The following is a 72,089-nucleotide window of genomic DNA, read 5'->3' as shown; positions in this document are numbered from 1 at the left end:
TCAGCTGCTTTCAAGTAATGCCTTTGGTTTCAGTGATAATAAAAGGAGAAAATTTATTATGTTTAATTTTAGAACAAATAATTTTGTGTATAGCTTTTTAATTTCTTATGACTGTTTGCCAGTCTCTTGGATGCAAAACAAAACATTGTACAATATTTAAAAAACCAATTCTTTGTAAAGATTTTTGTCATATACAATAAAAGAAAAGAAAGAAGTATTGAGGAAAATTTTATTTTCTGGGGGAACTACCCGGGGAAAAAAATTTCTTTTATAACTAAGGGTATGCCAGTACATTTATCACTGAGCATTTCTACTTGCTTTGTATCAGAAAAACATATTTTGCTCATGTTTTCCTTCTTATGCTTGTGGAGAAAGGATATTTACTTTAAATGGAGCCTGTCACTAAACATTAGGAGTCACTTGAAAGAAACATCTTTCTAAAAATTTGTTAGACAGGAGTGGAGCAAAAAGTAGTTACCAAATGAGAAACAAAACCAAAAATCTCTGAGGTAGCTATTTTAAAGAAATATGATAGAAAGAAGGCATATGGCTAAATTGATGGAACAAAAAAGAACATGTGAGACTATCACTTAAAGGAGTGATAGTATGGGTCAGGATGATTAGGAGAAGTTCACAGGAAAAGGTGTGTATTGCAGTGTGAATAGGTGTTCTGATCCTGGTTACATCAATTGACAGAGGGTCACAGTAGGACAAAAAGCTTATAGCAAATCACTCTCTGCTTAATTGTCAACATGTTTCTAAACAACAACAACAAGAAAAAATTAAGTACATGTGTTGCATTCCTTTTGGGGAGCTGGACTCTGGGCAGCTTGATACAATGAGGCATGAAAGCATAAGGGAGCCCGTTCTTTTTTGTCTATACTTCACTATTTGCCATTCTAGAGCACCAAATATCTAAATGTCTAGTAAAAATTGATGCACGCTAATTTTGGAAGGAAGAGTGAAGAGACAGTTGCTGGTACTGGGCTCAGTGGAAAGGCATAGATCTGCAGTGCTTGCTTTTCCTAGCATAAGGGCCAGCTGAAGGTAAAGTCCCTAGTGTTTGGGTTAAAGGTATCTTTTATACAACAAAGAACTGAGAAGGTTGACATCCTTCTCAGGGAGGGAGGAGGATGTATGATATGGATAACAGGCAGATTCCAAAGGGAAGTCTCACGCTCTGCTCTCTCAGGGTAAGAACTAGTCCCTTGGAGGCATTTCAGCTCATTTCTTTTGCTGTGTGGACAGGTATGTGCACTGTGCCCTGCTTTTATTTACCTCTAAGGGAGAAGCAAGGTCATTCTCAGAGGAGAGGAAAAAGAATGTGACCACAAGGGGACCGATTTGTTTTTCTTTGATTTGACTCTGGAGCCTGTAACTTTTAGGTGGCAACCCTAAGACTATGTTTCTAACCCTGGCTTGACCCTGTTGGGTTGCTGGCAATGAGAAATATTGCTTTACCTAATCCAAAAAGAATATCACATACAAGTGTTGTCACTTGTATGTGACCCTGAAATTGTGTTGTGAGATCTTTAACAGTTGTGTTATCTTTATCAGTTATCTTTAAGTGTTCCCTGGGGGATGTCGGGATCCATTTTTAAAATTTTGGTTTTTTTCCCCTTAAATGGAAGGAAGGATTAGACCATGTTTCATACATGGAAATTTAACTTAATTTCTAGCTGTACCCTCTTTTATGTGGAAGTGATTACATACAAAGTGATCCAAAAATCCCATGCTATATTTCAAAGCCATGAAAGCCCAATAATAAGAACGATAGCCATTTTTTGTGTGTGTAGAAGTTACCCATGGATTAAAACAAACAAACAAAAAAACCACTCAACCACGGTCTCACAAAAGGTTTAAACTGCTTCTCCCTTTTTCTCACCACTCCTAGCACCAGTCAGAGAATGTTATTATACACATGGAAACTGAACTCTCTTTTCCCTGACAGATGACTAACTCCTGGCCCCTTGAATGCTGTCTTGCCTCTGAGCCACACATTTCTTTTCATTTTTTTTTTTCTCCCTCCCTAACACACTGACTCCAGCTGATCTCTGACACTTCTTATTTCAGGAAGTGAGGTAGATGGGAAGACACTATTACAATAATGCCAGTGTTAGGATGATAAGGATGTTGACTTCGGTACTGTGCATAGGAATGAAGGATTTAAAAAGCTTTTCCATAAAAATGAATTGACAAATGTTGATAAGTTTGGAGGCAGGGAGAGGTGACTCAAATCTTTCAAGTGTGGTTTCCTGATGACATTAAGGAAGTCAAAGGGGGAGCCAGCTGGAAGATGGAAGTAGTGAGTTTTTTGCTTGTTTGTTTTTTAACACAGCCAAAGTCGTGTTAAGCTATCGGTGTCAGGGGCACCTGGGTGGCTCAGTGGGTTAAAGCTATCAAAGTCAGTGTTCCTAGGTGGTAGTTGGAATTGTACCTTATGGTCAGAACTGTAGGAAATATATGTAAGAAGTGGTTACATGGGTACAGACGTGAATGCCATGAGAATTAACTGAGGAGAGAAGTGGATAGAAAAGAGGGAGGCAGGAATCTGACCTCGGGAAGTATACACATTTGCAGAGAAGGGAGAGGAATTGGAAAAGCTGGCAAAAGAGTTGTGTGAGCGATGGGAGATGCAAGATTTCTTCTTATCCCTGGAAGGAGGGTGACAAAGTAGAAGTGAAAGTATAAAGACAGTTTTTCCCCCTGGTTTTTCTTATCCATAAAAGATATTCTTGTGGATGTTGTTTTTCTTCAGAATGTAACTCTGCATGGGGGCGCCTGGGTGGCTCAGTGGGTTAAACCTCTGTCTTCAGCTGGTGTCATGATCCCAGTGTCCTGGGATCAAGCCCCGCATGTGGCTCTCTGCTCAGCGGGGAGCCTGCTTCCTCCTCTCTCTCTGCCTGCCTCTCTGCCTACTTGTGATCTCTGTCTGTCAAATAAATAAATAAAATCTTAAAAAAAAAAAGAATGTAACTCTGCATGATAAAGTAATAGTAGGGAAGAAAATTTGTTTGATTTTTTTTTTCTGAGTTTTATCATAAGTTACTATGTCCACATAATGTGGCAGCTATGGAAATGTGCCTCTCAGATCTCTTGCAAGAGAAACTGCCTTAAGAAGCAGATTGACTTATAGCGTCAGTGGCCACTACTGACTCCACCACTGCATTGAGACCAGTCTTACCTGGGCCATTCCCCCTTGGTGACAGAGTACCTGACAAAGTGTCCCATACTCTCTACTAGGCACCTTTTGCTTGGAGACAGCTGGTTGACCTGGAGAAGATTTTCTCAGAACTGTACTGCTGTCTGAAGCTCCTGCACCACAGTATCTCTCCATCCTGATTCCTTTCACATGGATTGAGCCTGCTCTTGCTGATTACTCCTCTGCCCTTAATGGGCATTTTTCCTAATACATCTCTTGGTATCTGCTTCTTGGGACCTAAACTGACACATGTCTCACCCTAGGTTTAATAGATAACCAGGGCAGCTCTGATAACCTCAGCTCCTCAGAATCAAATCAAAACTGATTTGAAATTAATTTTGTTCACCACTCAACCTAAGATTTTAGGATTTAATTATATTCTGTTGGAAGAGAGATCCTTGTCAAAGAACCTAGACTACACTGGCTTGGGTCATACTTGATCTTGACTCTGCTATATTTAGTTTAATTGGGTCATTGATTTCATCTCATAAATCATGACCATTTGGAAAAAATAGCTGACTTGCATATTTTAAAATTGCTTTTGACTCTTTTAAGAATTCCTCTTTTAAAAAAGTACATTTGTAGTAACAGTTCTGAAGATTTTTTTTTCAAAATTTTTTAAATGATTAATAAATGGAAAACTTTGTATTATTTAGAGACACTTTTTTAAAAGTTAACAAGAAAGGCAAGTCTACAGAGTCTTAAAATTAGGAAAATAGGAACATTTTATAATGTAGATTTAGAAAACTCAATTACTCAAAATGAGTATGTTCTTAGGCAATAACTAGCTTCTGGGAATGAGACAGGCAATTTAAAAGTTATTTTATCAGATCCTCGAATGAGTGGATGAATGAATTGATTATGCAAAATTGAAAGAAACATTTTATAATTAGCACATAATTTCAGCATTAAGATAAGGATTTCCAAATAAATTGCCATGCCAGAAAGTTAAATAACAACATAACTATGTAAGTGAATTAATGCAACCTCTCAATATATATCGTATGTTCTATGTGAAAGAGGTAATTAGTTGGCCCTTAGGAAATCTGGCTTTAACTTGTACCTGGTTGGATAGCATTAGACTTCCTTTAATTTCTCTGTTTCTCAGATTTCTCACCTAATATATGAGTCCCTCAAAATTTTTCAGTCTATGATTTTATTCTGTTTATTTCCAGAAGGTTATGCAGTAAAAGTAACTAGTTCCATTTTTGTAAAATTTTGATGGACATATATTTGGGATCAAATAGATACAAAAGTAATATTATGATGTCTTGCAAAGTATATACATCTACTCATACATTTACTGAAATCCGTTTCTCCTCAGCTGCTCATAATACGGAACTCCTTTGAAGAAAGTGGTCCTATTCTACTCATGTTTTATCTCCTATAGTATATCATACAGTGGATGTCAAACAAACATTGTGGGATTGGATTGTATATTTTGTATCACTAGAAGGATTGGGAGGAGTTTCATGTCATGGTTGCGGGGAAATTAATAGGTGTTACACATTTGGGGAATCAGATTGAATAATCTGTGTAACTAGAAAGATTATGGGAGGTTTCACACATTGGTCTCTTGGGAAAATACTTACTGAAGGTGGGATTTCTTTGGTACTGGACATATACATGGACTCAGTCATAAAATAAATCACAAGCTGGATTACCTAGATGGTACAGTCGGTTAAGCCTCAGACTCTTGGTTTTGGTAGGTGGTTCAGGTCGTGGTCTCAAGGTCATGAGATCAGTCCCCTTATTGGGCTCTGCAGACACTGCAGAGTCTACTTAAGACTCTGCTCCTCACTGGGTGTGGTGCATAAAAATGAATGTTGGAATACTGAAAAGAAATTAAAAAAAAAAAAAAGACTCTGCTCCTGCCTCTCTCTTTAAAAAAAAAAATCTTTAAATCACAAGCTATGTTCGTTCTCTAAAACCATTATAGAACATGAAACATTCATTTGACTATTTCAGTAACCTGTATAAGCCAATAGCATATATAATAGCTGAACGGTTATTCTTACTTTGGGAAGAAATAAAAATGATGATAGTATTTAGCCTTATTTATTATTTATCTGACACTATTAAGAACTTTATTAAATGGTTCTATGTCTACAACATCATTGTTCTATGTTTCAGCCCCTCCCAATTTCAGCTGAAGGAACTCAGAGGGGTTAATAAATTGTCCACAGTCATACTGATATTAAGAGACAGAGCCAGGGTTCAAATTAAATGGATCTGCCTCTAAAGCTCAGAGATTTTCCCACCAAAACGGAGAACCTTATGCTTATAATAGCTTAGGAATCTCGGGTAATTCCCCAAATGTAGTTTCATTCATTCACCATGGCGTGAGAGCCTCTGTCCTTGGTGCTGGATTGTGAAAGTTTATAATAAAGACAAGGTCTCTCTTCTCATTGAGTTTGTAGTTTAATGGAAAAAAGGTAAATAAATGAGGTAATTTCAGCTCCTTTGAAAAGTTGGAAACAGGACCCAAAACTCAGTCAGTGATATCTTGGTTATTTCCCTGACTCCTAGTAACTAAAAGTAGAAAGAATTTCCATTAATTTAATGAAAGGGAATCCATAAAAGTCTATAGAAAACATCATACCTAATGGTAAAATATTGAAAACACTACCTTTGACTATTAGAAAAAGACAGATGTAAAGGAAGGCCTGAGTATAAAAATATGCATAGTATTTTTTAATTAGGAAAAATACATTGTAAAGATGCCAGTTGTCTAAAATTTAATCCATAAAATTTTTTTAAAAGATTTTATTTTATTTATTTGACAGAGAGAGAGATCACAAGTAGGCAGAGAGGCAGGCAGAGAGAGAGGAGGAAGCAGGCTCCCTGCGGAGCAGAGAGCCCGATGCGGGGCTCGATCCCAGGACCCTGAGATCATGACCTGAGCCGAAGGCAGTGGCTTAATCCACTGAGCCACCCAGGCGCCCCTTAATCCATAAATTTAATAACACTTAATAAAAATCCCAGTGGGACTATATGGAATTTGGCATCTGAAAAGGAAAACATTTTTTTGAAAATAGAAAAAGGGAACAAAATACTTGACAGGCCTTGCCATGTCAGATATAAAATAAAGTACAAAACTTAGTTTATGTTAAAAGAATATGACATTGGTGAAGAAATAGATGATTGAAATAGAAGACCCCCCCAAATATACATATATATAAATATATATTTACATATGCATATATATGCAAATTAACCTTTAAACTGAGAAGCCATTTGGGAAAAAAAGCAGGAGGGAAAAAAAGCAGGAACGAAAAAAGAGGAAGAAGTGATTCACAAGAATAAAAAATATGAAAATACATTCAGCTTCACTAGTTGTTTTTATTTAATTTAATTTTATTTCTTTCATTGTTAAGGAAATACACATCAAAATGAAATCTTTATGATAACACATAACACATGGTGACACAAAAGATTTAAAAATTTATGGTCTAAGATTTTGACAAAGGAAAAATAATTACGTTCTTATAAACTATTGATTAGAGTGTAATTTGATAGACTTTTTGTTGAGATACTTGTTAATATCTGTCAGAACTTACAATATTCCTACTATTAGAGTTAGTGATTCTAATTTTATGAGTTTACACTGTAAACATTACTGCTCATTTTTTAAAGTGTTCTGTGCAGTCAAGTATCAGCCTTCACTTTGCTTGTAAGGTACAAGGAGGGAGGTTTGGTACTATTTCCTACTAAGAACTTAGGAACCAGACAGCTCAGCCTGGGGCCGTATGAGAGAATCTTCGTTATCTGAGAAAAACTATCTAGTAAGTATCTACTTTAAGTTAATCCATTTCACTTATTTTTTTTAAGATTTTATTTATTTATTTGACAGAGATCACAAGTAGGCAATGAGGCAGGCAGAGAGAGAGGAGGAAGCAGGCTCCCTGCTCAGCAGAGAGCCTGATGCAGGGTTCGATTCCAGGACCTTGGAATCATGACCTGAGCCGAAGGCAGAGGCTTTAACCCACTCAGCCACCCAGGTGCCCAAGTTAATCCATTTTAAATGGGAGGACAAATTTCATAGAAAATGGCAAAATGTAATTTATACAGGAAGTTTTCTTGAGAAATAAAGCTAAATATTGTAAAAAGAAATATATGTAATAAAATTTAGATTATAATTACTTTTTTTTGGCCATCTTCGCACAAAATGTGGATCAAGATGACATTTTTCATGTAGCATTTTCAATAATATTTTATGATAGCATGTTACTGAGTCCCCCATTTATGACTTTTGCAATGAAAGCATTAAGAAAACCTCATTCATTCTAAAAGCCTCTCTGGTTACTTTAATAATAAAATAATTATTTTGAAACAATTACCATGCAATCATAGTTGTCACTTTGCTCTTCTGCCCATGTGAAGTGATTCAACTATGCCACGTCTCCATTGTAATCACTTTTGTGACTTTAGCATTTCCCCATTCTCACAGCGTGAAACACATTTTCTTCTGTGAAATTTGTGGTATCATGTTAAAAATCAATTTGCATTAATATTGCATACTATTCCAAAAGAACAGATTCAAATGTAGCATCCAGTAATGAACAGGAGACAGACAATAAAGATGTGGTGGGAGGGGAAGATGACAGTGCTGCATAGTGAGGAAAATCTGAGAGGGCTATCTTTAGAAGTGATGGTTTCATTAGTCTATATTTTTGTGTTTTACTTCCTGACACAATGAAATTGTGGAATTGCAGATTCAAACTTATTGATTACTGTACAGATTGTAATAGTGCAAAATGGGTGTACCTCCGTGTCCCTTAATAAGAAAAGGATTAAGTGCATTATGGAAATGGCATGGAATACTCAGCACTTACTAATTTACTAACAGATTTTGAGAAATTTCTAGGCTTGAGAAATATGTATTGAGTACTGTTAGATACTAGGTCTCAGAAAAGACACAGAAAAGACTTAAATGCATATTTCTAAATGAAAGAAGCCAGTGTGAAAAGCCTACATGGTGTACGGTTCTAACTTTGTGACATTTTGGAAAGGGCAAAGTTATGGAGATAGTAAAAAAGATCAGTAGGTGTCAGGAGTTAATGGGGAGGGAAGGAATAAATAGGTGAAAGTCAGGGAATTCTTAGGGCAGTGAAACTATTATGTATGATACTGAATGGTGAATACATGACATTATGAATTTGTCAAAACCCATAGAATGCACAACACAGAATGAACGCTATGTACCATATGAACTTTAGTTTAATAATAAGGCATCAATTTTGGTTAATCATTTGTTACAATGTCTCATACTAGCTTGAGATGTTAATAGTAAAGAAACCTGGGCTGGGAGAGAGCAGATAAATGGGAGCTCTCTGTGCTGTCTGGTGAATTTTCTGTAAGCCTAAAACTGCTCTTAAAAAAATGATGTCAGGCTATGGAGAGTGCTGTGAAGTGTGTAAACCTGGTGATTCACAGACCTGTACCCCTGGGGATAAAAATACATTATATGTTTATAAAAAAATAAGAAATAAATAAAAAAATTTAAAACAATGATGTCAGGGATACGTGGGTGGCTCAGTCAGTTAGGTATCTCTCAGTTTTGGTTCAGTCATGATCTTAGGGTCCTGAGATCAAGTCAGGAGTCAAGCTCCATATTCAGCAGGGAGTCTGCTGGGAGATTCTCTCTCTCCTTCTTGATCTGCTTCTCCCCCTGCCTGTGCACACACACTCTCTCTGATATAAATGAATAAATCTTAAAAAAAAAAAAAACAGTTAAAAAAATGTCAGGGGCGCCTGGGTGGCTCAATGGGTTAAAGCCTCTGCCTTTGGCTCAGGTCATGATCCCAGGGTCCTGGGATTGAGCCCTGCATCAGCTCTCTGCTTGGAGGGGAGCCTGCTTCCTCCTCTCTCTTTGCCTGCTTCTCTGCCTACTTGTGATCTCTCTCTGTCAAATAAATAAATAAAAGATATTTTTTAAAATGTCAGTTAATAATAAATGACTGAACACATAACAGAAAGCCCCACAAAACAAATGCATATCTTACTGAAATATGATGGAGATGTCCTTGAAGCCACATCAAGAAGTGAAACTTTGTCAACCACCATAGAAGCCCTGCCATATGTCCATCCCATTCTGCAAAAGTAACCACTTGGCTTTTATAGTAATCCCCTTTTTGTGTTTTTGTGGTTTCCCATAAACTCTATGGTTTAGTTTCCCATTTAAAATTTTTTGATGTATTTAAGTTTTAAAAAATTTGTGGCTGGAAATATTTTTAAACATCACTATGTCTGCACTGGGTGTGGTGCATAAACAACGAATGCTGGAACACTGAAAAATAAAATAAGATGGAAAAAACAAAACAACAACAACACAAAAGACATCACTATGTCTGCTCTGTGGAAGACAGACTATTTGCAGTGTAAAGACAGGAGACAAGAGGAATCACTAAGAGACTATTACAGTGGTAGTTTAGACAGAGAGACAGTGGGGACAGGTAGAGGGAATCTCTATGCTTTTAAAAGGTTGAGCCCAGATGATTTGGTTTGGATTACCTATGGAGTATAAGAGAAAGAGAGGAACCAAGTATGGCTAGAAGAAAAAAGTTGCTATTTGCAGAAAAAGGAAAAGGCTGAAACAAACTTCTATTAAAAAATCATAGGCAGATCCATATTGATTTTGAGGATGTGTTATATTATTAATTTAAACAACCAACTTTAATTACTGAAGAATAATGATGTATTGAATAATACATGTAATAGAATAATGTATGTAAATAATAGAAATGTACAAAATAAGTTTAAAAAATGTACATTATTGGTTACCTAAGGAAGGAAGTTTTACAGTGAGGTATGAGAGACTGCTTATGTTATTTTTAAAACTTCTGTACTCTTTGGTTAATATGATTGAATTATTTCTGTATTTCAAGTAAACAAAATTATGCATATGTATATATGAGTGGGCCTACATAATTAATACCGGATTTTGCCCCCACAATTTAGTGCATGATTTATAAATTTGTAGCTATTAGATAAATTTTAACATCATGACTTTCAGTTGCAGGCAGTTGAGTGTGCAAAATACGATTCAGTAGGGACTCAAGCGCAGCCTTGCAAATTCCAAGTGAAGCTGTGATTGCAGTGTGGGAGATAGCTCTGTATTCCCAAACCCTGTAGAAGGAATGTGGAAGTGCTCAGAGGAATGATTGGTAGGTTGCTTGGAGGAAGGATGGAGAAGATGGCCTGTGAGCCTAGCCACTCCAGGACAGGGTAGGACTGTGGATGTCCGACATGACTGCTGGCTTATCCTGAGGAAGCACAGATGGCATGAAATACATCATGGAAGAGCGAAACAAGTTAAATCAGATCTTTCCTCCCAAAATAATGATAATGGCAAGCTTTCAAATTTTTCAGCCAACTTCAGGAAGAAGGGAAAAAGGGGCAGAGGAGGAGATAATCTGGAATTGACTTAGTTTAAACTCAGAAATAAACACACGTAATCAGGAAGCTTTGGGGGAAAGGATGCACACCTACATGTGCACACGCACACACACACACACACTGACTTCAGCATGACAGAGGGAACAAGAAAGAGAGCACAGAAGAGAGTGAGTCACTCTGGATGACAAAAAAAAATAATTTTGCATGGATATTAAGTTGTGAATGATAGCGACTTAGAATCATTTATTGCAAATACGGATTGAAGAGTCTGATATTTATGGTTTGATATTAGCTTTTTGTTTTTGTTTTTTTGTGGCTTCTAAATGAGTTTATTCCAAATGATTATGTCAATTTTACTTGGGCAAATAAGTAAATAAGAATTCACTGTGTTTTCATAGGAGTTAATGTTATATGAAATGTCCTGCTTAACTGAAAACTACTATTGATCTTAAGTTCATTAAATTCTGATATGTTCATATTTTAGTGCAAAGGCAGTCTGTGTGTAATATACATGAAGAATATCTCACAAATCCTTTTCATTTGTATGTATCAAAATACAAGTGGTATTCTTCAGTGTTTTCTGGTTATTGGATAGTGTGCACATACAAACACTCACAATAATGGGGGAAAAAGCCATTTGTCATATAAATGATGGGATAAACTCAAAGGGAAATGATGAAAATGCATTGAAAAACATGCTCTAAGCTATGCTTGCTTTGCAGTCTATGCAGATTGACATTTCCAATTGTGACTGGAGAAAACAGGAAATAATTGCATTCAGTCTTTCACAGCTATATGTGCTGATATCCATAGAATGACAGGTCGGGCAGCGCATTAGTATGGATCCATGTAGATGGATTCTTTTTTTCCCTTTTTAATAGCGTCAGTCAGCAGCAGTTTCAGATATATCGTTGAGAGTCCAGGCCCAGGGCAAGATCTTACTGTGGTGCAATGACCTTTTTTATTTCTTTCCTTACATTTGCATTAGTCTTTTTAATCTGTCCTAACGCGACAAGTTTATGTCAGCTAGCATTGTCTTAAACTAACATTACTTTGCCAGAATTTTCCAAACAGTTTAACAATTTGCCAGCTGTTGCTTTTCATAAAAAATGAAAGGTTATATGTATTATTCAGCTGACTGCGGTTCAGGGGAAAAAAGAAAAGTATGCAATGAAAATTGCAACTTTCCAGTGCCCTAGTAATATTAACCTTGCCTGCATTTTCAGGGTTTTGATACAGGGTGAAATCATCAGGGTGAAATTGGAGAATGACAGAGTGATACCTTGGGGTATCTCCTGAGGTTATTTAGCCATTATTTCCCTTTTGGAATACTTTCTATTTTATTACTTGAAATCAATTTTTATGCTAGAAATGAATTCCTGCAGAGTTGTCTTTCATGAACACACATAAATACATGCACACATGTGTGCGCATGGGTGCGTGCATGCATACACACACACACACACACACACACACCACCCCTACCAAAGCTTTGTTTTTGTTCTTGTTCTCTGCTGACCCCAAATGTTCATACTCTCCCAAGAACAGTATTAGAAGTGATTCAGTCATCATGGTGCTCCGTGGTGATTGATAGGTCTGCTGAACAATGAGAGGAGTAATCTATTAACTCAGACGACTGGCCCTATGTTCGCTCATTCTCATGGAGGTTAATTATGTTATAATAGAATACAGAATGGTAAGATGACGCCCAAATTCTACAAGTTTAAATCGCATGGAGGTACAGTGTTACTGTTTACAAAACTGGGGAGATATGTGCTTTAGGATTTGGGGAGAAGGAGCAAAATACCCATTTTGAATAGACAGATACTTTCCATCAATTTGAAGTTTTTATGGCTGACACATAAAGATTGTACTGTCATCAGTAGGCAGATGCTAAATGTTCACATAAAGAGAGGGAGTATCTGTTCTGAGAAACAATATGGCCTATCTGTATTCATATATGGAAAGCCAAGATGGAACACTCATAAAATACTAAGAATTCACGTTCAAATAGAAATCTATCAAATATAAACACAAGATGCAAAACCCCTTCAAAAGCAGAGGGATAGAGGTTGTGTAGATGGGGAAAAAGGATTATACATTTTTATCAAATTATAAATAGAGTCTTGTTTAGAGATAAGTAAACAGGTAAGTAGTACTTTGTAGAGGTCTGTAAGAACTAGAATTTTATTATTGAGTCGAGAAGAAAATAAATTGAGAGAATTTTCAAAAAGAAAGTTAATAAATCTTTGATATTCTAAAAGTTTATGCATGAAGCAATACAGTCCTTGTTTATTTGTTTAAAATTTCAAAGCTTGCGGGGCGCCTGGGTGGCTCAGTGGGTTAAAGCCTCTGCCTTCGGCTCAGGTCATGATCCCAGAGTCCTGGGATCCAGGCCCGCATCAGGCTCTCTGCTCCGCAGGGAGCCTGCTTCCTCCTCTCTCTCTTCCTGCCTCTCTGCCTAGTTGTGATTTCTCTCTGTCAAATAAATAAAATATTAAAAAAAAAAAGTGTTAAAAAAAAATTTCAAAGCTTGCACTCTCCATTGCAGCCATTGATCCAGTGGTTGACTTTATTGTTACTAGGATTTACATCTGTCATGGGGAGGAAAAGAATGAGAGAGGTTTGACTGCCTGATAAAATTTCTTCATTTTCAGGGTCTTCTTGTTTCTGGCTCCTGTTGCTTGACTTTCTAACTCCCGTCCTTGCTTAAGCCTTCGGCTTTTTGCTACTTCAGGGTCCTCATTACCAATGTGGATGTTTATACGAGGCTATGTTTGTATACTTTCTGGGTTTGGTTTACATCATGATTATTTCTTCCAGCCCTAGCCTCACCTGTATTTGGCATTTTTTTTTTCTTTTTTGTCTGCGCAACCTTAGGAAAGATGTTTAAAAGAGAGGGGAGGAAAAAACCCCAAAGCATTAGGATTAGGTTGAAAATTATTTGGCTTCAGGGGCTGTCTTGTTCTTAGTTATTTATGAACATCTAGAATAATGCTTAATATGGTAGGCAGAGTAATGGTCCTTAAGTATATTTATGCCTTAATCATTGGAACCTGTGGAACTATGAATGTGTTATGTTATATGGCAATGGAACTTTATAGATGTGGTTAAGTATCTTGAGATGGCAAAATTACCCTGGATTATCCAAGTGAACCCCAAATGTAATCATAAGTACTCTCATAAGAATGATGCAAAGGAGAACTGACTACAGTACAGGAGTTGGTGATGTGACTCAGAAGCTGAGATTGGAGTGTTATGGCCATGAGCCAAAGAATGGCATTAGGCTCTACAAATGGAGTAGGTAAAGAACAGACTCTTCCCTGAAGCCTCCAGAAGGAACCACTCCTAATGATACCTCAATTTTTGCCACATAATATTAATTTTGGGCTTCTGGCCTGCAGAACTGAAAGAGGAGAAGTTTTTGTTTTTTTCAGTCTGCTGCGTTTGTGTTAATTTGTTATCATTGCAGCAAAATAACTAACACAGATTTTGGTACCTATAGGTAGATAGTTGCCGTAACAAGTGTCTAAAAATGTGGAAGTGACTTTGAAATTGGGTATTGAATAGGATCTGCAAGAATTATGGGGAACACTATAGAAAAAGCCTAAATTTTCTTGAGCAGATTGTTAAAAATATGGCATTAAAATATTAGTAAAATATGCTGCCAAGGGCTCATAAGAAATGAGGAACATCTTAACTAGTAACTGGAGGAAAGAGGAATCTTGTTATAAAGGGGCAGAAAGCTTAGCTTAGTTATGTCCTATACCTAGGTAGAAAGCAGGACTTGCAAGTGATGAATTAGGTGAGCATAGTTCCAAGAAAATATTGAAGGTACGGCCTGCTTTCCAATTGCTGCTTGTTGTAAAATGTAAGAGAAAGAGGTAAATAGAGGGAAGAATGGTTATGCAAAAGGGAACTAAGATTTGATCATCTAGGAAATTCTTAACCTATCTGGATTGTGAAAGGTGTTAAAATTAGAAGATTTAGTATGAGGTATTTGTACTCTGGAGAGAAGACCAAGATTGTGTTTGGACAAAGTTTGGCTAGTGCTAAATGGATTAGATACATGACTCATTGATCTCCTCAGCATGTCAGCAGAAGCCAGGAATAGAGATTAGATTATATCAGAAAGATCTGTGGAGGAGCTTCTTGTCTAATAGAGTGAATCCTTGAGACATACACAGGAGACCCACAAAGTTGTTGAGATTGTTTAATCAGCAGAAATACTGCTAGCCTAGACTAAAAGGGTCACAGGCAGATAAAATGAAAGAAAGTTCTCAGACTACCAGAACTCTACAGGCATAAAACAAACTGATAAAACTACTAGCTGAAAATACGTACTACCCTTTAAGAAGAAGGAAAGATGACTTCAAGGACAGAGCCTTTGGCCCAGAGGATGCCTTGAGCCACAGATTATTTCCAGGCTTGGAAAACTATATGAGTTTGCCCAGATGGATTTTGTTGTTGTTAACTTACTTTCTTTCTTTTTTTCTTTCTTTCTTTCATCTATCTATCTATGATTTTTATTACATTTTAAATTTTAATTCTAATGTAGTTGACATACAATGTTATATTAGTTTCAGGTATACAATACAGTAATTCAGCAATTCCATATATACTCAGTGCTCATCGAGATGAGTGTACTCTTGATTCCCCCCCTCCCTACCCATACCTCATTCACTTCACCTCAGTTTGTTCCCTATAGTTAAGAGTCTGTTTCTTGGTGTCTCTCTTCCTTTTTCTTTTGTTCGTTGTTTTGTTTCTTAAATTCCACAAATCATTGAGATAATATGGTATTTGTCTTGCTCTGAATGACTTATTTTACTTAGCATAATACTCTTTAGCTCCATCCATGTCATTGCAAATGGCAAGTTTCATTCCTTTTCATGGCTGAGTAATATTCTTTTGTGTGTATATACCACCTCTTTATAAGAGGGAAGCAAAGGGAAATTTGATTACCGTGGAGGAGATGATGTGAAAATTGAAGCAGAGATGGGAGTGATGTGACCAGGAGCCACAGAATGGGAGCAGCCTTTAGAAGTGGAAGAGACAAGAAACATATTTTCCTCTGGATGCTCTAGAAGGAAACAACTTGCTGATCCCTTGCTTTTCATTCCTTAAGACTCATTTTTTACTTCTCATATGCAGAAGTATGAGACTCAATTTCTATTGTTTTAAGCCACTAAATTTGTTATATTTTGTTTTATAGTGAAAAGAGGAAACTAATACATTGACATATATAAGCATTCAGTAAGTATATGATGAATGAATGAACAATTAAAACAATTTGTCTTTATCAACTCTATGTAATTTCTGTAGAGTATAGGATTTGAAATGGGATGCCAATTTGATTAGAAAAAAACTTAAAATTATTAATAAAAATATTTTTGGTAAAGAAAATTATTTTAATGTCTAAAATTAATGTAAAAATCGACCTAATTATTAATGTTAGAAACTGTAATATTGTGATTTATAAAGAAGTATATATTTGCTTTTTATCTTCATCTCTGGCACAGAGCTCCTAAAACCCTAGGAATTTCCTAAGGGATGAGGACAGTAAAAGTATCTTTTGTTATGTTAACAAGATGACTTCTGAACTCCACCTAAGGATGGTGGCTGGTTGCCAAGAGAATAACCACGTGAAACCAACTGAAACTTCCAAACCCCTGAGCTGGGGTGGTTGGTGGGATGGAGGAGACATTGATTTAATCAGCCATGTCTACGCAACACCGCCTTTATAAAAATCTGAAAGGACAGATTTTGGAGTGTTTTTGGATGATGAACATGTGAAGGTACAGGGAAAATGGTGCACCTGGAGAGGGCATGGAAGTGCCATGCACTTTCCTCATACCTTGATCTATATATCTCTTCCATCTGGCTGTTCTGTGTTATATCCTTTTATGATAAATTGCTGATCTAGTAAGTCAAATGTCACTCTGAGTTCTGTGAGCCACTCTAACAAGTTAACTGAACCCAAGAAGGGGTTCCAGCCTATAGCTAGTTGGTCAGAAGCACAGCTGGACAGTCTGGATTGGTAGCTGGTGTTTGAAGAGTGCCTGTGCGAAGCAGTCTTGTATGACTGAGCCCTTAACCTGTGGGATCTGATGCTATCTCCATTGCAGATAGTGTCAGAATTGAATTGATTGTAGGACACCCAGCTGGTGTCAGAGAATTGCTTGGTGTGTGGGGAAAAAACTACCACGTATTGGAATTGGAAGAACAGAATCGATTTAGTAACATGAGTAAAATTTCTGGCATCTTCAGGACTAATCTCATCCATTGATGTGGGTAATTAGTTACCCATTACCACATTTTTTTTCATCAATTAATTATGATGCTTAGTTTTAACCTTATCAATCAACTTTGGCATTTTCAAATTTAATTTTGAAATTGTATATGAATATAGGCTTCTACCAAATGGAAAAAAAATAGATGTAACCTAACCACAGATAACAGGACAACAGACTATTATCCTCACTGCTGAAATGGGGGTGGTGAGCAATGAAATTTAGCAGTGCTTTGATATTTGCTGATTGAGCATTAGTAGCATGAAACTCTTATATGTCAAGTTATTATTGAAGAGACACACATCTGAATATTATACCAGTGGGTGCTCTAGGACCATCCATTGTGTTTTGAAAGTCAGAAATGATCATTTCTTATTGGAACTAAGTCTATCCACAGTTTTCCTCAAAATGTTTAATATGGACTGAATAATAAAAAAGCTGCCAGAAGAAAAAAAAAAATCAAAGCACTAGAGTTTTTCTTAGCTCTACCTCTAGTAGGGCACCACTGTCTTGCTCCCTCCCATGATGATACTGAAATAGGGTTAAACCTAGTTGCTGCAGAATGATTTGTACCTTTGTTTAAGTCTTATTTTTGTTTCTGTGCATATAAGCTCAAATCATTGATATGTTGACATAAATAACTTCAAGCAGCTGGGAAGAAGTTTCGATCACTAAAGTGCGCTGAATCCTTCTGTAATGCCTTTTATTTTATAAACCCGTTAAAAACTTTCATCGTGTTACTTGGCTATGGTGCTTTTCTAAAATTGTTGCCATGGCTATAGTAACCTGTTGTGAATGAAGATATGAGCAATAATTAAATCTTGAAAGCCTTTTAAGAAAGTTATCTACCTTTAGACTTCTATGCTCAAGGCAGAAATTGTGAGATCATGGTGATATTAAATCACAATTCTTTTACTAACTTAGAGAGTCCTGGGCTTTTCCAAAACATAAAAAGCAAGAGTCGTGATTTCTAAAGGAAAAGAGATTTAAAGTAAATGTTTTGCAGATGTAATACTGTCTTAACCTTTACTGAAGGAGTGCAAAATTCCTGGCACAACTTGTTTTGGAATATTGGTCCTAGCTTATTAAAAACTTCTGTTTCTTTGAGACCAATATGTTATTTTAACATGATGTCTGAATCTCAGCCTTCCCCCAAAATAATTTTTGTTAAGGAGTCTCTGATAACCGCCTGCAAATACTAACACACACGCATACAAACACCACCCCCAACACACATAATATATTATTAAATGACTTTCAGACTTCTCCTTCATTGCCTGTGAAGATAAGGCAGAGGAAATGTCAGGATAAGGGAAAGATAGGAAAGTGTTTTTATAGCATTATTTTATAGCATTATTGATCTGTTGATTTACTGTTTTTCCCCATATACCTTATAGTTATTCATACTCACAATGTGATATAACTCTCTTACTTACTTAGAGATACAAACATAAGCTGGATATGGTAAATTGTCATTTGTAGATAATTTCAGAGTGTTTTACTGTTAATTGCAGTGAGTTAAAATGTTTTAGAGGGAGAGATTGATCCCAGTGGACAAAGATAGGTACACAGCTTAAGGAGTTTGTGAATATGAACATTGTTTCTATATATTTCTCATAATTAGTAAAGATAAGGCTCTTTTGGTCCCTCAGTTTGGCTAGAAATTATGAAATTAGAAATAATGTGTTTTGGGCACATTACATATACCACATAATTTTTTACAGGTAGGCTTTACTCATATTTTATACCTAAGACTCAGAGAGGTTAAGTAACTTTCTCAAAGGCATAGTCGGCAAGCTTCCAAATCCGATGGTTTTTTTTCCCCTCTTAAATCAGACTGCAAATATCAATGTTGATAGAGCATTATTGTTGAGTCAACAGTGCATCTTTATATGCGAGATTGTACCGGTTACAAGTGTATGTTTAAATTAATGTTGAATAAATAAATGGCATCAATATTGAAATAATATCATTGATACTTGGTCCTTAACTCTTCAGAACCTATAATGAAATGAAAGGGGGCAGATAGTAGTGAAGGTTGAATTAAACAAGTATTTTCATTGTATTTTATGTGGGCATAGTACAGACGTTAATCAAAAGAGGGTATGGTGCTTGTTCTTAACACAAGGCATAAGGACATGAAAGAAATGTATTACGATACAAGTCATAGTTTTTTGTCAAAATAAGTGATAAGTACACAGAAGAGTAAATGAGGTAAAAATATAGTGCACAGAAACCAATAGGAATGGACTTATGAAATCATAAGTGAGAATTGAAAGGTGGGAGAATTTGGCAATAAAAGGACTGGGAACATAGGAACACCATTCCAAGCACACAGGATCTCACACACACACACACACACACACACACTTACTGAAATAACGTTTGAACATGACTGTGTTATACTTTATGATTTTTGTGAAATATTTCTCTGTCTTCATTTTGTGGTAGGATTACATTTCTCTGCCTTGCTGATGTTAGGCTTCATTGTCTGATTTATTTTGGCTAGTGAAATATGACTTACGTGATATGTGTTTCACATGAGCAAAAATTTTAAACGTAACCAGTTCAGTTTGATCTCTGGCTCTTCCCTGAAATAAATAGGTAATTACCCCTGGCCCAGAGAATAGCCACAGTCAAGCTGCACCTTATATGTAACAAGCAAGAAATAAACATTAGTTTTAAGCTACTAAGACTTTGAGATTATTCGTTATGTGGCATAGCTTAGTGAGAGCTAACAAATGCAGTGGCATTTGAGGGTGGTCTGTGCTAATCCTGACTACAGAATAAGGTTTACATTGGATTCTAAAGTTAAATGAAACATTGAAAACAAGTTAAAGATTTGGGCTTTATTCTGTACTATCTAGAACTGGTTGCCAGATCATGGTTTTAGCTCTTACGATTTAAAAAAAAAAAAAAAGGTGGGTTCCATCTGATAGCCTTGTCAATAAGAATCTTTTTTCCTCTGGCAATGATCAAATGTGAGTGCTTTTCATATATTTTTTGTCATGGCTAGAATTAATGGTTTAATGGATAGATTCTGATTTTACTTTTGCTTTCCTAGGCAGCATCTCCCTCATTAACCACCTCTCATCTGGGCTGTCACTGGATTCCATGGAATCCAGGATTCTCCTGTTAAGGTAAGAGTGAATTGGACTAGCATGAAATTGGCCTGGAATTTTTATGACTCTTATCTGCTTCCCTATTAAATGAGTGCTAGGAGTTGTTGGACAAATTTGATCTTTAGGAATTTCTCCTTCTGATTCAGAAATTGTTTCTCCGAAAAGCTATTCAAAGTTTTTAGCACACTGAATGAATGTCAAAATCTTTGTAGTCTAGATAATTAGCTTAATATACCACTATATTAATGGGGCAACAGTGCAATTTGTTGTCCAAATAGGGACACGTTGGAAAGCAAAATGGAACAGTCCTAATAATTGTGTTGGGACAACAGACATGAACTGAAACTATTGGGGCAAACCTAGATAAGTGGTCATCCATTGTGTGAATGAACTGAACCATCATGTTTTATCACTGCTCTCTACCCACTTTCTTGAAAAAAATAAAAGGCAGGAATAACACCGGTGACACTGCCCCCATCATCTTTTATGCCCACACACTGCTTCTCTGTCTTTCTCACTTCCAGTGGGACAAGGGCGAGCCACTGCTGCAGCGAAAACATTAAAAATTTAGATCATCTTTGGTATGGAAAGGAGAAGAAGATGAATATTCATTGATTCCATTTTTTCAAAAAAATTGGAAATTTAAGTTTTTTTTTTAATTTTAAAGAATTTAAGAGTTTTTTTGGCTGATATTTTCTTCCCACTTACTGTAATGTGAAATGTAACCAAAGCAGTGATTTGCAGTGCCAAGAAAACTGTCATTGTAAAATGTTGTAACTGACTTCCGTTTGACATGCACTTCAAAATGGAATGTTTGCAGTGGAGTTAAACTTATTTAAGAAATTCTATTTGGGGGCGCCTGGGTGGCTCAGTGGGTTAAAGCCTCTGCCTTTGGCTCAGGTCATGATCTCAGGATCCTGGGATCGAGCCCCGCATCGGGCTCTCTGCTCAGCAGGGAGCCTGCTTCCCCCTCTCTCTCTGCCTGCCTCTCTGCCTGCTTGTGATCTCTGTCTGTCAAATAAATAAAAAAATTAAAAAAGAAATTCTATTTGATATGAGCTCTTCAAGGCCAGTAATTATGTTATATTTTATCTTGCTGTATTCAAATCCTAGCACAGTTCTGAGCACAGAGTAAAACTTCAGAAGTATTTGTTAAATCAGTGAAGAAATTAAAGAAAATATCTAATTCCATGTGAAATATATCAATATAGATTAAAATTCAAGACTATTTTGAAGTCTAATTAGAGAAGTAATTGGAAACATTATGGAGATAAAGAAATATGACCTAGACTTTGAAAATGTGGAACATTGTTAGTATGCATAGAAAGTTTTAAAAGATACGGAAATAAAGTCAATAAATACTAAGAGAACAGAAGGAAAACACATGTTTACTTGCTCTCTGAAGAGGAAGTTTTTCAGAGTGGGCAGTCTGTTTTTTGGAATATCAATGATCCAGCGTTGCATAAATGGAATTTGCCATAAAAAGGAAAGTAGTTATATTTATATTTAATATTCTTGAGTTTATAGTGTCCTCCTTAATTTCTAATTTAAAAAATGCTGTGGAATCTGCTTGAATTTTATAATCCTCTTTCCCTTCAGAGGAAAAGAAGAATTACATCTGATTTGTTTAGGAATGGATGTCAGAATGATGAAAAAATACTGATTCTAAGTTTATTCTTTACAGAACAAACATATATAAAGAATCCATAGGAAATGAATGTAATTTAGCAATAGACTTTCTGAATACAATAAAAAGAGAAGTATATAAGAAAATAAGTTGATAGTTGTAAGATCAAACCCATTTTCTATATCCAGTTAATGTAAATGAGCTAAATTCTTCTATTAAAGTAAAAATTAATTGAAAAGATAGACACACACACATACATGTATACACACATACATGTGTTCAGAAACATACACACACGTAAGTGACTGATCTCAAAGTAACTCTGAAATATATGCAAAAATATGAATGAAAATACGCAAGGGCATTCTAGGAATACTTAAAAAGACAAGTATCATTTAAATAGATAACAAATTTGGAAAGTTGAAACAAAAATATTAAAATAGAAAAAAGGGACGCCTGGGTTGCTCAGTCCGTTACGCAACTGCCTCCGGCTCAGGTCATGATTCTGGGTCCTTTGATCAAGTCCTGCGTGAGGCTCCTTGCTCAGTGGGGAGCCTGCTTTTCCCTCTGCCTGTTCTACCTGCTCTGCCTGCTGCTCCTCCTGCTTGGGCTCTCTCTCTCTCTCTCTGACAAATAAATAAATGAATAAATAAACATTTTTTAAAAAATAGAGAAAGGATTGTCTCCCTCCCAATCCCATCTTGTTTCATTTATTCTTCTCCTATCCCCCTACCAAGAGACTATGGACTCTGAAAAACAACCTGAGGGTTTTGAAGGGTCAGGGGTGGGAGGTTGGGGGAAGAGGTGGTGGGTAATGGGGAGGGCACGTTTTGCATGGAGCACTGGGTGTTGTGCAAAAAGAATGAATACTGTTACGCTGAAAAAATAAATAAAATGGAAAAAAAAATAGAGAAAGGAAACTTTGTAATGATAAAAGGAAAGAACCTAAAGGTTTTCTGTTATAAATATCTTTGCACAAAATAGCACTTCATGAAAATTCATAAATCAAATGCAACAAAAAGTAGAAATCATATTGAATAACAAATTTTAACTTACTCCCTTCAGTCCAATAGACTAACTGGCTAAAAAAAATATGTAAACATGGAGGAAACCTAATAATATAATAAGCATCCTACATCTAATTGGCATACAATGACATCTATATCTTAAAAATATTTTTTCAAATGTTCATAGAATACTAAAAAAGTGACTTTTGTGGTGTGCTTATCAAGACACAAAGGAAACGCCAGGAAGTTTCCATAAGTAGACAATGTGGGTAGTATCTGTTAGTTATAATTATTAACACTATAAATTGATCTTTGTATTAGTTATATATTACCACATAAAAAATATTCTTAGAAATTTACTTGCTTGGAGCACACACAATTATTATCCCACAGCTTTATCTAGGTATTCTAAAATGCTCCAGTGGCTTAGCCAGAGAAGCAAAGACTTCTTAGCTCATATGTTTGTGGGCAAATTCAGTTCCTTATGACATGTGGCTACACATCAAAACTGATGTATATCTGTGGAGATTGTTTTTGTTTTTGTTTCAGTTTAGAGTTAATAAGCAAATAGTAAAGTGACTGGCTACAAGATAAATATACAAAACTCAGTATTTACTTTCTATTGCACTTAGCACATAGAAAATATAAATTAAAGTAGTTTATCTGTAATAATACCATGATATAAAATAGATAGTGACAAATTTGGTTAGAAGATCATGGGACCTTTATAATTAATATTATGATGTGTGTTAAAGTACATAAAACAAGATCTGAACAAATGGAAATTCATTAGCCAGTTTTTGATGAAAAGATATAGTGTGAGATTTAACCTTCCCAAAATTATCATATAAATTTAAAGTAGTTCATAGTAGAATTTTAATAGGATTTTTTGTAACTAGAGAAAATTATAGAATATATATGAAATAATACATACCCCAAAAGAACCAAGTAATATAGGAAAAAGAACAGGAGGAAGGACTTGTCTTACTAAAAAATTACAATATATTCTAAGGTCCCTGATGCTAACATAAATGTAGTATAGAAAAATGATTAGATAATTCAGCTACACAAAATAGAGAGTTAAGGCATGGATCCCAGTATAAGTCAATTTATATATTACAAAGTTGTAATAAATAAAATTGTTTTAGTATGTAAATATATTAACTAATATGTTTATCATTATCAATGTAAAAATATAGAAACAAAGTAAATATTCAACAATATAAGAATAATAGAATAACATATCTATATTTTATATAACAAGCAAAAAATATAAATTAATGCTAAGTTAATTTTCTTGAGGTCTATAATTGGGTAAGTAAAGCAAGACATAGAAATAAATAGTATGATCATAATTTTATAAAACAAAAGTGAGAAAAACACATATATTTATATATACTGATGTATGTTTAGGTGTGTACATATTTCTCTATAAGATTATATGAAGATGATGAAAAATAAGAAGGAGCATAGGAATTGTTGGTAGGGTGTCTTTGAGGTTGAGGTGGGGTAGCTCATGTAAGTGAATGATAAAGGTAGCAGTCACTGGAAACTATACTTACTTATATTTAAAGGAAAATTGACATTCAAATTAAAACTAAAAACCTGTATTTTCTCACCTTTTAGATCAACAGAATTCAAGATATTTGAAAATAAATTGGTGAGTGTTTGGAGGGGAAATAAAGACTCTCTTGCCCTGATCTCAAGTCAAATTTTACACATCCTCTATATTTCTAAGAAGGCCATTTCCTAATATCTATCAAAATTTGTGACAAACCCTTATCCAGTTTTACTTGTAGTTTATCCTACAAATATACATGTGTGAAGTGTAAAAGAATATTAATATCAAGAATGCTAGTACTAGGGGCACCTGGGTGGCTTAGTGGGTTAAGCCTCTGCCTTCGGCTCAGGTCACAATCCCAGGATCCTGGGATCGAGCCCCGCATCGGGCTCTCTGCTCAGCAGGGAGCCTGCTTCCTCCTCTCTCTCTGCCTACTTGTGATCTCTGTCTGTCAAATAAATAAATAAAATCTTTAAAAAAAAAAAAGAATGCTAGTACTAGTGAATGATTAGAAACCTAAATGAACAACAATCTAAATGTACTATTGAGTCATGACATACTCATAAAATACTCTGCATCTATTCAGCAGGATAAGGCATTTCCATTCATGCAGGAGTGGGCACTGGGTATTATATGCACCTGATGAATTACTGAACTACATCTGAATAAAGATGTACAATATGTTGGCTAATTAAATTTAAATAAAAAAAAGAAAATGTACAGAAAAACGTATACAGCTTTCTACCATTTGTGTTTAAAAGGAAGTGTTTGTGTGTGTGTATAGTTTATATACATAGATCACCTCTGGACCTTTTATGAGACATTGGAGATAGTGAGTTGTCTCTAGGAAGGTAGTGAAGATGACTGAGAGGTCGAGTTGAACTAATTATCTTTCCTTTCTTTTGAATTTTGTATCTTGTGCCTGAATTATTTACCAAAAACCAAAATACTTCTAAAATTTATTCATAGTGAATTATACGGAAAGAACAAAGATAATGTAATCAGACACACTAGCTAAATACCAGAGAGGCTCTATTATAATAGTAAATTAACATGACTTTTAAAAATATATATTTTTATTTATTTATTTGAGAAAGAGAAGGAGACAGACACAGAGAGTACAAGTGGATGAAAGGGCTAAGGGAGAGGGAGAAACAGACTCCCAGGAGTCTGTTTGGGGCTTGATTCCAGCGCCCTAGGATCATGACGGGTGCCGAAGGCAGATGCTTAAATGACTGACCACCCAGGTGTCACCACTTGGCTTTCTAATATTCCCAAGTAATTTATGTTGATAAAACTTAATATTCGGTATAAAAATTTCAACATTTTATTTAAAAAATGTGACTTTATTTAAAAAATAATCTTGGAAACCATTTAAAATTTAAAGTATTCTTTTTTATTGGGGTGCAAATGATATATTAGTTTTAGGTATGCAACATAATGACTTGATATTTGCATATATATTGATATAATGATCACCACAATAAGTCTACTTAACATATGCCACCATACATAGTTACAATATTTTTCTTCCTGTCATGAGGATTTTAATATTTATTCTCTTAGTGACTTTTAATTATGTAATTCATTATTAGCCACTGTAGTTACTGTGGTGTACATTACATCCCTATGACTTACTCATTTCCTAACTATAAGTTTGTGCCTTTTGACCTTCTTCACTCATTCACTCACGTTGCTGCCCACACCCTCCGACCTCTGGCAATCACTGTCTTTTCTCTGTATTTTCCTTTAAGTTTGTTTTTTGCTTGTTATATTTTTGTTTGTTTTTTTGTTATGTATTTTGTTATATTTGTTTGTTTTTTTTCCTGTGATATTCTACATGTAAGTAAGATCACATGGTCTTTGTTTTTCTCTGACTTATTTCATTCAGCATAATGCCTTCAAAGTCCATCCATGTTGGATCTTGCAGATGGCATCTTGCAGATGGCATCTTTTTTATGGTTGAATAATATCCCATTATATGTATGTGCCATTATCCATTCGTCTGTTGATGGACACTTATGTTGTTCCAGTTTCATGGCTATTATTAATAATGCTGCAATAGCATGGGGGTAGATCTATCTTTTCAAGTTAGGTATATTTTATTTTCTTTGGATAAATATCCAGAAGTGGAGTTGCTAGACTGTAAGGTAGTTCTATTTTTACCTTTTCGAGGAACCTCCCTACCGTTTTCCATAGTGGCTGCTCCAGTTGGCATTCCCACCAACAGTACATGAGGATTTTCTTTACATCTTCACCAATATGTTATTTCTTGTCTTTGTGATGGTAGTCATTTTAACATTTATTAGAATGTGGTTTTGGTTTATATTTCTCTGACAGTTAGTGATGTTAATAATCTTTTCATGTATCTGTTGGCCATCTGTATTATTCTTTGGGAAAATATCTATTGAGGTCATCTGCTCATTTTTAAATCAGATTGTTTGTGTGCTATTGAGTTGCATGCATTCTTTATATATTTTGGGAGTTAATTCCCAATTAGATCTTTGTTTTGCAAATATTTTCTCCCTTCAGTACGTCGCCTTTTCATTTTTTTGATGATTTTCTTTGTGGTGCAGGAGGTTTCCAGTTTGATGGAGTCCTACTTGTTTATTTTTGTTTTTCTTGTCTTTGGAGTCAGTTCCAAAAAAGGATTGCCAAGACCCATGTCAAGGAGCTTATATTCAAGTCTTGAATGTTTTTCGAGTTAATTTATTGTGTAAGATAGTGGTCCAGTTTGTTTTTTGTGTTTTTTTTGTTTGCGTGTGGTCGTCTGGGTTCCCCAACATCGTTTATTGAACAGACTGTTCTTTTCCATTACATATTCTTGGTGCCTTTGTCAAAAAGTAATTGACCGTGTATGTGGGTGTGTTTGTGTGTGTGTGTGGGGGGGTATTTCTCTGATCCATTGATCTGTGTGTCTGTTTTCATGCCAATACTATACTATGTTGATTACTATACCTTTCTAATGCAGTTTGAAATGAGGGAGCATGTTGCCTCCAGCATTGTCCTTCTTTCTCAAGATCCCTTTGGTTATTCAGGGTCTTTTGTGCTTTCATAAAAATTTTAAAAGTATTCTTTGAATTACAACTGAAACAGAAAATAGTACCAATATACTGAAATGATTAAAGTAAGTGTGAAAATGAATTTCCTGGAGCTCACAGAGGTATGTGTTTGGTTTGGTGATTTTATCTGAGGCTCACTTTGGAAAAGATACAATTCTAAAAGCTGATGTCCATTTGCTGTGTTCTTTCACCAAGTCAGAGTACCCATGAGTTTAACCCAGATTACCCTGAATAGGGAATGGCAAAATAAACTTATATTTGACAAAGATTGTGTTTAAATTTTCAGCTGATTTCTAGAATGAAAATTTCATTTCTGGAATGAAAATATTTTTGGTTTATAACTCTTAATTGCTTTCTAGAGTGAAGGTTTATGTTTAAAATTTTATACATTCTCTAAATAGTACTATATAACTTTTATTTTTCTTCTGTTTAGGTTGTGTTTAGAGTCCAGACAGCCATACCTTTTCCTGTGTTCATTTTCTGATAAGATGATAAAGTGTCTATTTAATACTACATATTGGAATAAATGATAGGACAATAAAATTAACTCTCAGGACTATTTATATTAATTGTGTTTACTAGTGTGGTAGTGTATCAAAGTGCCACCAAAAGTTAACAATTAACTTGTGAGCCTTTTTTTTTTTCTTTTTTTAAAATCTCTGAATTCTTTGTGATTAAAACTACAGGGTGCGGGGGTGGCTCAGTCAGTTAAGCTTCTGCTTTGGCTCAGCTCATGATCCCAGTGTCTTGTGGTGGAGCCTGCATCTCGTTCTTCCTCTGCCCGGTTTGTGGTCTCTCTCAAATAGATAAATAAAATCTTTTTGAAAGAAACTACATTAATACTTCTAAAGTAAACAGACTGTGTTATTCTTATAACACTAATATTCTTTATATATTTCTTACTAAAAAGATAGTTTAGAATAAATGAAATACCAGATTTTAAAATGATTTCTTCTCTTGAACATTATCCAAAAGCAGCAAGGTGAGCATAAACCAGAAACCTGAACTCCATTTTCAGTGAAGTTAGGAGATACAAGTAGCGCCAGACCAGGAGATACGAGGAGGAGTTACCAAATACAGTAAAGGTCATATACAGGTTAGTTAAGTCTACTGAAGCAGGATGCTCCTGGATATAGAATTTAGACAGAGCCTACATAATAAGTGGCACTTTGGTGCAAAATTAACCTTCAGTTATTTAAACCAATAAGAATGTTTTCATAGGCTGATGGTGAAAACTTTTTTCAATCAAGGTTACAAAATCTTAAGGAGCATGGAGGCAAGTAGTGAAGGAAAAAACACACCCGCAGCCAAATTTGCAGGAAATAAACCATCAGTGAAGGGGTGCAGAGACAGAAGAGGCCATTTTCTCTACAGAATAAGAGATCGAAGCCCCAAAACACCACTCAAGAAGGAAAATGAAATGAAGTCTTTGTAGAAACCAGATTTTTTAAACGGAAGCAAAATTGGAGGAATGAAGGCTAATTGGAAAGCCGCTAAAATGCAGTAGGCTCTGAGAAACGTCATAGAGACTTGGGAGCAGGATACAAAAATGTAAGGAAAATTAAGTGATCAGCTAGTTTTTAAATAGCTGCAGTTCATATCCACTATCTCATTCTTTATGTTTCAAGTTTCAAATTCTAGTGAGTTAACATAAGAGTGTAATATTAGTTTCATGAGTATCATCTATCTCATTTTTGATGCTGATAACTAGTTTCTTGTGCTCTCTCTCTCTGTCTTCCCAGGCCAGTCTGGCAAGAGGTTCATAAGTTGTGTTTCCTCAATGAACCAACTTTTGGTTTCATTGATTTATCTCTATTTTCTCTTATGTTTTCTAGTTCATTGATCTGATCTTTATTATTTGCTTCCTTCTGCTTATTTTGAGCTTCATTTTGAAACTGAGGTCATTGATATAAAACTTTCTTTTTCTTCTCCTGTAGGTAGTTAGGACTGTGCTTTTATCCCTAAGTGCTGGTGTATCACCTTCCCACCCATTTTGGTATTTTGTGTTTTTACATTTATTGAATTAAAAATGTTTCTATTTCCCTTTTGATTTCTTATTTGACCCACGGATTATTTATTTTCTTATTTTCAAATATTTGGGAATTATCCAGAAATATATATGTTACTGACTTAATTTAATTCCATTTTAGTCAGTAAACATAGACTATAGGACTCGAGCCCATTGTAGTTATTGAGACTTGCTTTCTGGTCCTGAATATGGTCTATGTTGTCAAATGGTATGATGCATTCGAGTAAAATATGTATTTGGCTGTTATTGGATGGAATATTCTGTAAATATTAATTAGGTCAAGTTGGTTGATTGTGTATCTTCTCGTATTTACTGATTTTCTATCTGCTTGTTCCATCAGTTATTGAAAGATGAGTACTAAAATCTCTGAATATAATTATGGATTTGTCTATTGCAAAATTCACTCTTGGTAGAGGGAAAAAAAGGCTGAAAGCCAAAATCATGTTGATGGTATCAATAATGTATCCAAAATAATACCCATAATTATTTCTTTTTGAATCCACTTTGATGTCTGTCTGTCTGTCTCCCTCTCTCTCTCAGTCTCTCTCGCCCCTCCCTTCCTTCTTCTCTCTTTCTCTGTCTTTCATTATATCTATCTATGTATCTGTCTTTCTGTCTTTAATCTTTGTAGTTTTCCTGATGACATTCAAAGGAATATGTCAGTTTGTATCTTCATATTGAGGTAAAAATACATTTAATTCAAATTGGTTAGAAAATGTCCAGCAGTCTATGAATCCATATCAGTTATGCTTAGCAACCTGGTTGTCATGCAAACCTTTTATTTTAGCTGGTCAAGGGGCAATTTGAAAGCTGGTTGACATGGTGATAATATTTCTGTTATGCAATTGACATGTTGTCTAAAAATAGACTTGCAATGAATAAAGCTCTTTTACTCATCTTTCTAATGCTCTTTTCACTGAAAAATCACTAGTGCATTTGTGTCTGCTTATTTCACATTTTACTTTGTAATAATCATATAGAAGAAATCTGTAGGGCTTTTTGTCTCTTTCAGATAAAGATATATGGTTAATACTATTACTTTTCTAACTATTGAGATGAACTGTGATACTGACAAAAATAAGACCCCCTTTCTTCATTAAAGGAATGTGGTTTTATTTGTTAAGTAAAATAGTTATACTTAAGAACAGAGAAGGAGATCTATAAATGAAGATGAGATATTAGGCTTTTAACCTATGATGGTGCTAAAGACTTCTAAGTATTAACTATAGTTATTCAGGTCAAAGAGCAAAGATTTACCAAAGCATTTTTGGCAGAAGTAATGATATACAGAGTTAGATCTGAACTTTCTAAATTATAATTACCAGCAAGGGGATTACATTGCAACTATGAAACATAGATGTTCAATAAATGTAGTTAAAAGTAAAATAATTTCTTCTTGCCTATAAATTTATGAGTGATGATATTCATCACAGTTGTATATGATAAGTAATAAAATAATAGATTACTTGATGATCTTTAGTTAAAAGATACTTTGTTTTTTTATTCTCATAAATAGATCACTATTCATGGGAATAAAACTCTAAAGTAAATACCTAAAAACTCTAAAAGAAAAGGGTGGGAAATATTAGGACTTCTATGAAGATAAATTTATTTTATGGGATTATAGAGACTTCTCTGGCTAAACTTTAGCACATTTTAGTACACCTGAAAATTTTTTGATAAAGCTTCATATTATGACCCTACCATGGTAAGACAGTAAAAAAGACAGTTTCTATTTGCTGCACATTAACATTGGACTGGGTAAAAGACAGTTTCTATTTGCTGCACATTAACATTGGACTGGGTATCTCACAATGGAGTTCTTCATTCATGTAGAAATGTAGGGTGCTGGAGATAACGTACCTTAATGGTGTATCTTACCCATAGTTTCCGACGTTCTGTAGAATTCCTGCCAAAACCTCATATGCAGTGCTGGTTTCCTGAACTCAGTGTTGTCCTTTAAGTGTTACTCAACCTTAATACCTTTTAAATTTTAAATCACTCAAATTACAAAGTCTATATTTCAACTCAATTTTTTAGAAATATGCTTGTTATTCAAATAATATACAATTCGTAATGATTTCCATGTGCTTACACAGTGAATTTTGAGATAAAGTGAGCACTGTTTATCTTCTGCAGAGCTTTGAACAATTTGAAAAATGAAGTAAAGGAGTGCAGGGGGGCCAAAATACCACTATTATTAGGGGACGCCCAGTGGAGGACAGGCCCCCTTGAAGTCAACTACATGGGCTTATTAGAATTGCTCATCAGAGTTAGGCTGAACTGGGGCACACATCTCCACCAATCCCATAGCCCAGACCCTGCTTATTGGCAGATGCCCCGAAGAAGTAGAAACTGACTTTTTCCGACTAGTTAACTCTCAAGAGGAAGGAAGTTGAGCCCACTCTCACAAATTTTTCTACCTAGTTCATAAATCAAATAAAGCATTCAACCCTGAAAAGGGGAATGTATTGAGAGAAAGTCTTTCCTTGTGGAAAGTATAGGTGGGCCCTCTAAGAATATTATTTTTAAACTTTCTCAAAGGGCAAAAGAAGAGATAAATAATAAGCATAAAAGAGCTGTTCAAAAGAAGACTGATAAAAGTTACTTCCTTGGGATGCCTGGGTGGCTCAGTTGGTTAAAAATCTGCCTTTGGTTCAGGTCATGATCCCAGGGACCTGGGATCAAGTCCTGCTTTGGGCTCCTTGCTCAGCAGGGAGCCTGCTTCTCCCTCTGCCTACCACTCCTCTTGCTTATGCTCGCTCTCTCTCTCTGACAAATAAGTAAAATCTTAAAAAAAAAAAAAGTTATTTCCCTTTCTCTCCTGATGGTTCACTTTATAGATTAAATGACCAAGATTCCTTGATGGCTAAATGCAAGAAAAATAGTATTGGATTGAGGGTGAAACTATAAATTAAAAGAAACTTGAGTAATATAAACTAGAAAGAAGAAATGGGCACAATTTAAGTACACTATTTGGGATACACATTTGGGTGATACAGTTATAAAGAAAAGCAAGGAAATGATTCCTCTTCTCTTTGGAACGTAGTTTTTCTTTGGTGGAGAGAGGGGTTTGTGACTGGATGGTATATGTGCATGGTCTTCTGAGATGCATGGAAAAGGCTTGTTCTTACTTCTTACACACCTGTATGTCCTTGTGAGCTTTTTTTTTTTTTTTTAAGACATTTATGTTAGAGATAGAAAATGAGTGGGAGGAGCAGAAGCAGAGGGAGAGAATCTCATGCATATACTCTACAGATCAGGAAGCCTGACATAGGGCTCGATCCCACAACTCTAAGATCACAACCTGAGCTGAAACCAGGCATCTGATGTTTAACCGACTGTACAACCCAGGCACCCCCCCACCCCATGATTTTTTGAGTTCAACCTGTCCACCTTCCCCACAAGGTGAACCCTGACCATCCTATTTAAAATAGATATTTGTCTCTGTTTGGTTTTGTCATTGGTGTTCTCTAGAGCTAGATAGATACTTTGAACTTGGTAATTAATGATTGGATGAGTGATCAACATTCAGAACCCTGTGATTCCAAAATCCTTGCTTTTAACTGCTGTATTATGTTGTTTTCTTTAGCTTCATCTTTTGTCAATGCTTGTATCAGTCCCTATACTCAAAATTCCAACACACATGCCTTGCTATATTTATTGGTCTGTTTACTTTTCTATTCTTTATATCCCCACATTATATCTTTCTTTCATCTGGCAAGCCCCTGATCATTGTTCAAGATTCAGCTCTGGCATAATGTTTTCCAGAAAACCTTTCCTGATACTACCCTCTGTCTTCAGACTAGATTAGGTAGTATTGTCTTTCATGTTCCCAGAATATCCTGGGGATAATGTCTGTCACTGTTTATCAGATTGTATGTGTCTGCCTTTCTTACTATGCAGTGAGTAAATGTTTGTTAAAGGACATAAGGAGAACCATTGCTTAAGACCAACCAATTAATAGAATGATTGGAAATTATCCTAACACTTGAAAACCTTTCAGAGATAAAAACGGACTTTTTAGAAATATTTAACTTAAATTGAAACCAAAAATCAGGACTACTATAATTTCTTTGAGTAAAACTGGATTCAGTTATTTGTGATCAGGTTTATTAGCCATTTTAATTCCATTAATGAGACAGTTACAGATGATCGTCTCTTCACATCAAAGAAGAATATGAAAATATGAAAAATAATCTTTAATTTCTGATGATGACTGGTAGCATCAGGATAGTTTTGTTTTTGTTCTTTTTTTTTTTTTTTTTTTTTTTTTTTTAGTTAGGGCAGTTTTGATTGCAGCAAAGAACTGTGCCTCAAAATGGCTTAAAATAGGACATTTACCTTAAATAAAAATAACCTAAAGGTAAGGTGGTCTCCAGACTTACCTGAAGACATCTCATGAAGCAATCAGGTTCATTTCATCTCTTTGCTCTGCATCCTTTGCAGATTAGCTAGTCTGACTTCCCTCTAAGTTTTAAGATGGTTGGAACAGTTCCCTGAATCACAAGATAAAATTCAGAGGAGAAAGAATGGCATTCTTAAACATACCTGCAGATAAAAGTAAGGATTGAGATGGAGAAAACACATTGGCTATATGTCCAGCTCCCTGGTCCTGTACTTTTGAAAAATGTGATTGACTTACTTTCCTTACAATTAGTTTTCATTCATTTTCTCTTTTAATCCCATTTCTGGAATATTTCTCCTGCTAAGATGAAGGATAAATAAAAAAGAAAAAGTCTCTCTATGCTCAGAAGGTTTTTCATTTAACTGTGGGTGAAAGATACATTATGAATAGTATTGATTTTTTTGACCTCAGTCAAGTGACATGAAAGCTTAACCTAGATTCATCTTCTCCTCACATTTGTCATAAATCTCTGACATGTCGATATTCTATATTTGAATGCTTTGTGCACATTAGCAATATTGTAAAATCATATTGTATTGTGACAAGGCACTAAATTTATTTCAGAGAGGGTCCATTTTAGCACTATATGCACTATGAATAATAAAGCAGTTATTGATCCTAATGACAGATTATTACAACATTAATAATTTAGTTGAAGCAAGACCTTTTTTCATTTGAAATTGGAGAGTTGCTAAGGAATAAAAGAGGCAGCTCCCCAGTTAGCCTTCCCTGTATTATAATAATGTTGTTCCTCATAATTATGTGGTGTCAGTACACACACATATAGGTCATACTGAGTTCAGAAACATAGGAGTACAGTCTGTACTTCAGTTATGGCTATTTAAATCTTTAATTCTCATTGAAAATAATAGGGGCAAAGCTTATAAATGATGTCTGTATGCTCAGATAAAAATGATTGTGCATTCCTTTTCACCTCTGGTAAGACCCACTATCCCTGAGAACAATGGTATAACAGTAAAAAAATCAGATGACTTGTCTAAAGAATTAGATTTATTTAAATGAAATGGAAATATAGTTTAAGGCAGCAGCTTATTCCTAATTGAATTTATTTGAAGCCCTAAGTACTTGTGAAATTTTGGCCACAGGACTGTATGTTTGAATAGCTAAGTCACTAAATGATCTTTGGGGAATTAGAGTATAATACATGATAAATTTCCTGTAGAAATGCTGAAGAATTTTCTCAAATGAAAAAAACCATCTCTTTTCCATGTTGAACTGTTTGTCATTGTTTTGTCAAATTAGATCAAGATTTGCCTTCGTACTTAAGCACATAATAACCTCCCTTTTTTTCCCTGATCATGTGATATACCTACAGACATCTTTTTTTTTTTTAAAGATTTATTTATTTGACAGATAGAGATTACAAGTAGGCAGAGTGGCAGGCAGAGAGAGAGAGAGAGAGAGGAGGAAGCAGGCTCCCAGCTAAGCAGAGAGCCCGATGCGGGGCTCGATCCCAGGACCCTGGGATCATGACCTGAGCTGAAGGCAGAGGCTTTAACCCGCTGAGCCACCCAGGTGCCCCTACCTACAGACATCTTAATTAATATGGCAACAGCCAGAGAGAATCATGACTCCTCTATTTTTATACTCAGTGTGGCAGGTCCCCATTAAGGAAAAAATATTTAGGACTTCAGTCTAGGATAGCAAGGTATAATTATCTTTGATCCAATCACCCTTTCTTTCTGAAGCCAAACCCAATGAAAAGATATTGGGAAACAAAAAGGTACATCAATCTCCCAGGAAAATAGGAACTGCCTATAATCCCAAACAATAATATATTAAAGAAAATGCTTTAGTAATTGGGCCAGGATGATAGATAGCATGGAGTGGATAGATGTCTGTATAGATTTTCTGCAAAATAAAGTGTTCTTCAAATTGGGGGGCATATCCTGCAAGGATAAACCTGTAAGTCTCTGCTTGGAAACAATGTTTAGGTAGAAAGAATAGAAGTGGGAGGCTTCCTGAAATCTGGGGAACCAGATGGAATGTTAAGGACACTGGGGCTGAGCGAGAGACATTCATCCTACAGGTGTTAGAAGGAGGAAAGAGTAGTGACAAGCAGCCCTGAGGTTACTGATATTGGTGAGCCTTAAGGATGAGTAATGGCTAAATCAAGATACCCACATACACACATACACACAACCCAACACATCTTGCTAAAGATGTCTCTGAGGCTAAAGAAATTTGTACCTCTAAACAAAATGTTGATGAGAAAATTGCTGAAGGCAAGAAACTTGCTACTCAAAGTGGCTTCTTGCTCAGCTGAAAAATTAATTGGTCATCCACAAAAATGCTGTAAGAAAAAGAGAAGAAGAAAATATGGCATTCAAAAGACAGAGTAAGAACACAATTATGCCATTATGCAGGTAAATAGGAACAAAGAATTCTCCAAGAAATAAAATAAATTGAAGAAAGTATGAACTCTGGAAACAAAAATTGGAAAATAAATGGTACCCAGATTCAAAGAAGATAAAACAATATGGAGAAGAAAATTAAACTGGTTGTACTTCAGGAGGGAAGAAAAAAAGTAGTAAAAATTCAAATAACTGAAAGTAACTGATCAGATCAAATGAGTAGAGCTATACAGGACAGAATAACATAATTAAGAAGTTGGTTCCAATTGATATACTCATAATATCACCCTCAAAGGAATAATAGGAAGTTATTCAAGTGTCTGTGTAACATATTAAAAAATGACAAGGTTTGAGGTTATAAGTAAACCCATAACCAAGGGACACTTAAAAGTGGAAAGTAATATTAATAATATCGGAAATGAATAGGTTAAGAAACATAATTAATGAATACTCTGAAGTTCTTTGTAAAAATTAATAACAAGAAGAGAGAAGAAAATGAGAATAGAAAATAACCTCTATACTGAGAAAATCAGAAATATATAAGAGATATCAATATTTCCTATGCCCACTATCAGAATTTCTGCTTTTTTTTGATAATACAATTCTATACTTTTAGCTAGATGCATGACCATCCACAAAGCTTTGTTGTTCATACTTTTTTACAGCTGGTTTTGGCTATATGACTAAGTTCTGGCTGATAAGATGTGAAGCAGAAGCATCATGTTGCAGCTATTAGGTTATGTTCTTAAAAGTACCTGCCCTCCCCTTTGCTCTTGCCTGCTGGGTCTTCTTGCTCTGCTTTGAACACATCCAACAAGGAATCTTTAGACTTTTCTATGTGTTTTCCCTCCATCTAGATGACCATTTCTAAACCTTTTTGTTTCCTTATTTCATTCAGCATCAGCTCCAGGATCACCTTCTCAGACCTCCTTGACTACTCTATTAGGAAGCCCAACTCCACCTCTCCAGCCTCTTTTTCTGCTTTGTGTTTATTGCCCTTTGTAGTGCCTGAAGATATTTTATCAAAGTAATTCTTGAAGTTTTTTTTCATATACTATGAAGAATGCTTAAACTCCACAGAGTATCAGGGACGTTGTCTCTGTCATTCCCTTCAGTACCACCACCTACCAGGGACCTGGGATGAGGCAGGCACTCTCTGTCCTTGAGTAAATGCATAGTAGCTTTTTAGCATTGGAGAAGATAGGGCAAAAAGCAAAAAAGAAGAATTATAGAACATGAGAACAGACTTAGGGAACTCATTGACTCCATCAAATGTAATAACATTTGTATATAGGAGTTCCAGAGAAAAGAGAGCAAAGCAGGCAGAAAATTCATTTTGATAAATAATAGGAGAAAATATCCCTAATTTGGGAAGGAAGCAGACATCCAGATCCAGGAGGCGCAGAGGACTCCCATCAAAAATCAACAAAAGCAGGTCAATGCCAGGACATATTGTAGTTAAATTTGGAAAATATAGTGATAAAGAAAAAAGTCTTTTTTTTTTTTTAAAGATTTTATTTATTTGTCTGATAGAGAGTACAAGCAGGGAAGTGGCATGGGGTCCAAGAAGCAGGTTCCCATTGAGCAGAGAGCCTGATATGGGGCTCGATCCCAGGATCCTTGGATCATGTCCTGAGCTGAAGGCAGATGCCTAACAAACTGAGCCACCCAGGTGCCTCATAAAGAAAAAGTCTTAAAGGCAGAAAGACAAAAGAAGTCCTTAACTTACAAAGGAAAATCCATAAAGCTAGCTGGAGATTTCTCAACAGAAATTTGGCAAGCCAGGAGGCAGTGGCATAATATATTCAAAACGCTGAATGGGAAAAATCTGCAGCCAAGAATACTCTATCTAGCAAGGCTATCATTCAGAATAGAAGGAGAGATAAAGAGTATCCCAGACATACAAACATTAAAGGAGTTTGTGATCAATAAATCAGTTTTGCAAGAAATATTAAAGGGGACTCTTTAAGTGAAAAGGAGAGACCAAAAGTGTCAAAGACAATGAAGGATCAGAGAAAATCTCCAGAAACAGTGACAAAACAAATAATAGAATGGCAATAAATACAGATCTGTCAATAATTACTTTGAATGTAAATGGACTAAATGCTCCATTCAAAAGACATAAGGTGTCAGAACGGAGAAAGACAAGACCCGCCATCATGTGCTGCCCACAGGAGACTGATTTTAGACCTGAAACCTCCTGTAAGATTGAACATGAAGAGATGGAGAAACGTTTATCATGCAAATGGATGTCAGAAAAAAGCCAGAGTAACAATGCATATATGGGACAAACTAGACTTTAAAACAAAGACTGTAAAAAGAGACAGACAAGGGCATTATATAACCATAAAGGGACTGTCCAACTGGAAGATCTAACAGTATTTATGCACCCAACAGAGGAGCACACAAATACGTAAAACAATAACAAATAGAAAGGAAATAATTGTTAATAAAACATTAATAGTAGAATACTTTAACACTATACTTACATCATTGGACACAGCATCTAAACAGAAAATAAACAAGGAAACTTTGTGGCTTTGAATGACCCACTGGACCAGATGGATTTAACAAATATATTTAGAACATTCCCTCCTAAAACAGCAGAATACACAGTCTTTTCAAGTGCCCATGAAATATACTGCAGAACAAATCACATAGTAGGTTGCAAATCAGACCTCGAGAAATATAAAAAGATTGAAATCTTACCATGCACCTTTTCCAATCAGCCAAACTGGCCATCTCATACATTGTTGGAAAGAATACAAATTGATAAAACTTAATTAAATAGAAAATTGCTAGTATCTTTCCCAAACCCCCTCATCAGTGGAGAGCTTTTCAATTTTTGTATAAGTAGATAATGTTCATGAACTTGATTCTTAATTCCACATCTCAGATTGAATTTATTTCTACGTGTAGATTTGGTGTCGTTACAAGAGTTGTTGCGGTAATTGTTTATAAGAGCAATGCATTGGAAACAACTTAAATGCCTTTCAGCAGAAGACTGGCTAAAAAGTGGTCCACTCCCAGAGGGGATATTATGTAGCTATTAAAAAATGATATATATGGGGGCACCTGGGTGGCTCAGTGGGTTAAGCCGCCTTCGGCTCAGGTCATGATCTCAGGGTCCTGGGATCGAGTCCCGCATCGGGCTCTCTGCTCAGCAGGGGCCTGCTTCCCTCTCTGTCTCTCTCTGCCTGCCTCTCTGTCTACTTGTGGTCTCTCTCTGTCAAATAAATAAATAAAAAATCTTAAAAAAAAAATGATATGTCCATCAACAGATGAATGGATAAAGAAGATGTGGTATATATACACAATGGAATACTATGCAGCCATCAAAAGAAATGAAATCTTGCCATTTGCGACGACGTGGATGGAACTAGAGCGTATCATGCTTAGTGAAATAAGTCAATCGGAGAAAGACAACTATCATATGATCTCCCTGATATGAGGACATGGAGAAGCAACATGGGGGGGTAGGAGATAGGAGAAGAATAAATGAAACAAGATGGGATTGGGAGGGAGACAAACCATAAATGACTCTTAATCTCACAAAACAAACTGGGGGTTGCTGCGGGGAGGTGGGATTGGGGGAGGGGGAGCGGGCTATGGACATTGGGGAGGGGAAGCGAACCATAAGAGACTATGGACTCTGAAAAACAACCTGAGGGTTTTGAAGGGTCAGGGGTGGGAGGTTGGGGCAACCTGAGGGTTTTGAAGGGTCAGGGGTGGGAGGTTGGGGGAACAGGTGGTGGGTAATGGAGAGGGCACGTTTTGCATGGAGCACTGGGTGTTGTGCAAAAAGAACGAATACTGTTACGCTGAAAAAATAAATAAAATGAGAAAAAAAAATGGAAATTTATTAAAAAAAGGAGAGTGATTGAAATAAAAACTCAGAAAAAAAAAAAGATATATATGTGTGGTTGTGTCTATGTGTGTGTTCATGCATGCATGTATGTTCTACTCTAGAATTATTTCTTAGATATATTATTCAATAAAAAAACAAAAACACTATAAACAGCTATGTATCATTCTTTAACTTGGGAAAAGTATATGTCTTTATATACATATTATATATTTATATATAAACATAAAGAGAACTACAACTAGTTGATTATAGTAAGAGGGGCAGAGTACCTGGGGGATACATGTGGGAAAGAGAATTACTTCTCTTTATAATTGTAAGCCCTTTCATATTATACTTTTAAAAATTACTATATTGATATCACTTATTTAGTAAATTTTTTAAAAAATTACTTTAATAAAAGAAATCAGTTTGCCTTATAACTTACATATGCTTACACATTATTTTTTCTTTATGTTGTTCTTATTTTCACTATATGCACAAATGGAATTTTGGCTTATTTGGTTGTATTTTTTTCTACAATGAAAGTAGAGCAGCATCATTTCTTCTGTATGATTCATTAGAGCTAATTTTTTTTTCTTTTTTGGACTATTTACCCTAAGTTGTAAATTTTCACTAAGAAGCAATGCTGAGAAAAAAAATCCATCTACCTTGACATAATATAATGCATTTCCCTTTCTATACAATAAAAGCATGTAGAAACAATGTAAAATGGCTTTACATTTATCGCATTGATGATAATGGAAACGGATGCTTTTTAAACCATGAAACTGTCTTTACACTGCTTTGAAATAGCCAATTAACTTACACTCCATTTTGGCTTAAGTGATTTGATAAAACACAGAATCATTCCATCAATCCTTAGTCATGAACCCTTGTTCCCCTAAGGTTAATGCTCCATCCTAGTTCATTGAATTGAATGGTTTCATCTGTTTTGTATATTAAAGCAAAATATATATTTTAACTAGCATTTTATTTAGTTCTCATTTATACAAAATGCAGTGAGAACAAGGATGTTATGAAAATAGAATGGTGTAATAGTTTCATTATAGGATTATTCTGCCCTTTCTTCCTAAATCAGTAAGACAGTATTCTATTGAAGGAAATCATAGATATAAAATACAGCATTCTCTTTCCATTACTTGATTCCTAATGTTCAGTGAGATTTAATATGCAATATTTTAAAACTCTCAGCCCAAGCTTTATAAGTCACAGAACACCACAGGGGAGAGATGGCATGAGCATTAATTTCTTTTTCTCTTGGCTATTGTAATGGAGCCTTTCTGTGGCTACAGAAGCTAGTCCTCATTTTTTAATGTTATTTCAGTATGAACTGGAATTTTCTCCATTAGTATGTTTAGCAGAATTAGTGTGTCAGTGAGTGGAAGTAATGGTCTTAGAGAGAGATTTTTTGCACATGAATTCTGTCTGTACAGCCTGTCCTGCTCAGTGGCTGCTGTTCACATGGTGATTGGACAAGTGCCCAAGGGCATAGGTGCCAGGCACGGATGCCTTCACCCTGACAGTTTGCACAACACAGCACTGTCATCTCATTAGCAGGCATAAGCATCTTTGCCACATGCTGATTAATACAGTTGCACCTGCTCTCACCATGTCATCCTAAGGACTGGAGTTGGACTTATTTTGTATTCCTCCAGGCTGCGGGCCATTTAATTTCATGACATCATTGGACAACACAGTCATCTCAAGAGGTCACCTAGTTCAGGCTTCTGCTCTCAGGCATACCAATAGTTAACGGTTGAAGATGAATGGATTTCTGTTACATTTAAAAATAGCTAGTTGGGAGAGTAATCCCACTATTTGTAGCCAGCGTCGGTGTTTAATAAGTCTTGTAATTGTAGTGGCCTAGCATGACTGGTAAAGGAAATTACATCTTTTTTGGTTTGTTTTGTTTCTTAGGTTTTCAGGGTTTTTTTGTTTTGTCTTGTCTTGTTTTGTTCTTTTGTTTTGTTCTTTCTTTCTTTTTGGTGTTGGCATTATCACTGTTTTAGTTACAAGGTAGAAAATTTGCCCTTCTGGAGTTGCTAGTCTTGTCTGACGCTACTCTCTTCCTGTCCTCTGCAGTCCTGGAGCCCTTACATATGGCCCACATTGTTCCGTGGCAGTGAGAAACTATGCGTGGGGAACAGAGAAGCCACCGGCTGAAAAGGGAACCACATCGTACCTTCCTTCACTTTTATTTTTTGTAGGAGTAGTAGCAGTAATTGGAATATTCCTGGTGGATTCGGATCTTCCCCAGTGAGATCAGGTGGCAGAAATAAATCGTCCTTCCACACCACACAGAAATTGCGATGGGCAGAGGGAGAGAGCCTATTATGGGCTGAGTTGTGTCTGCCCACTTCAAATTCATACTTGGAAGCCCTGATCAGTACATCATTTTATGGCCATATTTGGAGATAGAGTCTTCAAAGAGGTAATTAAGTCAGAATGGGGGTCCGTTAGGTTAGGTCCTAATCCAATACAACTGGTATCCTTTCAAGAAGAGAAAATTTGTATCCAGACGAATAGAGAGAGAAGACCATGGTGAAGGCACGAGGAGAAGGCAGCCATGTGCAAGCCAAGGGGACAGGCCCCAGGGGAACCAAACCTGCCAACTCCTTGATCTTGGATGTGAGAGAACATATTTATGCTGTTTAAGCCACCCAGTCTGGCAGCCTTAGTAGACTAATACAGAGCTTAAAGAATGGTCTGGAGTCAGTGCAACTAGCCATACTTGATGTTGCACTGTTGAAGACAAGTCATACAGCTGATGCTGGTGAGGTCTGCGGACTCAGTCACGCTAAGCACAATGAGTATCTTTGGAGGGCATCACTGTGCTTGAGAGTGAGAGTAAGTGTCTACATTGGCCTTAGGTAGCTATAACTTAGCCTAGTATTGGAGAGAGCAGTCCTTTCTCATTCCTGCTTTATCAAGAGAAACTTACCAGACCAGCAGTGAGGGGTGGCTCTGCTTCTGAGGGATGACGGTGCTTGGGCAGGGCTGCTGACCTTAACAGAGGCGGGAAGGTGGAGGCAGCAGGACATTCCCCAGCTTTCCTCTGCCTGAACTACCAGCACTCACTGAGAATTACTTCCCACCCAATGCCATTCTAAGCAATGTTCGTAAGTAAAATAGGAATTCAAAACTGTTTCAGATGAAATTAGAAACAGAGAGCCCAGTCGAACTGGGATAATACGAGTTTATTGTTGTTACTGTCTTTTCCCCTCTTTTTTCCCTTTTAGTTGAGTTGAGTTTGTTTTTTAACACAGAATTACTTACAGACGTGTGAAAGGAGACTAGGGGCATCACAAAGGATAGTGCAGTACCTGGACCTAAAATCACTGAGGAGGAGCTAATAGTAGAGAGAAGCTCAGGTAGGATGATTTTAGCAGAGACAGCCAGCTAAGGCAGACCCTCCTGTAGTGAGCTACAAGAAGAGTGAGTATCTGGACGCTACTCTCTTCCTGTTCTCTGCAGTCCTACCTTCCTCACTGGTTGAACCCAGTGTCAAACCTGAGCACACACCTCGCATAAACGTCGGTTTTGTCAGGAAAAAAAGAGTGGGTTATGGACATTGGGGAGGGTAAGTGCTACGGTGAGTGCTGTGAATTGTGTAAGACTGATGATTCACAGACCTGTACCCCTGAAGCAGATAATAACATTATATGTTAAAAACAAATGAAAAAAAAGTGTGGGGAGAAGGGTAGAGCATAGAACTGGAAGAGCAAACAGAAAAGTTAGGACAGTTGCCCAGGGTCACACAACTAATAAGAGAAAGAAATGGGATTTGAGCCCAACAGTTAGGCGGCAAAGAGCAGCCATCCCCTGCAGACAGCATGATGTTCTGGCTCCAACATGTAAGCTCTTGGTGTCTGTGTAGGGCCTCGACTTTCATGCTGTTGACTAGAAGTCCAGCTGTAATGAGGTCTTTGAAGTGCCATAAAAGTTCTAAGGATTCTGATTTGTAGAATGGGAGATCTATTCCACGATAGGCCTGATGAATACAATCTGCTTTATATCTGAAGATAAAAACGGCACATTATGTATATACATAATGTGTAATTCTATGTACATGAAATTTAAGAAAAGACAAACCAATCTGTGGCATTGGAAATTATTACCTTTTTGGGGGGGCTGGATAGTAAATGGCATGAAGGAAACTTCTTGGAAGAGGGTTACTTTTGTCATCATCCAGGCCCCCATTTCCTGTCTTTAAGGTGTTTTTGCTCTAATGGGTGCTCTGAATTGACCAACACCAGCCACCTAGGTTTTGTATCTGAAGTCACTTTCATAGCTTACTTTCTCTCTGGGTATCCAACTTCACCTCCTCTGAATATTTTTAATTCTTTTTTTTCCTTTTTTTAATGTGGTGCTTAAACTCAACAACCATGAGATCGAGACCAGAGCTGAGATCAAGAGTCAGAGGCTTAACTGACTGAACCACCCAGGTGTCCCTGGATATTTTTTATTTTTAGTCATTCTGGTTTCCTTCTCTGGACTGTCTAGCTCTTCCACATCCTCTCAGACTTAGATAAATTAAATCCTGATATAATCATCCTGGATGTAATAAATTACTCTTAAGCCATGATCTGTAAATGAGTGCAAGTTGTTACTTTCCAGTCCTTACATTTTCATTCCTATTAACATCTCCCTAAATCATTAGATAAAATACGTAACTTGCTTTTGTTTATTTTAACTTGCACTTGGCTTTGAGTTCCATGGCCTCTTCTGCCACATTTGCCCGATAATTAATTTCATGTATCATTCTGATATTTATTACCTTACAATTTGTTTAGGCTAATGGCTGTGAAATGGTAATGTTTGAACTATGGTATGTTATAGTACTGAATTATTTTCTTATCAGGTATTTATGATTGAGGACTGTGCTTGGAGCTTGAGAAACAACTGAATAGGAATAGCAGTTGTAAACATATATAATTAATTTGAACACTAAAATGATAAAAACAGTAATCATCTTCCAGCAAGCCTTTCATTATGTTCTCTTCCATGGACTTGGCATTGTTCTAAGAGAGGGATAGGACACTGGCCCTCTCAGCTTTATTTCCCTGTCTCTGAAAGGGAGGGCTTTCATGAAAGGAATGCCCATTTTACCTGCCCCTTCTCTAAAGAGGCAGTGTGGTAGTGGAGAATGGATTAAGATAAATCCATTTTTCAAATCCTTGCTCAGTAACCTTCTGACAGTATAACCTTGGGCAAGATCCTTAGCTTCTCTGGAACTCCGTTCAGTAGTAAAATGTCCATATTAATTCCTATTTGCATGACTGTTGTGAGAATTGAGACAATATATGTCAAGTGCCTGCATGTAGTGTATGCCCCCAATGTGACAGTTACTACCTGAAGATTCTATTGCTGGACGAAAGTTAGTGTTACATATTTTATATCATTAACGATTCTAAATTGAAAGTCAGCTTCTGAACGAACTCTCAAGTCAAGAATGCCATTTTATTGTTTTTTGGTTTATTTATTTATTTATTTATTTATTTTTATATCATAGGTTACTGTTCTCTTAGTACAATTTGCAGGTCTTCTCTACCTAAGCTAAAGAAAAAAAGGAACGGTTATCTGATGATAGGCTATAGTGGCTCAAAATTTTTTACACTGGGAACCAAAGAGTGCAAGAGAGATTTATTTTTTAGACACACACACACACACACATATCAATAGTGTTCTCCACGGAGACCAAGATACTTTGCCAAATATGATTTTGGGGCACACAATAAAAAAGAAGGAGAGGAAGCAGGAAGCTGTTGCACTAGTTCTGATAATTCATGGTAAGTTCTGGTTGAAGATAACCACACACGGAAGACAAGGATCAGTGAAGAGAGTCTCTGCTATAGAGGTGCACAGGGTCTGGACACGTACAGGGAGGAGAGAAAAGGGGGATGTAGTGAAGCATTTGGGAAGAGGTGCCTTCTTCTCAGATCCCCTTCATTTTCCACCCTCAAATATGTATGATATTATGAACTGCTCCGTCATTCTTTTACAGGCCATGTGCCAGTATTCATTAGAAGTATGGATAGTGGTAAGGGCAAAGGAGATAAAGCAGGAAGCTCTCTCTAGTGATCAGAACATGCATACATAAGAAAGAAAAATATGTTCATGTCTGAAAAATTTAAGCCAGACAGCTAGGTGTTTAAATGTGTTATGAGTTTGAAACATAAGTTGAATGCTGAGATGGCACCCAGAGAAAATTCAGAGTGTGCGTAAGAATTATCTGTTAAGGCAAGGAAATCAAAGAAAAGAGATAATAGGTAGGAAGGGCGTGGTAGACACGTAATGAATAAGACCTCCAGCTTGGGTGGAGGCTCTGCTGTCTGCGACCAGTAGTCAGAACTTCTGGCTGTCTTACCACTTCTATGATCCTCCTACATAATGAATACATTCCTTGTGTGAAGTCTGCTTTGAATTGTGAACCCAGACTTTCTTGGACATATCCCTCTTCTAAAAAGGACTTTTTCCTTGACTAGCATCAAGTAAACCAGCAGAGAACCAACAAATACAATTTTTCTTCTTGAATACCCCTACCATTTTCCTATCTTTGAGTCTGAGGGATGGAAAGAGGAGCGAGAAGCAATAACACCTCTAAACCACCACCATACTTGGTCTATATTTACTTTTTGTTTAATTCATATCTGACATTTGGGGTGAAAATAAACTACTAAGAAATGTTAGAAGACTTCGGTGAATTGAAGTTCAGGCTTTAAGCTTGGGTGTCTGGCAGGGTAATTTCAATGCTATTAAGAGAAATGTAGGTATTTGCTCTTATATGGAAGGAAGAGGTAAAGAGATAGTATGGTATAAATCAAGGATGATTGAATCCAGTGCATGAGACCAGGATTGGATCCTGTCTGCCAATCACTGTTCCTAGGAGTTTGGGAGTACCACTTAACCTCCAAGGTGAGTTTAGGTTTCTATAACATGAAATGTGGGATTAGGTGGATGGTTTTTAAACTCTTTTTGTAGACGAAAACCAACTTATCAAATACTCTTCTACACAAATGACAATATATGTTCCAGTTGGGTGGGTTAGGAAAATTAAGGATTTTCAGCTCCATTTATTTTGACTTCTTGATCCCAAAGCAGTCCCTCATATGTTTCCTTGGAACCCATTTAGATCATCCCTAATACGTTAACTAGCTCTGTATTTGTATTAGTCCTGATAAGACTTGTTGATTCAGGGGTACCTGGGTGGCTCAGTGGGTTAAGCCGCTGCCTTCGGCTCAGGTCATGATCTCAGGGTCCTGGGATTGAGTCCCACATCGGGCTCTCTGCTCAGCGGGGAGCCTGCTTCCTCCTCTGTCTCTGCCTGCCTCTCTGCCTACTTGTGATCTCTTTCTCTCAAGTAAATAAATAAAATCTTAAAAAAAAAAAAAAAGACTTGTTGATTCAGCAGTTCTTTTTGGAAGGGATTTTGAGAGTTTTGGTGTGATGATGGTAGTTGAAAATTATTCACAGTACTGATGGAAACGATTGCACATTATTTTAGAATGTAATTCATGGACATATGGCAGTGTGCATATTAGTGTACATAATGCAGTCAGATCTTAACTAGAACCCTGTGATTGTCTGTGAAGTCCTAAGAGCTCTGCTAAATCATGCTTGTCTGTCCATCTTGGCTCTCCGAGAAGAAAGCGTGTGGTGCTCTTCCTGCTTTCAAAGCCAGGTTTCCATTTGGGGAGTTTCTGCTGAATAAAATTCATCCCCTTTGAACATGTTCACTTCTGACCAATTTCCCTTATGTTAACATGTTATTTTATTAAGTAAGTTACTGTCTTTAATAAAGTTACACTCAAGTATGTCTTTACAGTGACTCTGATTACCTCCTTTCTGATATATTCTGTGATAATGTATAAAGTAACTGCAAGGAGGCAGACTTACTAAATTCATAATAATAATATCCATGTATTTTTTTCAACTCTTTCATGATGGGCACATTGCATATACCATATCAGTCTTTACAATCAAGTGCCAAATGTCAGTATGTACCTTATTATCTTGAAGTGGGAACAAACAGCTCAAGAAATTAGTCAAGCTGCTTGAGATTTCAAAGCTAGGAAAGGGCGGGTGTTGGAGATTCTATAATATCCTATATCCTCTTCATTCTTGAGGGCCAGGAGTGGGTGAGCCTGGGATGGGGACAGAGCAGTTAAGACATCCTTGCAGGTGTCCTGAATGAGTCAGTTGCTTAAGAGTCCGACTCCTGATTTTGGTTCAGGTCATGATCAGGCCCTGTGTTGGGCTCCACCCTCAGCGGGGAATCTGAGATTCTTTTTCCCACTCTATCTGCCCCTCCCTGCTGCACTCATGCTCTGTCTCATTCTTTCAAATCAGTAAGTAAATCTTAAAAAAAAAGGGGGGGACCTTGCTCCTTATACTGGCATCTATGTCCTTATTTAAGTGTCAGGCATATTCTATGCCAGTCCTCCCCAAATTTACTGTCTCTTCTCACAGAATATAGATTCTAATTACATGAAGATACCTAAAGACACTTAAATATTATTTTTCCCTCTCATTTAGATTTTTACTACCTCTTTGACTGAAGCTATTTATAAGATCCAGGTAGGTATTTATGTAGATATCATTTGCAGAGCTGCTGATTATTTAGTACAGGTATTTCTAGGCTGTTCCTCAGGGATCCAACTTCCTTAGGTCTAGAGAACATGACTACAGGACAGTGACATTCATTATAGAGAAAAAAATATCACCAGCTAAGTTCTTTACCCTGAAAAGTAGGTTCTTTTGCCATCTGAATAAGTAATTTTTAACTGAAATTGTGGACACAGCATCTTTCTATAGCTACTTTTCACATGCTTGCCTCAGTAATTTTCCAAAGTCCTGTTAAATGTTTTCTTTCATATATGTTTAATTGAATTCAACGTATTCAGATGTTCTCTGTAGTACATATATACCCATATGATAGAGTTGGACAACAAAGGATTTTTTTTTTCCTTTCCTCTTAAAGGAAATGTTTAAAATTCAGCATGGAAGAGAACTCTATTTTAACCTAAAGTTCCAATCACAGAAATTTAGATAAATGTTGTTTTTTTTTTTTAAGATTTTATCTATTTATTTGACAGACAGAGACCACAAGTAGGCAGAGAGGCAGGCAGAGAGAGAGGAGGAAGCAGGCTCCCCACTGAGCAGAAAGCCCGATGCGGGGCTCGATCCCAGGACCCGGGGATCATGACCTGAGCCGAAGGCAGAGGATTCAACCACTGAGACACCTGGTGCCCCTAGATAAATAGTTTTAAAGAGACCATAAGTCTTCTTACACATTAAGACTTTGTTTACAAACATTGTCCTAATGAGGTTAATATGAATGAATTGGCAACAAATGGAGAGAACAAGTTTGAAATACGTAGCTTCAAATGTAATAGAAAAATTGTTTGGTAAAATATGTCTTAGATTTCATTGAATTTCATGTATTAAGTAATATTTTAATGGTGAATACTCAACTCCAGTTTTTCATAAGTTGAAATTATTGGTGCAACAGATACAATAAATGTGCCTTTTCATGTTCTTAAAATATTATTCTTTGTTATGTTCTATGACCAAGTCACATTTAAAGTAAAGAAAAAAAAAGAAAAGATTTAAATAAATAAAATGTATCTTAATTCCCTCAGCATGTATAATGTGAACTTCATTGTTGCAGTGAGAACCCACACTATTTATAGTGAGCTTGATGCTTGGGTTTGACAGGCAGCCATCTGGGGCACTGCAAGAGGCCATTTTGAAAATGCAAACCTTCAATAAGATCAAAGTGTATACAGAAGTATTAAATTATACCCAGATAGAAAAATATGTGTCCTCATTCTTTTATGTGAAATTTAACATTGATACATGCTCTGTAAGTTTTCTTCCACACATACACACAAAATCCATGCCACTGAAATGCTGAGCGATGGCTGGGGGAAAAAAAAAGAATCTAAACTGGGATCACATGTCCTTTCCGGACTCTAACTGTGGCATTCATCTGACATAATAGAGACTCAGAAACACAGTGCGCCTTCACTCTGCGGGGGGTTACAAAGCTGTTCAGTGTAGGAAATCAGCACGTGAATATCTCTTCCCCTTGCTAGAAAATGAAAAACACCTGACACTTGAGAACTGTTAGTACATGATTTGAATGCCATTAGGGGCTGCTCCTACACATTTCATATTACAGCTGTGGAGTGTGTAACCCATGAATAGCACTTGTGTTCTGTTTGCTTTAGAAAACTGTGTTGATCCCTCCAGGCGCTCTATTTGCAAGTACTCCCACGTGAGGCATAGAGCAGGGGGGGACTGCAGCAAACTGATCTGTCTTACAGAGAGACTGTTCTGTAAGGAAAGGCTGGAGACATGGATAGCATGCCTCCCACTCTGGCTGTAACTTTTGAAAGATGATGGCCAAGGAGATCTTTTATTGACATAACAAAAACTATTCGTTTGATATGCAGGGCTCAAGTTCTATGCAAGCATCTCCATGAAGTGCAGTGTTTTAATGAGTTTTAAATAAAGTTTGACATTGCCTCTTTGGATTTAGTTTGTGGAAGGAAGGTTATAAAATGAATGTTTTCCTTTGGAAGAAGTTGCTCTTGAGAGCTTTTTGAACTACTCAAATTGTGAAAATCACATCAGGGATAATCTTTCAATACATTAAATGAGGTTTGTATTTCTCTTGCATTTCTTTCAGGGTGGACTTATTTTAACACTTCCAGATTGCAGTAAATTCTCTTAATTTTTTTTCTTTATATGCAGTTCAGTCTAAAGCAAAGTGCTATATTTTAGGAATATGTAAGTTGGTGACTAAACTTGCTTTTGAATTAATGAGTGCGTCTTGAAAATGATAGCATGATTTCAGTTGGAATTTTCTGTTTAGATCACATTTTTTTTTTTCTTAGTTCTAGATAAACCCCTTGGGTTATTTTGGGACTTTCTTGTTTTCGTTTTTAGGTGGTTGTCAGGATTACGTAGGTATCTCTGTAAAGGAACTGGCCTTGGAGTATGGTTAGAAGTGAAAAGGAAATGTCAGTTACTGAGCATAGGCTACATGATGATGATTTACACACTTGACTCCATTTAATGCTCAGACACAACCTCATAGACACTCCAAAGGTGGGTAGTATAATATCCATTCTCACAGATGTGGATGGTTTCTCAAATCACCAAGCTAGTAAATAACAAAGATGAAAGTCACAATCAAATTGTTGTAATTCCAAAGTACATGCTCTTAAACATTATCCTTTATTGCCTTCTACAAATCACTGTGAAACTTTCTCAGAATTCACCTCTTTAAAAGATCTCTTCAAGTCTTCACATGGCTCTTGCTTACCGAATAGCTTTGCCTTCCTCTTTGCCTTCTCAATAAACACCTAAAGAATAGTCCAGTGAACTTGACAGAATCCCATTCCTCCAAGTAGTGATTTGAATGCTTGAATGTCTTTAGCATCATCTGGAAAGCTTTTAAAAAATACCAGTGGCTGATCATATATTACACCATTTTCATCAGAATCTCTGGAAGTTGAGCCAGGACACGGGCATTTTTAAAAGTTTCCATGGTGATTCTAAAACACGGCCAGGGTTTCAAACCTTGTGCTATATGTTGACATAAAGTGCATGAGTTCCAGTTTTTTTTTCACATTTTTTCTCACCTATAATAAAAAATTATATAGATTTTTCTGTCTTCTTGGAAATGCAAACTGATTGTATCTTTATGTATTTGCACAGGGGCTTATCAGCACACCATTCTTCCTAATTGGTATGCTCAAAAGATGTGTGTTAGATCTGTCTGCATCTTTTTCCCCAGTAAAGAAATGTGGGTTAGGACTAGCAACATGGAAGGCATTGCAGATTTTAGAAAATCAAAGTTGATACCACTTGGTCTTAAAATATTTTGTCTTTTCTTTCCAATAATATAAAGGACTTTTTTTTTTTTTTTTTTTTTTTTTTGTCATTTAGAGGACTACCTGACTGTCCCTAGCATCTGTAACCACTTTTTATTAGAGGTTGGACTGGGGTTTAAATCTATGCAAGGATTATTTATTTGCTATTTATCCATTTCTCTTGCAATGTCCTGGCATTGAGTTCCTTCCAAGCACTGTTATTTTTATTTGCTCTTGAGTGAGTTTGTGACTAAGTAGGCTCCCTAGGTTGGCTTATGCCTTTAAGCCCACCAGACCAATTCATTGAGCCAAGTTATTATAGATCCAGATTTTCTGCTGGAGTTGGCAAACTTCTTTTTCTCTGTTATTGGCAAAGATGAGGAATAATAGCACGTTTGACTTTTTTAGTAACTGTATTTATTGACAGAACATCACCCCTTATCCCTGAAAATGACAATATCAATGTCACACGTATCTAGAAAACAGAGGTCTATCTCAAGAAGCAATGCTATGAAATTGAGTAGATGTCACCTGAAAGGAACCCTCTTGTTCTCAAGAAAAATATTTTTGAGACCCATGTGACATTAAATTTTCATGTGAAATGAATAATCTGACATGAATTGATTCCCTTTCTATTGTTCTTTCTGAAATACAGATGATGATCATAATGATAAACATGCTCATGTTTTTTGAGAGCTGAGTATGTACCAGGTACCATTCTGAGCATTTTAAACTTACCACCACATTTAATCCTCAGAACACCTCAAAATCCTAATGAACACACAGAATTTGAGTCGTTTGCCCAAGGTGGCATTTTTGTTATGTAATACAGCTCGGCTTGGAACAAAATTCTGCTGAAAGTAGAGGTAGCACTCTTCCGTCAGGGGGAGGTTGGGCTTACTGCTAGAAAGGGACAGTTGAAATGGGTTGGTGACTACCTGTTAAAAATAGCACTTAAGAAAACCAGATGGAAATTGCCAAGCACTATTACGATTTGTAACTAGGTGATAGATTTGGTCTTGTGATTTCCCCTCTCCCCTCCCCACCCCCATGTTCTTGAGTATAGGGTTGCAGTTTCAATGGTGCCTTAAAGTGTATGCAGTAAAACACAGCTGGTAACTGACTTTAACTATAATTATTGGCCTCTTACCAGTATTTAAAGATGCAATGCATGGATCAGTGCTTTGAACTTTGCTTTTTAGTTTTTATCAACAGTGTACCATTACTTTCCTAAGGACCTTTTCTTCACCTTTATTTAGATCCTGCACTGGTCTATAATTACATGAAACTAAAAATTCTCTATGGATTGATTTCCATAAATTACAAATATGTCATGTGTTATGTTACTAGACAAAAGGTCAGCAAACCAATTTGTTACACCAATAGCACATTTACTAGAGCTTGGACAATGATCTGTTTGTTGAAAACCTTCTGGTTTTAACTCTTTCACTTGGATTTCAGCTGAAACACAAATTGTATATAGAATGGAATTTAAATCACTGTTACCCCAATAGAAAATTTCAGAATTTTGAATAGGCAGTAGTGAACTGTATTTTGAGTCTAACACATTTATTTAATTTATTTTTTTAAAAGATTTTTGTTTACTTATTTGACACAGAGAGATCACAAGTCGGCAGAGAGGCAGGCAGAGAGAGAGAGGTGGGGAAGCAGGCTCCCTGCTGAGCAAAGAGCCCAATGTGGGGCTCGATCCCAGGGCCCTGAGATCATGACCTGAGCTGAAGGCAGGGGCTTAACCCACTGAGCCACCCGGGTGCCCCTAACACGTTTCTTTTTAATTCAGTTTTCTGTGATGGGAGAATAAATATATGGTATTTTGCAACATCCCAAATACATCAATTCCAAATTAATCCCATCAATGTAAAAACTAATTTTATCATATTAAATTATAAGTTCAGTAAAAGGAATCCTAATAGCTTATTGTTATCTTCAAAATAATGAAATTTTACACATTATGCAACTTGAAAATTAAGCCGAATTCTTTCAGTGCCTTGAGTGGCCCTTATAATCAATTAAAAATGAATCTAATAAGATGGAATTTAAATGGCACAAATGAACTAATTAAGTTTCAAAGGGGAACCTATATCCTGTCAGGCAGCAGCTTGTTTAGAACAATATTCATCAAATGATTTTGATATCGCTCCATTCTACAAATGTGAACTCAAAGACTTTTTGGTCCTTCCCTTAAATTTTTCTTGTTCTCTTTTGAAAACCACAGTAACTCCTTTGTCTACAAATAATGTCACATTTTTCAGTTCTCCTGGAGTTGAAATGTTATAATTATTGACTCTCCTCTTCTTGTCCATTATGCAATGTGATGTCAAGTCCTAGTTCTCTGGTGGTGGCCCTGCCATCGTGGTCATCTGTTTTGTGCCACTCACCAACAACAGTGCTCTGCTTTCTCTTACTTCGACTATTAACAGGTTTTTCATGCCTTCAGCCCATAATATGCATTGATATCAGATACGATTACTGGGACGTTCCTCAACACATTTCTTTTGCGCAGAGCCTGGAATCCCAAGTGCTCTGGCATATATTCAGGGTATACGGCATTCTCATTCCAGCCTACTGTACCACATTTCTCATCCAGTCATTGAGTCTCATGATTCTTGCATTGCTTAGACTACTCATCACCCTCGAGGAAGGCACTGCTCTTTTGTGGTTTCGCTGGTTTCTGAAATTACCAGCTCCCACTTTTGCCCATCAAAATCTTTCCTTTATTTCACAGCTCATTTTAAGTGTTTAGCCTTGTTTTCCTGCATAGCAGTTAAATCATATTACTTATAATCTACTACCAGTTATTTGTATACATTTGTATACATTTATTTTATTGTTATAATAATAATAATATGTATTATATTATATCATATAATAATATATTATCATATTTACATTATAATTATTATAATTACACATATTACATATAATATATAATTAATAAAATATAATACATAATGAAATATATAATCATAATAAAATATATAATTATATAATGATATTATACTTATATCATAATTATAAATGTTATAATTATATATTATATTATAATAATATATTTAAAATTATATTTATTATTATAAATGTATAGATTTGTATACATTTATTGTTATCATATTATTATTATTATTATTATTATATGTCCCTTGTCTCATACATTCTCCGCAGTTTCTACATGGCATATATTTTATGTTCCCACTTTAAATAGATAATAAATTGAGACTGAGAATTTAAATAGCTTCCCAGGGTCACATAGCCAGCACTGACAGAGCCAGAATGAAAGCTACAGTTACACTGGGTGCCTCGAAAGCCACTGGACCCTGATACTGTATGGCTTTCCGTAGCTACTTCTATGACAGAATTGGGTGATGAGTATTCATACACATGCATGCATCCCGTACTACTATAGTAAATAATAGATGATAGATAGAACTATTATAATGTAAGTTTAGATTACTTTGGTTTATTGTAGACTTTTCAGAGATATTCTCACTCTTAGCCAATTAATGGCCACTTTAACAACTAATATATTTTCTGTATTTCCTGAGTGCCTTCTTGATGAAAGGTGCCTGCTGCGCCTCACTACACATGAAGGAATGAATTCCTCTGAAACTCTAGAGCGTTCTCACCAACGTAAGAGTGTTTATTCCCTGAATTCTTGGTGGATTCCATCTATTGTGGGTAGACCTACGATCCTCAGTAGGTTTCCAAGAGTAAATTAAAAGGCAGACATTGGCATTGAAGTAGGGCTGCTCCTGTGCCGTAAGAGACTTGCTTTACTCTTAATGACAACTAGGGGTAATGGTTAGTAGTACACGGGCCACTCTGCGCTGATGTGGGGCTACAGGGCAGCACTGTGCTAAGTCATAGGGAATCCAGAAAGAGGGAAATCATGGATGTAACAATCAAGCTGTGAGGCAGCTTTGGTTGCCCTTTTGTTTCTCCTCCAATTTGGGTTCTTTTGTGTGCTTTTTTTCATTCATTTTCCATTCTGCACTCCACTTGGCTAATTAAAATTCTAATCACTCTGACAGCTAGAAATAGAAAAAAAAATTCTATGCTGGAGAAGGTAATTTCAAGGTGTTTTAGCTGCCAAAGAAACAAATGGAAATGAGACAAAGAAGCTAGTTGTCATAGAAGGAGAAATGAATTTTGTTTTCCCATTCTACCTAAAAATATGAAACTTTAGCCAAGATAACACATTACTGTTTGGCATCATAATAATTCTAAACACCTAAAGGTTAAACAATATGTTTTATTTTCCTATAGGTAAAGGCTTTTTGATAAAAATAGTCTTTTATAACATTTGTTCATGTCAAATGTAATTTACTGTTCTTGGGGTGACATGAAGTATAACATCAAAGGTTTGACTTGGTCTCTGTGATATGTTGTTTCCGAAAGTGTTTCCTTTTAATCTTTGATTTTCAGATCTTCATTAAACATTTAAGGGACTAGAAATCCATATTTAAAACAAAGAGAAATTTGTGGTATGATTTCTTTAGTAAAATTGTGATGCTAAATTTTTAATGCCTGCTGGTCTAGAAGTGTTAAATACAATTACATCCAAGAGGTATTTGAAAATGAGTTCTCTAGAAAGGGAGGTTTCCTGAGAAATTTTCCAACTAAATTAATAATCAGGCTGAGTTTTGACTATGTCTGTTAAAGATCCAGAAATTGGGTAGGGTTTGGAAAATGTTTACCAGATAAGCTATTGTCTGAGTTGACTGACATTGACTGATTACTTAATTTTATTAAATTGACTGGACACTTATTAAAATACACTGAATTGGTTGCCTGAACTAATGTTATTTACATCTAATTGAATATATGTTTGAAAAAAGATTCTACTAATCAACAAGGGTCATTGAGTGACTCATGTCAGATAGCCATACCCTTACATAGGTCAACATACAACACAAGGCCTCTAAGATTTTGTTATGCGATAGGGTTCTTTATTGTGTGATGTAATTTTCAGAAAGACAGTTTTAGGGGCAATGGGTTTTTCAAATTTCCGTAGCCTCTAGCCAACTGAGGATTTATTTGTAATTTATTTATTTTTTATTCAACCATTTATTTATTTCATGACCCAAATTAGTGAGGACAAAATCAAACTGATTAAGTAAAACTACCTTCATTGATGGTTACAACTATTAAGTCCCTTGTATATACTTGCATATTTTAGAATCAAATATCTAGTATAATTCTTTATAAGAGTAAACATTCAGTGTGTTATTTTATTAATGATCCATACTGTGTTTTTGTTGTTCTTGCTAAAGCATTGATTCACTAAGTAATATCATCCAGTACATAGGCTTTACTGACACATAGATACCAGAGTCCATAAGAATTCAATGTTGTGTCTGTATCAACTTCAAGAGACTGAGATTCATAGAAATATGTAGGGAGAGTCCTACATGGCTCATATGTTGGTATGAAATATTTAAATCAACTAATGTTCTTTTTTAACTTGTAAAGTAGCACACAATCCTGAATGAATGATTTATTGTTGTGTCCATTCTAAAATGCTTTTGAATATACAGTGCTTAGTGAAGAGAGCCTAGTAGAAATTTCATGGTTAGAGACAGTATGGATATTGGGCCTAGTAAGTTGAGAATGTATGAATTAATCATCAGATTTCCCAAAACACAACGAAAAAGTCATATCTATGAATATTTCAGTAGTTATTGGCAGTGCACTAGATAAAAGTTTAAGTCTACAGTAGAATATTAGGGGGTTGTATCTCAGATTTGTTAGTAAATATCTGGGTTGTCATGAGCAAAATCGTAAAACATCTCTGAGACTCAGTTTCCTCGTCTATAAAATAAGTCAGTAATATCATCTCCTAAACAGTGATTATAGGTTGCTTATTATTTTTCTATCACAGTTACATGATGAATACAAAGGACTAATAGAAGCCCTAGCTATTTTATCATAATTATGATAATTTTTTTTTTCAAGATTTTACTTATTTATTTGACAGAGATCACAAGCAGGAAGAGAGACAGAGAGGAGGAAGTAGGCTCCCTGTCAAGCAGAAAGCCCGATGCGGGACTCAATCCCAAGACCCAGAGATCATGACCTGAGCCGAAGGCAGAGCCTTCGGTGGTCACTGAGCCACCCAGGCATCCCTGATAAATTTTTTTCATTGTTATTGAATACCTACAGTGTTTAGACTTTCATGCTAGGAATTAAGAAAGACAAAGATGAATAAGGCAGCATCGTTGACCTCAAACCATTTAATTTAGTAGTGCAGACAGCTGTGCATATAAACAATTTAATAAATGAGAGACTGAGTAACAGCTGAGTATGAAATAATCTAACATCTGTATAATGGGTTCAAATAATTGTTTACCTGTTTTTACTTCTATCCACGTAGTCAATATTAATAATATCTGGGAGTCCAAAATGGTAATACACCTTAGGTCATGTCAACCTGTAACTACAAGTAGAATATTTGCAGATGCTTCAACCTGGCTTCTAGCTCTCAACAGGGGTATGGTGACCATATAATTTGCCTTTAAATCAGATTCCACTGAGATTTCCATAAACCAGAACGTAGAGCAAAAAGGGCACCCTTAATAATCAAACTGATGCAACAGGTAAAAAATATGAAATCAGAACCTATAGATACCTTAATCAGAGTCCATCCTTTGGGAGTAATGAAGCTGACTTTCAATCAAGTTTCTGCCCGTTTCCTAGCTTAACCCTAATTCCCATTTCCAGATTTCTCCTGCCCTTTGGATTTGGGCTTTGTGTTTGGTCAGCCTAAACTCTGCCTCAAAGGACTTGCCTTTCCTAATTCCTTTGCCTCTTGAGGCACCATATTGTTTCTCTGCCTCAAAGGACTTGCCTTTCCTAATTCCTTTGCCTCTTGAGGCACCATATTGTTTCTTCAGGAAGACACTGATCCCTAGCACCATCATGCTTAACCAGTGAGACCTGCCAAGTCCACAGTGCTATCCCATAAAGGACCATTTGGATATCAGATTTAAGGGTAAGGACATGGCCCAGTGAGAGCTTCTAATTCACTAAGAGTAAGAAGTTAGTTCACTTAAGCCTACAAAAATTTGATGATAACTATTTATGTGTGTCAAGACCAAGTATCAAATTTTGGCTATTATCAATAGGCAAATATTATTATTCTTCACAGATGTGTCCCAATTAATACTTTTTATAAATAAAAATAGTACTTACATTAATTTTTAAAACCCCTTAGTACCTGAAATATTTACATTTAGCTGCCATCTGTTTCTAATATTGTCCTGAGTATTCAACAAAAATGGCTTAATTTGATGCATACAATGATACAGTAAACAGAGAAAGACAAAGGGCTTTGATCTTAACTCACTTATTTCTATGTGACTTCAAGCAAAATGTCTACACATCTCTGAGCATCAGTTTTCAAGTAAGACATAAAGAGGGTGATAACTATCCACTAGTATCTTTGTTGGTATAAATGCTAGAAAATTTGAGTTTTATCCCCTTCCCTCCTTTTGCCATTTCTATTATTATCTGACTAGCTGTTTCCATCTTATCTATCTGTTGAGAGGAAAACACTCAATAGGAAGTTTATACATGTGCCTAACTAATGTTTGGATTATGTGTTTCTCCCCCAACACTTATGGATCAGTGACAGCTTTCTCTACATATTGTCTTAAAAAAAAAAAAAAAAAAGATTGGCACAATTGGGGAGGAAAAAAAAGTCAGTCATTGGTCTAGCTCAGCTTTCAATTTCAGGAGAGTATTTTCCTTTTACAGGGTAAACACACAAACAAAAAGGAGTCTTGAAATTCATCCTTTTCAGGAATTTGAGAGAAACTTTCTACATTCCAAAAATAAAATATCAAAATCATCTTTGATATTAAGAACCAAAGTCTGTTGTACTAAGAATATAGAACTTATGAGAATTAAGCATATAGTATTAAGAAAGCAGGACAGGACAAGAGAGCAGTTCACTTTTTTTTTTTTTTTTTTTAACCTCCTAGAATGAGGTAAGAATTAGAGGAGATGTTAAGAGGGAAAGTTAGAGAGGACAACATCAGGATCAGACAGAGCTTAGGACCTTTGAGAGATCTCTACTATACCTTTCCTTGTAACTGACATCCTAGCAAGCAGTAGGACAGGGGGTGATTTGAGGAAAAGGGGTTTTGAGCCTCTGAGGCAGAAAGAGCTCCAGGTCTGCTTCCTGACTGTAACCCTTTGAGGACCCAAAATTATGTGGCTCTCATCAGCACTATGGAAGTCTTCAGAAGAAGGCAATGGGCTCCAGAGCAAAGAGGGCCTGAGATGACCACTAAGTTTTTGTTTCAGCACAGTTAAGAGGAAATAAGAAAAAACTACCTATGGTTGTTAGGGAAGGGGAAGAAATCCCTAGCTGGTCGCCAGTATCTGAAGACTGCCAGAGCAGTCTGTGAAAATGTGGCAAACATGGTTGAGTCTCAGATGGTCAGCAGTGCAGGTAAGAACTGATGGGGGAGCCTGTTGCCATGTGTAATCTGTATTACAATGTTCCAGAGGGAGAGGAACTAAAGGCAGAGGCATAAGTTGCATCCCTCCAGCACGAGGAAGGTCAGGACAGCTTGAATCCTGAACCTGTCCTCCACTACTCGTGTTACCTTCAGCTCTGTCTAACTGAACTCCTAGTAAGTTCTCCAACTCTGTCTGCCACTACCCTCCTGAGTGTACGCTAGCCCTGTAGCTTTCTTACTCTTCTTCAGACATGGGAAGATTATTCCTACTCACATCTTGGCAGGGTTTTCTTTCTGCTGAAAACATTCTTCATTTAGATCTTCACAACTTTATTCTTTCATTCAGATCTCAAATCTTAATTCAAATTTTTCTTCAAAGCTCAAAAGTTCTAGTCTTAAAGACTTTACCCAGATTTTCTTCCAAAAATAGCCTCCTCTACCTTCCTTGCTGTCCCTTTATTCTGCTTTATTTTCTTTAGAGTGCTTATGATGATCTAAAGTTACATTATATATTTATGTGCATATTATGTGTGTGTATGTGTTTGTGTATATGTGTGTGTCTCAACTAGAATGTAAGACTATGAGGGCAAGAGTGACACAGGTCTCCTTCATGTTTATATCTCTTGTATCTAGCACATAATAGGTTTCAATTAATATTGCTTGAATGGCTCCATGAATAAATAGATGAATTCCTCTTGCACAAAGATATGTCCTGGAAGAAAGGAAGCAGAGTGAGTAGAAATCATGATAGCCTGGTTATTTACCAAGAGAATTAAATGATGGAGTAAAGCTGAAGTGACCAGGTTGCTTTTAGCCTGTGAGATTAGTCCACGCACACTCTGACATGCAAACAGACTTCTGCCTTCTCTCCACAGACCAGAAGTTGGGGCTCACATGCAAGTTAAATTTTATCAAAATAAAGTTGCTTTTGGGACACTTAGGTGGTGCAGTTGGTTGAACATCTGACTCTTGGTTTCAGCTCAGGTCGTGATCTTGGGGTTGTGAGATCCAGCCCTGTGTGGGGCTCAGTGCTCAGCATGAAGTCTGCTTGAGATTCTCTGTCCTTCTTCCTCTGCCCCTCTGCCCCTCCCCAGCACGCATGCTCTCTCTCTTTCTCAAATAAATTTAAAAAGTAAAGTTGCTTTTCTTCCTTTCTTCCTTGTGACTATGTATTTTAAGTATATCCACATATTTATTGTCAAAGCTGATAAGCTATTAATTTGAACTACGCTCTTCTGTTACCATCTGTATCTTACCAAAGAATTATAGTTTAATATAGAAATTTTTTGAAAGTATTTGTTAGTGGGGAAGAGAACAATAATCCTAGATATTTTAGCTAGATCATGATCACACACCCACACCATGTATAGTACTCTGCTATTCAATCAAGTGTGTAAGGCATTTGACCAGACACATTATGTTTGGAGCTATATATGATTTTTGAATCCTCTAGTTTTTCTCTCCCAATTCATGTCTCCCATGTCTTCCTAGACAGCCAGTTTGTCAGGACTATGCATTTACCTTCATTATTACTTCCAAATGCCTGCAAATGGCAAATAACAAAAGAATACATTGTCTTCAGTACTGAACTAATTTTCCAATGCCATCAGTGGACGAGGCTCATTAAGCATTGATCACATTGATCACATTAAGCACTGATCACAATTAACATTGATCACAATGATAAGGAAATTATAGCTGAAAGTATCTTCAGAAGAAGACTATAAGAGAGATCAGGAACAGATCAAGGAAAAAGGAATAAATACAGGGAACAAAATCTGCCTCTAGAACGATCATTTAAATGTCTTAAAGGTATTGACAACACCATGCCCATTCCTATCTCCAATCGTACACTGAATATTTGACTTCAGGTTGAAATTTGAGAGCCACACATTTCAAGGTGTGACTTTCCTACTGGCAAGAATGCCTAGTATTAGCATTAGATTCTACCAGAGAAGCCAGAGCAGTTTGAGGTAACTCAGGACCATCAATGAAGATTTGAAGTTGGAAAAACAAATAAACAAAAACCAGGCACTTCCTTTGAAAAGCAAAAGACTCAATTTCCTCAGTGTCAGAGGCAATCTCTCCATATTTTGGCAGCTAGTGGGGAGAAAAATTGCTTGCTACAGGCCCCTTGACTGTACAGTGAATGTTAGCAATCAGTTAGTCAAACCATATTGAACCCATGTACTACTATCCTGATCATAGCAGAGGCATGCTGAGGAAATAAAACTTTAACAATTTGCAGAGAAAATCTACACCAGCTATTATACGAATTAGCCTCAAACATATTTCATGTATATAAATGTACTACCACGGTATTTGAGGAAAATCAACAGCATGGAATCAAAACAACGGATAGACAGTGAGATCAAATTAGTTTGGAGCAAACCGACAAAATTTAAGAACAAAAACTGAACATTGTAATAAGTAAACTCGTAAAAATTCAAGAGGATATTCCATTTAAAAACGAACAGGAATTTGCAAGACAAAAAAAAAAAAGAATATATTTGTTGGAAAACAAACATAAGAATGCAAATACAATTCAACAGAAGGGTTGAATAAAATATTTGATACTACTGAAGACTTCTGTTAGTAATGCGGAAGATGAAGTCCAGGAAATCTCCCAAGGTATACAGCAAGAAGACAAAATGATGGAAACTTTGAGGGCCGGGATCCTTGTAACGGCAGTTTTAAAAGGATACAAGAGTACTTGAAGAAGAGACATAATCAAACATAAAAATAAAAGGAAATTTTTCAAAGTTAAAAAAATCTCACAAGTTTTCACTTAAAAGGGACTGCTGGGTGGTTTAGCAAAATCTGTAAAAGAAAAAAAAAAATCAAACATGTCCTAGAACTTTACAGAACTCTGCCAATAAATAAAAAAATCCTAAATGCTTCCATAAAAAGGAGAGAAGGAAATTAAGTTTACTCACAAAGAAATATAAATCAGCATGAATATCAGATACTTTTTATATAATACCATATATAACAAATAATGGGGGATATCCTAGAATAAGTTCAAGAAAGGTGTTTTTGTTTATTTCTATTCTAATCTGTATTGTTTGCTTCCTTCTAGTTTTGTGTTTAGTTTTTGCTTTTTAGATTTGTGTTTAGATTCTCCCCCACCGTGTATATAAGTTGTAAAATTAGGTTGTTAACTGGAGAGCTTCTTTTTTAATATAGGCATTTAGAGCTACGAATTTCCCTCCTAGCACTGCTTTCATAGCATCCTGCAAATTTTGGTATGTTGTATTTACATTTTCACTTGTCCCAAAATATTTTGTAATTTTACTTGAAATTTCTTCTTTGGCCCTTTAGTTGTTTAAGAATGTGTTGTATAATTTTCACATATTTGTGGATCTTGTAGTTTTCCTACTATTGATTTCTGGTTTACTTTTATTATGAAAAGATACTCTATATGATCTCGATCTTTTTTAATTTATTAAGACTTGTTTTGTGGCCTGACATAGGTGATCTATCCTGGAGAATGTTCCATATGAACTTGGGAAAAATGTGTATTCAACTGTTGATGGGTATAATGTTCTGTTTATGTCTGTTAGATCCAATTAGTTTATAGTGCTAAGTCCTTTATTTCCATATTAATCTTCTGTCTGATTTTCTTTCCTTTATTGAAAGTGGAGGTAGTGAAGTATCCTACTATTACTGTGGATCTTTTTATTTTTTTCTTTGACTCTGTTGATATTTGCTTTATGTATTTAGAGGCCCTTATGTTTGGGGCATCTTTGTTTATAACTGCTGTATCTTGGTGAATTGAACCTCATTACAGAACGTCCTTCTCTCTGTTTTCTAACAAATTTTTGACTTAAAGCCTATTTTGTCTGTTATGAGGATAATTATTGCATGCTCTCTTTTGGTTACTATTTGCATGGAATATCTTTTTTATCCTTTTACTTTCAAGCTATGCATGTCCTTAGATCTAAAGTGAGTTTCTTATACATAGTCTTTGGTCGAATTATGTTTTGTTTTTTTTTAATTCATTCAACCAATATATGTCTTTTGATTGAAGGGGGAAGGTATTCCATTTACATTTACTGTAATTACTGACAAGGAAGGATATACTGTTTCCATTTTGAAAATTGTTTCCTTTGTTTCTTATAGCCTTTTTGAACTTCATTTCCTCTCTTACTGACTTCCTTGGTGTTTAGCTGATTTTTTGTTGATACTCTTTAATTCCCTTCTCATTTCCTTTTGTGTATATTCTTATATTCTATACATATTTTCTTTGTGTTTAACATGAATACACATATAGTATCTTCGAATTATAATCATCTATTTTAAACTGATAATGAATCTAACATCAATCTCATGCCAAAACTCTTTTACCTTAGCCCCTCTTTATATTATTGTCACAAATTACATCTTTACATATTATGTATCTATGAACATTGATTTAAATGATTTTTATACTTTCATCTTTTAAATCCTGGAAAGAGTTAGAAATGGAGTTATGAGCTAAAACGACAATACTATCAGTTTGTATATTTGTCCATATATTTACTTTTATTAGAAAAATTTGTATTTTCACATGGCTTGAAATTACTTTCTGGTATTGGCTTTCTTTTGCCACTTTCAAGATTCACTCTTTGTCCTTGACTTTCAACAGTTCTATTAAAATGTGTCTCAGTGTAGGTTACTTTGGGTTTGCCCTACTTGGAATTCACTCAACTTCTTGTATTTGTATATCCATTTGTCCCCCTCAAGTCTATGAAGTTTTTAGCCATTATTTCTTACAATAAGGTCTCTGCCCTTATTGTAAGGGCTTCCTCCAGAACTTCCAAAATGCTATCTTGGTCTACTTTCTGGGGTCCCATAAGTCCCTTATGCTTTGCCCCTTTTTGTTTTTTATTTTTTAAATGATTTTGTGGGTTTTTTACTTCTCAGATTCAATGATTTCCAATGACCTGTCTTCATGTTCAGTGACTCTTCTGACTGATTAAGTCTACTCTTGAACCTCTCTAGTGAATTTTTCATTTCAATAGTTTTATTTTTCAGCTCTGGAAATTCTGTAATTATAATACACATATATGCATTTAACTTTTATTGATATTTTCCTTTTTTCATAAATAATTTTCCTGATTTTACATAAATTGTTTTTTAATTCTCTTTTAGCTCACTAAACTTATTTAAATTTTTGTCTAGTCAAAGGTTTCTGTTTCTTTAGTTTTGTTTTAGAGATTTATTTTGTTCCTTTGAATTGGCTACTTTTCCTTCTTTATTTGCAGACTGGCTATGTGCAGGGAAGAGTGGGGTGGGGGGAATCCTCACTTATCAGCCCAGCATGAAGACTTAAGGTCTTCTCAGACCTTTTCTGAGCATGCATCTCCTCTGGGCCTCTTCCAGTTATTCTATACAAATTCTGTTTTTAATTGTGTTAATTTCTGTAAATGTCTAATTCCTTCTTCTTTTTGGGGACTTAGATGTTGGAATGTCTTTCTCTGTTCGTAATTTCGTGCCCCCACATATGCATGTCTTTATTCTCCCTGAAGTTTTCATGTGTCATGGTGCCTGCCACAGGTGTCCATGGCTTTCAGCCTGACATCCAACATATGCTGCCATTCCTCTCTGAGCTCTGAGTCAAGCAATATAGATATCATTCCTTCATATAGCCTGCAGAAAGACCACAATGTTGCACACAAAATTCCACTCTTTTCCTTCCATCCCAAAGGAAGAAACTTGTAAATGGGCAGTTTCCTCCTGACTATGTCATGCCACTTTAAAGACGGAGTGTAGTAAGGGCAGGCAAAAATACCATGAAATTTCCTACCATTTTGAGTGCGGCTTTTTCATGATTGGCTGTTTGTAGGTTGCTACAGACTTTTAACTGGTTTTTAGACCTCCTGCAAAGCTATTTTAGTTAGGCTCTAGTTGTTTACTTGATATTCCAGAGGGTGATGAGAACTTGGAGCTTCCTAGTCTGCCATCTTGTTATCATCACCCCAAGAAAGGTATTTTAACTTTATACTTTGTATATAGTGTAAAAAACATTTAATTGTGAGATTAAAATGAAGTCTCTTTTCGGCATCCAAAGACTCAATAAGTTTACCAATCATAATTTCTTCCTGAAAAAAAAAATCTGAAACATTGCAACAAGATTTTAATACTAATTTTAAATATTATTATTATTAATACAGTTCAGGGAATAGAAGTCAAAAAATAGTGGTAAATTAATAAAACAGAAAAAAATATGATTCATATAACTGTTTTTAAAATATTGATAAGTAATGAAAAACAATAATTTAGGATAAAAATCGAAGATAACTCTAGCGGTTGATTGCAAAGAAGACAGGAGCAACAGAGAAAAGTGATGGCTTGTCATATTCTTTCGTTGCTCAGGATGGTGAATGCAATTTATTGTAGGTTTTGATAATAATAGCTTCTATGTCTGGCAAAGATTATATGGCTGGGATTATATAACTAAGTTTACAAGCTTGGATTCCAAGTAAAGTCCTATAAATCACAACCAGCAGAATATTAAAATAAATGATAATATCCGGTGTTAGAGGTGGTATAGTGAAACCAATGACTTTGTATATTATTAGTGGAAATGGTATTGCTAATGTCTTTCTGGAGAACGGTTTTGCAGTATTTATCTAATTTTAAAATATGTAAATTTTTGCCTAGCAATCTACTTTTGTAAAAAGTACCTGATATTTTATCTAAAAAGACATGTATAAATATTTTATTAAAGTATTTTTTTCTAAAGTGAAAAATAACAGGAGACTTGTATGTCCATTACATGAATTGTTTTGGATTTTAGTGAATGCATATCATGAAATACTGTTTAGCAGCTTAGCAGAATAAGATCAATTCACATAGAAACTGCCTCAAAATACATTATTAACTCAAAAACAAAACAAAAAAACAAAACCCAAATAGTGAAGAGATATGTTATGATTGTATTATATAAGTAAAAAGGCAATATCACATATTTGTATATGGGTTTGTAAATGCATGGGAAAATCTAAACTATACTAATAGTTAATGATGGGCATGTGATTGGGATGGTCTTAGTGAACTTTTAGACCAACTTTTAGTATATGTGCTTCTTTTTTAACGTGCTGCCATATTTTTAGTGTAAAATAAATAAAAGCATTTTTAATCAAACAGCCAATTTGGAATAATCTGACCACCTAGCCATATAGGTAATTTACGTTTGTCATTAACACGGCTAAAAGACCTGACTACCATTTTTTAAATCTAAACATGTTTTTTTTCTTAGAGATGTTGGTGCAAACACCAAGTAACCTGGTTGTTAGGGTCATTCCTGATATTAATTGAAGATTAGCAAATAAGCAGAGATAAATTCATCTGTGTTACAGGAGAAGAAAGAATGTGAATTAAGTGCAAGGCAGAATCAACAAATAGAGATGGGTACACAATTAAAATTTTTAAATTAGCAAATTCAAAAAATAAGGCTAATCAAAAAAAATATTATGCCAAGACCGTCTACTGATACGTTAATTAGCCTTCCCAGCTACTTATTTAACTCTTTGACTTTGATAGTGTTATTTTTAATTGTTCCTATTATGTGTTTTGTTAGTTAATTGCAATATAAGACATTCCATCCAATCAGATTACCTGATTATATACAGTCTTCCGGTGGGAGGAAGGGACAGAGTTCTGGCATTCTAGCCTTCTCAGCTTTGAACACTCCTTCCTCCATTTTTTTTTTTTTTTAACAGTCAGCAGTATAGTTTGACACAGGGGAAATGCCTGCCAAGGAACTTTAGAAGGAGGCAGTTTTTAATTAACAGGGGCCAGAGAAGGTGATAACCCCAAGGGGTAGTGAAGAGAAATTAACATGGAAAAGCAGTTCCACGCTTATGTGGGTCCCAAAAGGCCAGCCGTATTAGTGGTGTCTGTTCTGATTGAACTTTTGCTGTGTCTTTTTATTGATTCACTTGTCAGAATCTGACAAAAGGACCGCTGCCCGTCAGTTGTTTGCTCAGAGTGGTGGGTTATGGCTAGAAAATGCTTCCTTGTACGGCTGACTACAGAGCGAGAGCTGTCGTTTTGGTTATCATTTTACAGACATGATTAATGTTGTTGGGTTTTACGCAAGAATTAAGCCTGTGTACGTACACACACACACACACACACAGCCTGACAGCCTTATTTACCTGGGATTTTTGAGCCTTTTTTTTTCCTTAGTTCTTTTCTTGGTTTTGCAGAAAACTCTTTTACTTATTAAAATATTTAAAAATGCATTTTCAGGGATAATAATTACACTGACTGTTGCAGACACGTTATTTCTGCCATTTACCAGCTCCTTGCCTTATGAAATATTTTTAAAGAATTATGTCTTGTGAATCAATATTTCAGGTTTCTCTCCCAAGGGTGAAAATGAATAGTAAATAAAGCATGTAAAGATCTTGTGAAATCAGCTCATGTAGTAAAGGGAGGAGAAGGTGGAGGGATTTTCTTTTTTTTTTTTTTAACTGCCAAAGATGGTACATTGAGCTGCCAAGCTTAGGGTGGGCCCCAGGAGAGCTTTTGTGCTTTTAGCACAGTGAGAATGGAAACGTTCTTTAAAATATTTTAAGAACATTTTAAACACTGTGTGGGTCTTTTTGCCTCTGTGAGAACCACACTTACTACAGAATTCTGTGTAGTTTATCAGTTTCAAAATATGTTTTTTCTTAAAGCAAGGGCAGACTTCCCACACTTTTAAAAAATATGTGATTACTTTTTCTAAATTCAAATAGTATTGTCCTTATTATTGCTACTTGAAACACAGTATTTATGAAGGTCACTTAGTGAGAAAATAGTAAGATCACCAGGATCCTGGTCTTCATACATTCCCTAGAGCTTTTTTTTTCTCTCTCTCCATTTTGTGAGGTTTTGGATCCATTTATAAAGAAGTGATTCAGCCGGAGTTACAGATCACTCACATCCAAAGTTGTGAGTATCTACATCTATGCATCTAAATCAGTGGCCATTAACTAACTACATCTAGCAATTGAGCACCTGAAATGTGGTCAGTCTGAATTGAGATGTGCTGGAAATGTGAAATACACACTGGATTTTTAAAGATGTATTATGAAAAATGGAATATAAAATATCTCAATAGTAACTTTTAGTATTGATTACATTTTTATATAACAGTATACTTAATATATTGGGTTAAATATACTATTAAAAATAATCCTGGGGTGCCTGGGTGGCTCAGTGGGTTAAAGCCTCTGCCTTCGGCTCAGGTCATGATCTCAGGGTCCTGGGATTTCTCTCTGTCAAATAAATAAAATAAAATAAAATAAAATAATCCTATATGATTAAAAAATTTTTAAATGTAGCTACTAGAAAATTAAAAATTACATATGCGTCTCACATTATCTTTGTATTAGAAGTATTATTTTAGGTACTAGCGAAATTCCCTATTTATTAAGAATTGGCTGCATGGCGTGTGCTGTAACCAGACACATGCTGTGTATTATCTCCTGTAATCTAATAATCTCATTGAGATAGAGATTATTGTTACCTCTCTATAGACAAGGAAGTTTAGGAAAGACTATGCAACTATGTAAAAATATTTCACTCTTCTTCAATAATTAGTTATTTTTACTGTCTGCATACTACTGTGTATAAGACGGTGCTATGCATAAGTAATGCACTGTAGTTAATTACTCTGTGATATGTATAGTGCAACTTAGGTGGATTTGGAAGGATTAAAGATTGCCAAATTAATTTTTTCAAATTCTATTTAATTAGGTGTATTAGGTTTGAGTAGATAAAGTATTGAAGTACTCATGGAAATTCCTTACATTCCATGATAGGAAATAATTTTTTTTTAAAGATTTTATTTATTTATTTGACAGACAGAGATCACAAGTAGGCAGAGAAGCAGGCAGAGAGAGAGAGGGAAACAGGCTCCCCGCTGAGCAGAGAGCCTGATGCGGGGCTCGATCCCAGGACCCTGAGATCGTGACCAGAGCCAAAGGCAGAGGCTTAACCCACTGAACCACCCAGGCGCCCCGATAGGAAATAATTTAAATGCATCTGTATTTGTGAGACCTTTGAAGAGAGGACATTATATGAAAGAGATTGACAAGTAGTATTGAATTCGGCATGAACTCTGATTTCAAATGTAAGGTTTAAATTCTGTTTGTTTTTGGTATAGGAGAGAATCAGGCAGTAGTTGTAGACCTAGAGAACTCCTGCATTTTCCAAGAACTGGAAGTGTTTTGTGGAGCACAGTACACTTCTTCTCAGGTCAAGTTAAAAGTAAATCCAAATCAGGAAAAGGAGGAGGGAGAGAGAGAGAGAGATATGTATGAGGGCGGGAGAGAGAGGTAAATGATGACTCGTTGTTAACTACCTGCTTATACCACCTGTGGGAACTCACAGCTCCACAGTAATAGTAGAAAAGACATTTACTAATGGCCAAAGAAGTTTCTTGGCCAAAGTAGTAAAAATAGAGGGGGTAAAGGAATAGAGGGAAAATATTTTTCTCTTTTTAATTGATATTCTGCAAACTGTAAGGCATGAACAAAAAATAAGGAAGTTAACCTAAGAAACTGTTTTGAGATAGCTGAACATTCTTGAATTTTAAGGCCTGGTTATTTCTGTAAGATTTCATGAGCATCTGAACAATAGAACAATAGATCTTTCATTGAGGGGGGCAAGATGTATGAAACAACTGGACTCATTTCACGTCTTGTAAAAATTCTCCCATGCAGGAGGATGCTTTCCGTTTTTCAACTTTATTCTGTTGAAAATAGCTGCTGTGAAACTGTTTATTTTGTATGCATTTGTATTTATTTTTGGTTCTTATTTATATAGTTCATTCATGAAAGTTTTTTTTATTAGCAAGTCAGAATCATCCTCTTTAAGTTGTGATATTTGCAGGATTTTAAAATTACATAATTTTTTAAAGGTTGCATTCAATACCTTACTTTTTAAACTGGGGAATTTAAAAATACTGAGAGTATTAGTACTATTTATTTAACTTCTACTTCTATACAGGGTAGCCATGTGACTAGTGATGTCACTTGGTTTTCACCATAACAATTTCAGAAATCATCCCCCCCCCTTTTTAAAAAGATTTTAAAAATTTATTTATTTAACAGAGATCACAAGTAGGCAGAGAGAGGTGGAAGCAGGCTCCCTGCTGAGCAGAGAGCCCGATGCGGGGCTCGATCCCAGTATCCTGGGTGACTTTAACCCACTGAGCCACCCAGGTGCCCCATTACCCCCTTTTAAAAATTGCTGAAGGAATGAAGTTCAGTTATGTTAAGTAATATTCCCTAGATTTAAAGGCCTGTAAGAGGTGAGCAGGAATTTAAAGCAAAATTTAAATGAAACTTTCTTCATTCAGCGCTAATCAATAAGCATTATAAGAACCCTAAATTGTATTAGTCTTGAAATGTGTTGTGCCCTCTCCAAATCTACAGAAGGCCTTAATATTTAACCAGGCTCCCAAAGAAAAAACCTCAACATCATTTTCAGTTCCTTGCTCTTTAACCTTCTAATTTACTTCTTTTCATACCCCTAGTTTTGCTTTCCCCTCTCTTACGTACTGCTCTTACTTAAATTCAAATTCTTTAGAAATTTTTATAGTCTCCAGCATGGTTCCCGTTTCCAGAATCTTCGCTCTATAATTGATCATCCATATTGCCACCATGATTATTTTTCTAAAATATGCATTTGATTATATCATTCACATACTTTAAAGTCTTAGGGGGATCTGCTTAGTCTCCTTAGACTTTGAGTTTAGATTAGTTAGAAAGGCAGTCACTGCCTTCATGTATCTTT

Source organism: Meles meles, chromosome 3 (assembly GCF_922984935.1).
Source record: "Meles meles chromosome 3, mMelMel3.1 paternal haplotype, whole genome shotgun sequence".
NCBI lineage: Eukaryota > Metazoa > Chordata > Mammalia > Carnivora > Mustelidae > Meles > Meles meles.
Note: the sequence above shows the minus strand (reverse complement) of the source record.